A 69,213-nucleotide genomic window follows, 5' to 3' on the forward strand; every position below is an offset into this window, starting at 1 on the left:
GCATTCCAGCTACAAGTTTGGCTACGAATTAGCGGTTAACACGATCAAACTTGTCTGACTTATATTCTGACGATGACGATGCGAGGCTAGCTTTGATAAGGGGTGCCAAAGATGCTTGAGCTCGATAGGCTGGTAGACGAGCCTCGATTCGAGCTTGGCTCGTACAGTCAAAGTCAGTGAGCTGAGTACGAGCCTCACCAAAGCTTGTCAACTTAAACGAGCCCAACTTATTCTACTTTTATCAAACTTAAATCTATGAGAATACTTGAGCTTAGCTCATGTTATCGAGCCCAGCTTGAGCTTGTATGCAAATTATAATGTGTACGTATTATTTCCTAGTGAGCTTACTCAGGACCGGTTTGTTTTTTTTATTTTAATTACAGATTCTAACTTTTAAAATTAGAATTAAAAAATAGATATCCAGAATCTTTAATTTGAGATTAGATTATGTCACAATCTATAATACAGAAAAAATTGCTTTTTATATTATAGATTATAACATATATTTAACCACCGTACCATTACAAAATAATGTTTTGCTTCTTCTTTTATTCTTCCTTCGCTCTCTCCCCCTTACCACCGCTTGACAGAGCCAAGCTCCCGCCGCCCGCGCCTCGACCTCCCTCTTCCTTTCTGATGAGCTCCGTCACCGTGAGCTCCTCTCCTCCCGTCCTCCGCCATGAACTCCTCAACCTCACCTCCTCTCCACCAAAGGAGTTGAGCCATCGAGCTCTCTTCTCCCCCAATTCCAGCGAACCACCACCGCGACCGCTGAATCGATCTACCGTCACCAGCCTTCTCCAGTCAAGCCTTCACGCCAGGAGGTCTGCGCCAACTCCCTCTCCCTTTTCCCCAACTTCCCTCCTCCTCCTCTTCGATGTGCACAATTGCTAATGGCGCACCTCTGCTGTCAGTTCGCCCTCTCCGTTGTCGGCCCATTCCATTGCTCCTCTACCTCCGCTGGCACCCTAAACGAGTTCCTCGACCTTGGGAACACGTGAAGCGCCCTCTAGATAACGTCCTCACTCACTTGAGCTCGCTATCGACTTCCTCCTTGTCGTCGGCAACCAAAGCTCGTCATCCATCTCCTCTTGCTCGCCACTACATATGCCGCCACTGCCCCCGTCCGCTGCCTACATCCACCTCCTCCTGCTTCGCCGCCGCGTTCATCCACCTTCTCCTGCTCTGCCGCCGTGGTTGTCTAGCAGACTACCGATTGATGGCGCGCTCGTGCTCCTTTGTCGCGGGCTTCACGGGTAGTGTGGGGCCCACGGAGTGCACCCCTTGACGTCGTTGTCGCATCGAGCCGCATCTTTGGGCTACACTCCGTCGAGCCCTTCGTGACAGGCCGCGTCACTAGACTACATGCCCTGAGTCCTCCTTGGCGCGCTGCTTCGCCACACTACATGATTGCGAAGACTCCGCCACAGCGTGTTGCTTCATCGGACTAAACACTTGAGAACCCACCACGACGTACTGGGAGGGAGAGAGCGAGTCTGTAGGGGGAGAAAGAGAGAGGGGAGAGATTCTAATAATAATATGATGTTTGTTTTAGATTATATAATTTATACTCTAATAATCTAGATTGTGGATTGTGAGAATCAATATTTAGATGGTTGAAATCACAATCAAAACACAAACATGCCCTCCGGCTGTGACCGATCCTGGTTAGCTCTAAACTAAATTTACTCAGGAGTGAGTCAGGACCTGACCATTTATTTTTCTTCTTGAGAGAGAGAGAGAAGAGGCAGGTGGGCCTGCAGGCCCATTCCGTCCTGACCCACAGCAACGGCGGCAAGGCCCTCTAGGCCCATATGATCGCAACGACATGGGCCCTATATGTCAAAAAACCACCGGTCCCGAAAGCGCGGGGTGGGCGATTTCGGCCGAAACTGAGGGCGGGAGCTCGGAATTGGGACAGGTTTACGGTTCGCAATTCTTTGGACATCTTAACGCGTGGTATTCGGCTGACCCAATACCAATTCCTCAATTCTCTGTCTAATTCATACAATCCCCTCCTCATGGCCAAGGTCAAGCGGTCGGCGCCCACGCCCGCCGCCAAGGTCAAGAGGCCGGCGCCCACGCCCGCGGGGAATGTGATCGAAATCCCGTCGTCCCCCGACCCCTCCGTTGGCGGCAGCGCCAATGGGAGCACCTCGAAGAAGAAGGCGTGGAAAAGGTCCGCGCCGCTCGACTTCGACGACGAGGTCAAGATGTGGACCCCGCGGGAGAAGCGGCGCCTCGACGCGGATTGTCAAATCCTCGCCACCGACCCGCTCGCCGCCACTGAGGTGGCCTCCGCCGCCGCAAATGACGACGTCGCGGTCGTCGCCGAGCGGGGCAAGGTACGCACGCGACGAGAGCACGGGCTGGTTTTTGTGTGTGTGTGTGTGTGGCGGCGCGGTTGCAGAGGCGAGTTGTCGGATCTGAAATGTGCGATCTTTTGGTGTGGTATTGCAGGTGGCGTGCAGAGATTACCCCCATCCTAGGTCCGCTTGCGCCAAGCACCCATTTAACACTACGCCTCATGAGCGCCACTGCGGCAAGGTACTGTCGCGCCAAGCCTAACACTCCTCCTTGTTCGTGCGAACCTACATACATCATCATGCCAATCGTACCTAGCATTGCATTATGCTAACAGAATAGGCTTACTTCGTGCATTGTTCATTTAAGTTTTGTGGGGGGGGGGGGGGTAAAAATGAAGTCGTTTTTTCTTCTTCAAAATATCATATCATGAACGCATATGGTGACTGGTAAGTTAGTTGCTCAAGTTGCATATTTGGTGATCTTCATGTAATCACAGTAGGCTGCCAGAATTGGCTATTCAAGCGGCATGGTTAAATGGACTCAATTAGCAACACTGCTACGCTTCGGACAAGGACAAAAGGTGGAAGGCTATGAGATCGTCATGAAAAAAATCAACGCAAATAAGGCCTAGTTAAGGCCAATACCGACTCATGGTTTGGAAATTGGCCGTTTTGCAGTTACTAGTCGGGTTGTTCTGATGGGAATGTTATTTTGCAGTGACTTGTACAGGGTTAGTACTGGAGACAGATCTTGTCCCGATGCTTGGTGCATCTGTGTACCACTTATCACAAGATATATAAGTATCTAAGAAGTAGCATCAATCTTGTGTTCCATTTAATTTCTCCATCTATGCATCTCTTTGTTTCTGAATTGTCCCCTCCAAATTGCTTACTGTCAATTCATTTACTTTAATCCCTTGAGATCTGCAAAATCGTTCCTATTTTTAAATGCCCATAATCCATTTATTATTTGCATTTATGATCTCGGTGCCCTTTTTCCCACATGAAGCTTTTCATTTCCGGTATGCCATTTTAAATTCTGCGACCTCTTTCATTGGAGAAAATAAATCACGGTCTGCCTCATGAGTCATGAGCACCACTGTTAGCTGGTACTGTCATGACAAGCCTAGCATTCAGTGCTTGTGAAAATTTACAGGATTGAATCATTGCAAACATTACATTATGTTTACATTGTGCACTTCTTCATTGAAGTTCAAGGAAAAATATTGAAACGTGCACATATTTGCTGATTGGCATGCTGGCTGCAAGAATGTGTTTGAGTGGAATGGTTGCCTTAGCTCAGTACGGTGTTGTTTGCTTTGCTAAGCCATTTGGATGACAATAGATATGAATCGCTGTCTTGTTTAAATTGATGTGCTATTATGACAAGTATACGTACCATCATGCCACTTAAAAGATGTAGGTCAAAATGCTAGCTTTTTAAGTCTCAAAGTGCTAATAGAGTAATAGTCAAGTTGTTGCTTGCTGCTATTGGACACTGCACAATGTTAGAATTGCATTATTGCTATCAGTTATCAGATTGTCACTAAAAATCTTTTCACATTGTGCTGCAGTGTTTCTGCTATGTGTGCGATATCGCTGCCCCATGTGTGTCTTGGAAGGGCGTTGGAGGGCACTGTCATGCTTCCGACAAGGACAAAAGGTGGAAGACTATGAGATTGTCGAGGCAGAAGCAACGGAAGTAGGGCCTAGTTAAGGCCACTCATGACTCTAGGTCTGGCAATCGGCCACTTTGCATTCGCTCATCGCGTTGTTCTGATGGGACGATTATCTTGCAGTAACTTGTACATGGCTAGTAGTATTGGCGATAGATCTTGTTCCAATGCTTGGTGTATCTGTACGCCACTTTTCGCAAACTGAAAGTATATAGTATATCTATCTCGCATTCCATCTAATTTCATCGCCCAAAAGCTTTTGCGAACCGAATCAAAAGCTTTTGCGATGTCTAATTTTAAGAGCAAAGCGGGTGTGCCATTACGATGGAAACGACGGGTTGTGTTTCTAACTGCCATAAAGTTCTCATAGATGTTGTGGCGCTTTATAAAAGCACTTTGGTATCAGGAGACAAGGGAGTCCACGTGGGGGGCTAGCCGCAACGCAAGAGTTTTGGATATTATTTTCGCTATGGAGTGAATGAGGCTAACCAGTCGATAGTTGGAGATTTTTTCAATCCTCCTTTAGTAGCAGAACAATATTAGCTGAGTTAAGGAGATTGAACCCTGAGGCCTGTAGATGATAGAAAGCATGTGCTGTAGCAACCAAGTCTTCTTTAATGATTTCCCAGTAATTTTTGAAGAAGATTCCGATGAAACTGTTGGGTCCTGGTGCCTTATCAGAAGGCATGGCAAGGATAGCCTGATGGATTTCCTCCCACTAGATGCTGCAAGTCAGCAAAGGTCTGGTTAAACCGCTCCCAAATGAGGTCAAAGGATCGAGGTGTAGGTCGATTTTTAGCATCGCAGCAAAGTGGTCTTGCACAACAACGACCTTATTATCATGGTTGGTGACCAACCCCTGGGACGAAGTCTTTGGATGTGCTTTTTCCGTCTCCTCACATTGACTTTGATGTGGAAGAATTTTGTATTTGCACCCCCCTCCCCTCCTTAAGGTAGGATATTCTAGAGGCTTGCTGCTTCCTGGCATGCTCGATAGCTGCCAAACCCAAGATGTACCATTTAAGCCTAGAGCGCAAATGGAGTTCCTGGAAAGATAGCTCTCTTGATTCTTGCGCTTTGCCCAAGTGAGAGATGACATCCAATCATCTACAGCCATGTGGAGGGCGAGCTTAGCATCCGAGATTAGGCATTTACTCCATGCTTTAAGTTCCTTTGTTGTCACACGAAGCTTGTGGTAGAAAATGTGGAAGGGGTCAAGATGAGTAGTTGGCCGATTCCATGTTTGTAGTAACAATGTCAAGAAAGCCAGGTAGGTGGGTCCAGAAGTTTTCAAATTTGAAAGACTCTGGACCCCTGGGACCCTCAGCACTTGAAAGTAGCAGCGGGCAGTGATCTGAGTGGAACTGGACAGAGCAAGGAGGGAGTGCTTGCCAAAGGCAGCGTCCCATTCTACATTGCAGAAAACTCTATCAAGCCGAACCAAAGTCAGGATTTGACGCTAATTGCTCCAAGTGAATTTGCAATTATGGAGGTTTATTTCATGCATCTCACATGTATGGCCTACCGAAATTGCGCCATTCACCTATAGTTCAAGTTTGCATTGCTTTTATCACTCGATTTGTAAATGAGGTTGAAATCCCCGAGAACTAGCCATTTAGAGTCTGAAGCAGGCTTACAAGCCCTGAGCTCATTTAGGAAGTTCTCTTTCAGATTATCACGGACAGGCCCATAGACGGCAGTTAGGCGGAAGGAGGTGGGGCACTCTTTAAGATTTACGTCCGCTGAGATGTGGAAGTTATCCGTTGTGATGTTTTCAAGGTTTAGAGCGTTGTCATTCCAAAGAAGGAGGCCCCTGCTTCACCCCATGCCACTGCATCTAATGACGCCCACTAGCGGCCTTGGGACGCCTCTTTCGCGTTCCACTATCGCCACTCCTCAACAACCCATCGCCTACTACCATTGCGCAACGGCCTGCGAAGAAGAAGAAACAACACAAAGTCTACAACACCGACGAGGTACAACAAACGCACGCCTCTCAAATAGGGCCCAATGCCCTGCATCCAACGGGCTCAACGAAATCTTTGCCGTAAACTAGGGCTTCTTCAGGATGATCTACAACCTTTGGATGCTGCTTAGCAGGAATACATAGCGATGTTCCAAAGGCCTCTGCCTGACCACGTCATTGCAGCCCTAGCAGCCATCTTTGGCATCGATAATGAAATGGTTGAGAAGATGGATGACGCACTGATAGAGGAGACAGACGAGGGCGTGCCAAGCCTGGGCGAGGCCTCAACGCAGGGAGAAGCCTAACTGTCTCGGCTTCTCAGGCCCAGCATGCTTCTTTTTTTTTTTGTCTCCATGATGTCCTGCTATATCTTTTGCTATGATGTCGGAACCATGTCGCCTGCCGGTGGCCAACAACTTAGGCCACCGATGCACCTGCACTCTTCAACACGCTCAAACCTATGTTTAAATGGCCCACAATTTCGGCCACTTTTATGCACAAATATGTCTATAGGTTGCCTACATGCTCCTTGCTCTCTAGCTTTTTGCCTCCTCAACTGCCCAACTCCCAAGTTTGGATATTCTAACCTGGAACGTCCAGGGGCTCAATCTTCCTGCAAGGAGAAATGCCGTTCGTGAAATCCTCCCTACAAGGCCTTGCCACTTGGCTTGTCTTTAGGAAACAAAATTGTGTAAAGTTGATCATAAAATCGCTTCTCACCCGGGGGGAGGGGGGGTGGTACGTTGTCAAACCAATATACATGAGTACATGACCAGACTGTAAGTTGCTACTTTTTAGATAAAGGATAAGGATCTGGCCGCTGCATCGTGACATGCACAAAGCCTTGTTCATTATTACAGTCTCAGATCATACCTGGAAATTTGTAAGTAACCTGTATCAGATAAAAAGTAAGAATGGAAACAAAGCAGAATCACTGGAATTACTACAGATGCATAGGAATGACTTGAATCGATCAATTTCACCAGATAACTTCCACATGAAGCACTTAAGTTTTCAAGATACATAAGCAATCATTCATCCCAGGAAGACATTGTTTTGGGGACCTGTTTGTATGGTGCCCCCTTTTCCTTGGAATGAAATGATGCTAGATCAACGAGCTGTGAAGGGCGAGAACTTTTCAAACAAATTCCCAGCCCCAATCGCTCCCAGATAAATTATAAATAGTTCTTTTAGCTTTTGCAGTACAGATAAATCAATGGCCTGGCTTGAAGCCATTAACTACAGGCACCCTGTTAATTGCCGGGGCTGTGCCTCTATTCTTCTTGACGTATGCAACATATTCACCGTAGTGCATGGTGTACAGGGTGCTCTGGTAGCGGGTGACACGGATTTTCTTCCTCAAGGACTCAGTGATGGTACCATTGTAACCCGCCTTCCTCATGAGTGAGTCAATAGTCTCTATGTGTGTCCATCCTGCCAGAAATCAAACCTTAAGTTACATAAAGTTCAATGCATATGGGAATGTACTGATGAAATGCCTTTTTTATCTGATCTTCATTGCTCATTAGATTGTATTTCAGCCATATGGATTTCAAAGATCGTGAAATATCATATGTTTTTAACAAATTTGTACGGGTTTCAGCTTCTGGTTGTCCCTTGTAATGGTTTTAGAAACTACAGAATTCTACTTTACATGAAAAAAGACATGAATTAAAAGATGAAAATAAAGCATTAACCTTCATGGCCAGCAACCTCAGGTAAATAGGTTGCACTGTGTCTCATGTTATAGTCTGGATCCGTAAATTCAATAATTAAACCATGCGTTCCAACCTGCATTCACATAAAAGAAATTGATTCTGATGTAAAAGTTACTTAAACAATAAATACCAATGATGAGAGAAGAATATCTGAACATGCTGAAAGGACAAACTGAGAGTAGTGTGTAGTTACCTCCCAATCGAGATAGTTCTGTGCAGTTTCGTAATCAGTCAGTATAGATACCGTACACTCTAAGGATGGCAGTTCCTTCGACTGAATCGGGGGGAAACGTCGGTCCCTCAGGGCACTGCAATGGGATGCTAAGCTTAATATATATTTAACATGATTCAATACAAGCTGCTTAGTTGCCTTTGTACTTATTGATTTATTATAGCTTAAGTCCTTCAATTTTCGAGTAGTGAGCAGGCATTTCAGAAAGAAAATAAGACAACATTTCAATGTTCAAACAATAGTTACCTAGTTAGCGCGTAGTCCTTAAAGCCACTGGCAATCTGACGGGGCTCCAAAGTTCCAATGCATCCCCGGAGGCGGGGCTCTGAACCATTGGTAGCCTTCTTCCAGGTCACAAACAATGGGCTGCAGTTACAAGATTTGAACCAAAGTTGAGCCATTGTTTGCAAGAACAACAATACCTATCTGAAAAAACAATATAATATCTAGAAAATCTTAATATGTGGTGGTACATGATTACAACGGATCACGAATCAACATCTTCTGAATGCTAGACAAGAAATTGAGAAACATCAGACGGCCTCAATCAACAGAGCCATCTAATTTCTCCTAAGCGCCAATAAAAGATGGATGCATTATGATTAAACTGACACTCCTATTGGGATTATAAACGCCCTCCCCAAGATAGTCGCTGCAACTGCAGTGAGATTGCTTGTCCTCCCCTGCACTCGGACAGAAAATCGCAAGAACAAAAGGCGAAGCATTTAACCATGTAAACGTGGCTTCCCTTGTGCCATTCAACGAAAACTGATAGTACTCGCACTCGATAGGATCAGACAGCACAATCGCAGGAACCTAACAAGACGCTGAATCCAACCGAATAGCAAATCGAATCCAACGAAACACAAGTATATCCGCTGCGAAGGCGAAAGCCTCCGCGTTTGCCCAAATCCACCACGAATTGACCCAAAACCACATCAGGATCGTCGTAAAATACCCTCCTTTTGGCATCCGACTGGACGGAGAGGGCGATCGCGGAGGGAGGTAGCTTACTGGTTGCCGTCCTCGAAGGCGGGCGGCGGCGGCGGGTCGCCGGTGTAGTGGGCGACGAGGGTGTCGAAGCAGTAGACCGCCATTTCCTCCGTGGCCACCACCATCTTGCCAGTCGGGCGCGGCTCGTCTCCGGCGGGGGCGGCGGACAGCCGCCGCCTCGGGAGTCGGGCGGTGGGGTGGGTGGAGGTTGGAGGAAGGAGGAAGCGAGCGATGCGTCTGCTGCTTCCCTTCTCCCTCTCACGGGCCTCGGCGTAGGGTGTTTTTTTTTTCTTCTTTTCAATGGACAGTTTTGGCCCTGGGAGTTGTCGGCATTTACGTCTTTTTGTTTATCTCCAGAGTCCCTGTGACATTTCTGTAAAATCAACGTTAAATATTTGCATTCTTTTTTTGTGAAAGAAATATTTGCATTCTAAAGGTGTTCCTATCCAACTCGTTCTCAACAGCGTGAGAAGATCAATGTACTATTGCTAAATAGGACAGTAATTGTGTTCTCGAGTAGTACGTTTATGACTCTTGTGGCTAGCTTCCTGTCTTGTCTTTAAACATCCTAAAATAAAATGCATCTGTTTGATAGAGCCCAACTCTAAGATTCCTATTAGATTTAGAGTTTGTAAACTAAAATACAGTGGCTTAAGCATTTATTTTTAACTTAAAATGTAAATAAGATGTTTTATTTAAACATTCTAAGTCTACACATAGCTCTAGTTCTAGCTATAGATATATAACTTTAAGAATTTATAGATCTGAAGGTCTGTGAAATAAAAACTTAGCTGCCTCTTTTCACTGCTTCAACTTTAGGTGATATCAGCTTAACGACAGCCTAAGAATAGGATACATATATACACACACAATATTGTTGGTATAAATGCCTATTCACTTCACAAGACTGCTCTAATTACATGCCAACGTTTGCTCGTCTTGATTCACAGTATTGTTTGGAAGGAAATGAACAGAATATGATTAGAAACGTTAGCTATGTTTCACCCAACCGCATCATGTCGGATCTTTCACGTGCTATAGCAACCCTATCTTTCGCGTGCGATAGCCATGCTTGACCCAACCGGATCGGATCTCATCCAACAAAGCCGGATTGCGCTGCAATTTCACAAAGGTATAGCATCCATCCAATTTGTACATTGCAACCAAAAATCTCAACTACTACATCAGTGCATTTTCCATTTTATCACATTTCTCTGCAATGAAATCTATGTAACTCCAATTTTGAGCAATGAAGTTTGTAACCAACACCAAACGAACTGAAAGGCTTTATCCAGTTCGGCTGCCCTGAACAATGTACTAGACCTAAGAAAGAAAGTGATCCTATGTACAAATACATGTCTAGGACTTGGACTAAACCAGAAAACAATCAGATGTTGGAAGCATGATCTGTTCAAACATCTGAACAAAACTCCAAGCTATCAAGGTGAAGCGCAAACGATTCAGCCAATCTGCCTTGCTGCCCGACGACAACAGCAGCTACCCGCTACGCCGACAGGCCGATGCCCTTCAGGTCCGATGCGCCCCGTAGAATACCATACAGAATCCCGGAAGAGTATGCATCACCGGCGCCACAGGTGTCCACGGGTATGCACGGCGGCGGAGGGATGTACATTGCTTCACCTTTCACCCCAATGTAGGAGCCATGCACACCGTCTGTCACAGATACTAGGGTAACAGAATGGCTTAAGTATCTAGCGGCTGGCATGGGGCTATTTGTTGAGGGTAGCTCGCAGAATGTCCTTGCTTCATTGGCATTGGCAAACAGTATGTCTGCATAGTTTCCTACGATATCCCTGAAAATGTTTTTGTTCACGGTCATTAGTGTTAGAAGATGAGGTAGTAGTATAGAAGCATCATACAGAGAATAATGTGCAGTGAATCCAAAACAATGAATAATCATTTTGGAACCAAAAACACTGTAGTTAATGGTACTAACCTGTGAACAAGTATGCTAGCATAGTGCCATAAGATTCTATGCTACTTTCAGAGATACTAGCAGATATAGAAAAGATGCCCTTTGTGTATCCCATTAAGGTGGCTTTAGATGCTTAACACTCTTCTTTTTAGAAAGGATATGCATTACCAATGGAGGCAAGTAAAAGATGGCTTATGGGGACCTGGGAATGTGTGCAACTGGGTCCAGATGGTTGCAGGCTGTGACACTAAAAGGAAATTCTTTGCGAGGAGACTATTCTCACCAAAAATCATTGTAGCAACACTTGATGCAAGATACATCTGATGCTGTAACAGCAATGAGTGCACCATTCTTGTGAGCATCTTCACACGCTTGCTTGATAGCTTCAATCGTGTGAGGCAGCTCGAATAGATAACCTTCCACAATTAGGACATTTGATTTGGACACTAAATTGGCCAAGTCTGAATCATAACTCAGAGTTGAAGATGTACCCTGCAAAAACAAAAGATGCATGGCACTGTTAGAGCAAATATTAGTAGCAGCAACATTTCTAGTCATTTAGATATACTCTTCAGCAGTCATACAGTGAACTGCACTATTTCCAGACACAAGTTGCTACCCTGAGGTATCAAAAGAGTGTAAGGAGTATTCAAGAAGTAAAGGCTATGGAGCATTTAGCATAAGCAGTAAGCGTAAACTGGCGTAATAGCTAACAAGTTGGGAAAGAAAAAAAAAGAAAGAGGAGTTGTCAGTACAGGAACTGACCTGATATGCAAGCATAGTTCGCTGTGCATCCGGCGTTGTTAGAACGATGACAGTTCCAATAGTTCCATCTTTGACTGGCTTAGACAAGAAATGTACATTAGCAATTAAACCAAAAGAATAATATCAGCTAATGCTCTAAAGGCCTAGGGCAGAAGTAGGACATCAAGATCGGGTGCAACAGAAACAGTACGGCCTGTAGAAACTACCTAGTGGGTCGCTGCCCACACTGCCAGCCATTGAGCCATCACAATTTTGAGCTCAGGGTAGCTATCAGACCGACTACTGCCAAGTCTTGTCAGTGCCACAAGTGAGTTGGACAGGGAGCCTCCGGCTGCAGCCTTGTAGCTGCACCCATCCATGGCGCGCAAGACCTGTCCTCTCTCCTCGTGGTTCAAGACCTTTCTCGTGAAGAATTTTTACAGTACACTTAAATAAGTGTATATCGTTTATTTTCTTCTCGTGCCCTTATCTATGCCCAATCTCTCGAGAAACTCGTCTTCCACCATCCCTGAGAAGTCAACCTGTTCGCACACCAAAACCAGTCACAAATCAGCATTGATTTCAACAACATATGCGCACAGACTGTTTTTTTCCCCCTTTGAGTAAACACAGACTGAAGTTCGAAGTACAGTTAGCAGTGGTATCTTGCATATTTGGCAGCTAAAACACAAATGAAGAACCACTGATGTTTTGATGTTACACATGAGTCCCTACTAATCACCAAACAAGTCAGAATATGCATATACAGACTGAAGGGAAGGAAATTCTGTGAGACCCAGTCTCACAGAAAGACCCTCATCTCTGCGTGACATGTATCCTGTACTTCTCTCATATATATTCAATCAGACCGTTGGATCCAGAACGAACGGTGTAGATCAGGGTCTCACGGAGACCTTTCTGCAGAGGGTCTCATATAAATTTTTTTCCAGACTGAAGTTTGAACTACAGTGGTATCTTTGCATATTTGGCAGATTAAACTCAATGAAGAACAACCAATGTTTTATTGCCACTGAATAGAAATCAATGATCATGAAGCATGCACCGGTTAAACACTTGGATCGCGATTCGCAAGCACCAGCGACAGCCACAAGCCCACAACAGTTTATTCAGCCACAAGCCCACAACAGTTTAATATCCTAGATTTCTAATGCGTAAGCGTTCATCAGTTTCTTTGGGTGCGGCCACTTGCTTCTTGCAAATTGATATTGCCAATGAAGAAAGGAACGACCTTCGACTCCCGTTTATTTTTAACCGTGCCAACTACAACAAGCAGTTACGGGACGCACAGAAAGAAGAAGGAACGAGAGGATGCGCGCACCATGGCCTGGCCGAGGCCGAGCACGGAGCACGTCCTCTTCCTCCTCATGGTCGTCGCTCTCGCTGGCGCCGGCGTCCGAGAAACCCCCGCCGAGGAGAGCTCGCGCCATCGCCATCGCCCTGCCCTCCCAGCGCAGCGCGATCCGATGGTACCTACTGGCTCCTGGGCGCGCGGCGAGGGCGAGAGAGGAAGGAGGAAGTGGGGGTGGGGAAGAGAAGCGGTGGATGAGGCGCGAGGGGGAGGAGGTGTTGGTGGCGGAGGTGAGCGCATTGGGGGATGGAGGAGATGGAGCGATATAAGACTATCTCCAACCATATTTCATTCATTTCGTTTTCTTTCTGATTCTCTTCTCCGTTCTCATTCACTTTATTTTCTTTCATCTTCAACAGCTTCCTTTCGAGGAGAATCGCGAAGGGAACGAAGAGAGAATCTCGTCCTGAAGGGAATAACTCTGAGAATTCCGTTGTGAAGTGAACCGTGAAGGAAAATCGTTGGAAACGCTGAAGGGAACGGAAATCCCTTCACGACGGGAATCTGCCCGTGAAAAGACTCCTTTGGGCTTGGTCTAAGGCCCGCCTTATTCTGCCTCGGGAGTAGACTAAAGGTCCTATTTGATGTGTTTTTGCATAATCTGTTTTTTTTAATTTAAAAAACATATTCTACTTTTTAAATTATAGTTTATTTTTAAAATTCACTTACTAATAATTTATTATAAAATCCTAATGTTTGAAATAACTTTATAAAATTCTCAGAATCCACCAGCAAAATCTATGTTAAACAAGACCAAAGTACTTTGGAATGGAAGGATTTCTCGTTGGGTTTTCCTCTCCGTCTCTGGACCAGAATTTATGGGCTTTTCCTTTCAAATAAAAAGAATTTATGGGCTTTTGTTGGGCCGACCTCCGTTTTCATATATGACTGTTTTTTCTTTTTTCCCGGTGTGAATCGCTAGATGGGCATGTAATGGCTCGCAACCGTCTTCCGTCTCTCTGTTTCTTTTTCTTTCATACGCAGATTTTATTAGCCCCCATCGACCTCATCAGTATATATTCATTCGTAGCTGAATTTTAACTTTAATAGAGATATTATAATGTCATATTACATAACTAATCTCTATTATATAATATACGAGTTGTTTTTTACACCACCTTTTCACCTATTCCCCTCTCATGTAAACAAAACATTTAAAATTTAAATAATTTACTTATTTTTATCATTGACTCTATTTTTCTAGCCTTCTTATTTCTTATAGCCTATGGATATAAGATCTGTTTTTACTAATAAAAATAAATATATAAAATGGGAGAAAAATTAGTAGATAATATTATCTAATTACCTGAAATCAAACTACGGTATCACTCTCGACGTATTCGTTCGATGACGCTCTCATGAGTCATGACGCATCTATATCTCCATAACTTAAGTTTATAATTGATGTTACCATGCTCAATATTTATATTTTCGTTGCAACGCATATGCAATTATCTCTACTATATAAAACACGGGTTAATTTTCGTGTCACCTCCTTCCACTATTCCCCTTGTATATAATAAAATCCTGTAAATTTCAAATAATTTGTCTGCTTTTGCCATCAATCCTATTTTCTCTTGCCTCCCCGTCTCTTATCGGCTACATATATAGATATGTTTTACTGATAAAAATAAATAAACAAATTAAATAAGAAATTAGTATATAATCTCTTTCTAAATTTTTAAATCATATCTGAAATAAAACTACAACATGTTGTCGATATATTTGTTTGACGATGTTTCTATATCGTATTCATATCTTGGTACTCAAGTTTATATTTTTTTAATAAATAAACTAAGATTTATGATTGATATTACCGTATTAATTATTTATGTGTTTGTTGTTACAAAGCACGCACATTGATACTAATTCGTATGTTTATTGCTACGATGCGATGTGCAGCACACATGCTGACTGAGGTTGCCCTGCGGTCGCTAGCTTTTTTTTTAATATTACATTTTTTACGGATGTTATATGAATAATACTGAAAATAAGTAAATTGTAAAAATAATACATATTCGTCTAACAGTTTAGTGAAAATATGTTTTCGCCTCTACTGTACGGCAAACAAATCATTTTAGATGAAAATATATTTTCGTTAAATCGTATGGCGAAAATAGATGACGTGGCACCAGCGGTAGGTTAGGGGTGTCCGGTTGCAACATTAAAAAAAAATTCTCTAAATTATTTGATGAACATTAATTATCGTCAAACCGTAGGACGAAAAGATATAAAAAAAATCGTAAAATCACTTATCTGATAATAGGACGTAGCATAGTATTGTTATGAGTGGCTACAATAGTAATTATAAAATATAAGTAGTATAGAATCTGATACATAATTTATATAAGCTGATGTGTTGATGAATATTATAAATTATCTGACAAAAATTATCTCGAAACTACTGTGAGGCACAACAAATCTTCCAAATAAATTTTCGCCAAACCGTGAAGACGAATAAGTATTAATTTTGAAATTTACTTATTTTTTATTATTTCCGCAATATTGAAAAAATAATATAAAAAAATGCCTGCGGTCGCGGCGGGAGTGGATTGTGAATTGCCAAATTTGCCCATCTGCCTGCTGTCCTCTCAAGGACGAGAGTGACGACCGCATCGTCTCGTCCCTTCTCTCGACCCGACCTCACCTCGCTCGCGCGCCGTCTCTGCTGTGCTCTGCTCTGCCGCGATCTCTCTCTCTCTCTCTCTCCCATCCCATCCCTCTCTCTCTCTCCCCAAATCGCCAAAATTTTCTCTCTCCTTCTTCACCCCACCCCACCTCGGATCGAGACCAAACCAAACCCCTCGCCAAGCCCACTCCGCTGGCCCCGACCCCTAAATCCCCAATCAATTCCGCCCCCCGCCCGCCCGCCCGCCGCCCGAGTCTGTCCGTTCCACCGGATTCGATTGGAGCTCCCACCTGTTGTCTCGTGTGAGGCGTTTCTTCTGAATCAGCTGATTCGGTGCGAATTCGGGCGTTCCGGATGCGCGCAGAGCACAGGCCCGCGGATCTAGGGTTTCGGAGGAGCTAGGGTTGCTGCTGCCTGCCGCGGCGATCTGGTGATGGTGGTGCTGCGCGGCGCCGGAGCTCGGCGAGGAGGAGGGATCGGCGGCGGGGAGGAAGATGCAGCGAGGCGGCTATGCATGGGTGGCGCGAAGGCGGCGGCGGTGAGGGGTGCGGTAGGAGGCGGCGTCTCGTTCTGCACATGTGGCCAGCAGCTCGCGTAGAGGCAGAAGCTCCACCACCACTGGCACAAGGACCAGCCACTGTTCCTTCACGTTCGTCTGTTTCCTCTTCACCTCGGACAACCGCTTGCCCCCAAGCGGCACCTGCGTGGAAGCAGGAGCGCGTCGATTCTCCCCGCCCTCTGTCACCTGACTCCTTTACAAAGGTGCGTCTTTGATGGGAATCGCTTTAGAATTTGCTTGCTATCCTTGACGGGAATCGCTTTAGAATTTGCTTGGTCCTTGACGATATTTAGTCAAACTGAGCATGCTGTTATCATCAAATCATTACCTTTTTTTTTTGTTTCTGCTTGGACAATTCCTGCTATATGAAGTAACTAGACTAGATTGTTCTGCCCAGCTGGGAATTAGGGACGGCAGGCTGAGGCATATCTGGAGGTTTTGTGTTGAGTAACTCCTTGGGTTGGTCGCTCTAGTGCCACTTGCTAACATACTAATATGGTCACATGCGGCAAATGGTGCAAGCCATACCTTGCTTGTGCTGGTCTTTATCGCAATTAAACAGTTTACTAGTGTCTGTTTGCTTGCTAATGTAATGCACACAGGGAGGTTGCAATTATGAAACTTCTATTCCAAAGTAATAAGACAATGAAATAATGTGAATAATGAATTGCTCCTTTAACAAATAACAAGTCACTAGTTAATTTTTCAGGACGGGCGTGAGGTCCGAGTTGGCGATTGCGCTATTTTTCGGGCTGTTGATGTTCCTCCATTCATTGGATTGATACGCTGGGTTGAGAAAAAAGAAGAAGGCTATCCCAAATTACGCGTTAGTTGGCTTTATAGACCTGCCGACGTGAAGCTTAACAAGGACATACAAGTTAACACTGCACCCAACGAGATCTTCTACTCTTTTCACCAGGACGAGACATCTGCTGTTTCCCTGCTGCATCCTTGTAAAGTCGCCTTCTTACGTAAAGGTGTTGAGCTGCCAGCTGGAATTTCTTCATTTGTATGTTGGCGCATATATGATATTGACAACAAGTGTTTATGGTGGCTTACTGACCAGGACTATATTAATGTAAGCTTGTTATTTCTTTGCTCCTTTTGTCTATTATAACTGCTGTTTCATGTGTGACATTTATGACCAGGAACGTCAGGAAGAAGTAAACAGGCTTCTATACGGAACAAAGCTAGAAATGCATGCTGCAGTGCAGTCAGATGGGCGCTCACCAAAGCGGTTAAATGGTCCATCAGCTTCCCAGCAACTGAAGACTGCTCCAGATGGTACACAAAATTGTGGTTTATCTAAAGGAAAGAAGAGAGATAGAGGTGAGCAAGGAATTGATCCAGCTAATCGGGATCGAGATCGCCTACTTAAGGTAGACGATAGTGAGCCTGGAAACTTTAAGTTGGACAATATGAAGTCTGAAATAGCAATGATAACAGAAAAAGGTGGACTTCCAAACACAGAAGCAGTTGAAAGGCTAGTACATCTTATGCAACTTGATCGAACTGAGCAAAAGATAGACCTTGCTGGTCGGGTTATACTTGCTGATGTTATTGCTGCTACTGAAAGTCTTGATTGCCTTGGCAGATTTGTGCAATCAAGGGGGCTTCCAGTGTTGGATAGTTGGCTTCAAGAGGCTCACAAAGGGAAGTCTGGCGATGGGAGTAGTCCTAAAGAAGCTGATAAGCCTATCGAGGAACTTCTCTTGGCCCTGCTTCGTGCACTAGCTAAATTGCCTATTAATCTCAGTGCATTGCAAAGTTGTAGTATTGGGAAATCTGTCAATCATCTGCGTGGCCATAAAAATTTGGAGATTCAGAAGAAGGCTAAGTGTCTTGTTGAGAACTGGAAGAAGCGTGTTGATGCTGAAATGAAGTCAAATGATGCAAAACTTTTAGTATCAGGTCAATCTGTTTCCTGGCCAGGAAAAGCGGGGTTCCAAGAAATTTCTAATGCAGGAAACAAACGAGGCGGCTCAAGTGAGCACAGTCCAAAAAATGCAGTGCCCAATGTTTCTTCACCAAAAGTTTTGACTGATAAACCTGGGGGCACTGATGCTGTTGTGAAGTTGAATCCTGTGGTATCTGTCTCTTCAAAATCACAGCATGTGGAACCGGCAAATGTTGCCGCCAACTTGAAGGACCAACCCAGCAAATCAACTGGTGGGACTGGCGGTTCTGATCTGCCTACTGTGAAAGAGGAGAAAAGCAGCAGTTCAAGCCAATCACTGAACAACAGCCAGTCATGCTCTAGTGATCATGCAAAAACAATTGGATCTTCCTGGAAGGAGGATGCAAGAAGTTCAACTGCTGCTTCTGGTGGTGCTAGTAAAACTTCTGGAAGTTCTTCACAGGGCCATAAAAGGGCAAACAATGGGCTTGTTTCTGGGCACCTGAAGGAAGCTTCCACAGGAAGATCTGTCTCACTTGATCGCTCTTTGTTGCTGGATAAATCATCTCAATCCGGAATGGCCTCTGAGAAAGGAGCTGACGCACACTGTGATAACGGAAATAGTCATAGATTGATTGTTCGGTTTCCAAATCCTGGTTGTAGTCCTGCTAGAAGTGCAAGTGGAGGCTCTTTTGAGGACCTATCTGCTACTGGGGATAGAGCTTCATCTCCTGTGGTTGCAGATAAACACGAGCAGACTGATCGCAGAGTGAAAATGAAGACTGAAAGTTCTCAGCCTCATTTAGCTTCTGGTGCTAATGTCGAGTCCTGGCATAGCAATGACATTAAAGGAGCTGCAGGTTCCGAGGAAGGTGATAAATCACCATGTGCTATATTGGATGATGATAACAGCAGGACACCTGAAGATGCTGGTAAGGATGCATGCGCATCGCAAGTTGCATGTTCATCCTATATGAACGAAAAAGGCGTCTGCTCAAGTGAAACCAGGGTGGGAAGCTCATTTAGCCCAATGAATGCTCTGATTGAAATCAAATACTCTGAAGCTAGTCATTCCTTGCAAGCTGGAGATGATACAGCAATGAATCTTCTTGCTAGTGTGGCAGGAGAAATATCTAAATCTGAATTGGTTTCCCCATCTTCTTCACCCAAAAATACATTTGCCAATAAAGAGGTCTGTGAACGTGACATTGGGAAGTTTATATTAAAATGTAATGTGGGCCCATCACAGGATCCAGGGCCAACGGATGTTAAGAAAGTCATTGAGGAGAAGGAAGTGAAAAATGATGCTTGTTTGGTTGCAAAGGAGGAACAACACCAGACTGTGCCATCTCCTGAACCAGCAGATTCAAAAGCTGTTGGATCTTCAGCCAAGATTGAATTCCATGAAGAAGAGCGCACAACCAAATGTTCCTCTCTACCTGCTTCAGTTGATTCACAAGGTGATCGTGATCAGAACTCCAATTCATGCCAGTCAGCTAATACTAAAGTTGTCATGACGTCTAATATGGATTCATGTGCAGGTGAAGGTCGGAGTACATGTACTGTCCGTGGGAAAGCTGAAGATGGTTGTACAGACAAGACTGGTGCCGCCAAATCTACATTGGGCGGCCAGCGTAGTTTGGTTGTTTCAAATAGAAATTCAAGATTGATCCTTGCTGGGGAATTCTCATTATGTGCTGCTGATAAACAAGTCCAGGGTTCGTTAAACTCAACCAATCAGAAGCAGCTTGTGGGTGTATCGGACCACCCAGGAGCCATTGATAGATTTGACAGTGTGACTGGTAAATTAGATTTGAAGGTCTTAGAGGTGAAGAAAGTTGATGCTTTGGGGTATGGTAGCACAGTGCAGAAAGAGGATGAAAAGAGGGAACGCTCTTCTTCCTCTTTGGCTGATGTTAACAAACTAGTTGTATCAGCAGCGTCCCCACTTGGTGTGGCAAATGTGATTAAGGAAATTAAAGAATCAAAAGACAGTTCGGGTGAATCAAGTAATCATGTTAAATCTGAAGGTATCATTTCTCGGCAAAGTGAGCATAGCGCAAAGCACAGTTCAAAGAAATCCAGCGACAGTGCGAGTGGAAAAGAGACCGGAAAAGAGGACCATGTCTCATCAGATGAGGCTTCTTCTCTAGCTACTAAGGCCAAGTCAAGTGGGGATGATGGGCATCCCCACTTCGACTTCGACTTGAATGAAGCTGGGGATGATGGGCATCAGTCTGAGCCAACTACCTTAACTGTTATATGTTCCTCTGCAATCCATTTACCTAGTCTTTCGCCATTCACTTCGCCTATTACAAGTGGCCTGCTGCCAGCTCCAATAACAGTAGCTGCTCCAGCTAAAGGACCCTTTGTTCCTCCTGAAAACCTCCTAAGAGCAAAGCCTGAGACCAAGTGGAAAGGTTCAGCAGCTACAAGTGCATTTCGTCCTGCTGAACCGAGGAAGATTTTGGAGATGCCCCTCACCACACGTGACATTCCAGTATCTGATGCTGCGGGGAAGCAGTCTCGCCCCGCGTTTGACATTGATTTAAATGTAGCAGATGACCATGCTCTCGAGGAAGATGTTTCACAGAGTTCTGCTCAGACAACTTGTTCTGAATCTGGAAATACAAGAAGTCGTGATGGCTCTTTACGAAGTACTGGCATTGAGTTTGATTTGAACAGAGCCGATGAAGTTGCAGAGAATGGCCAATTTACTCCGCATACTTCCCACAGAGTTGAAGTCCCGCTGTTACCGGCAAGACCATTACCTGGAGTTTTCTCTAATACTGGTATGAATAGCTCGAGGGACTTTGATCTCAATAACGGACCAAGCCTTGATGAAGCTGGCACAGAACCTGCACCAAGGAACCTACCAGCTAAAAATACAGGCAGTATACAATTCCTACCTCAAGTTCCTGGCGTTAGGATGAATAATGCTGCAATGAGTAATATATCACCATGGTTTGCCTGTGCCAACCCTTGTGCTCCTGTAGCTATACAATCATTTTTGCCTGCTAGAGAACAGCCTTACCCAATTGAGGCAGCCACCCAAAGGATTATTGCATCTACAGCTGATGGTGGCCAATTTGGAGGTGGTTCCTGCAGGACCCCAGTTATTTCAGCATCACCAACGATGGTGTTTCACCCACCTGCATATCAATATGCAGGATTCCCTTTTACTCCCAGCGATCACCTTCAAATGCCGGGATTTTCAATTGGATCGACGTCATTTGCCAATTCTGCACCGGCAGGAGTTCCGTATTTTCCTACCATTTCTCCATCGCTTGTTGGGCCAACAGGTGCATTACCTGCCCAGCATTCAAGGCAGTATGCAATAAATCTTCCAGAAGGTAGCAGCAGCAGTGGACGTGACAGTAATCGTAAATGGAAAAGTCAGGGCCTTGATCTTAATTCTGGCCCTGGAAGTATAGATGTAGAAGGAAAGGATGAACGGGTACCTTTACCAGTTAAACAAAATTTGATCACACCCCCACATGCCTTTGTGGAGGAGCAAGGAAGGATTTACCAAATGCCAGGCGTAGGAACAAAGAGAAAGGAACCCGATGGCAGTTGGGACACAGAAAGATCTACATACAAGCAATCATCATGGCAGTGAGACCACTTAAGGATATCACTTCGCACTGACTTATGTGTCCAGTGAGCATGTATGTATTTTGATTCCGACTTTAAAGACCTGTTTGATTTCATACTTGCAGTTCCTTATGTTGTGAAATTTAAGGAATTTTGCTTTTATTTACAGAGGTAACTGCATGTAGAACCTGGGCGGTGTATTCTTCCCTTGCTGGACATGGATTCAACCCAATGATGATGATGCAGGATTGTGAGAGGAAACAAAACTTTGATGTAATTGTTGTAAATGTTCATCATATTTCATGCTTTCATTGAAACAATTTTCCTCAACTTGAGCAGTTGCTTTGCTAGATTTTCTTAGCTGTTAGGCTCTCTTCTAATTTCCTCAACTTGAGGGTATGGCTTTAGGGACGGAATCGTTGTGATCCTGATCCTCTTCATACATCTGGAGCCACTGTAATTAGTCCGCTCTGTTTTATTTTTTAAAAATGTTGAGCACATCCTGCAGCTTTCCATAAGATTTAGATGTGACCTTGTGTTTTGTGGGGGAAGCGTTTCATCAGCTGACCATGTAAACACTATGGACCAAAAGTAGCACATAGCTGCATCGTCAAGTATCTTTCGTTGCCGTGCAGCTGTACAAGGATTTAAGCAGATCAGCAAGTTATATTTCACTGCAGTTTCTTTGTCATCAAGTCTATCAGCATCTGGTTCCCATCCTCATCCAGTCATGCTGGTGCTTTTTTGGCGTGTATTTGTTGGTGATGTCCTTTGCTGCTAGAAAGGTGCATGGCATCATGGTGTTTACTGCTGTTTGTTGGTGTTTCCATCTGTTTTGTGATTCTTTTGGAACTGTAATATATAATCTTGTGGTCAGTAGGTTCAGATGGACTGCACTTGGCATCTTGCACAGTGTGAAGGAAACTTAGCTCTGTGAGTGGGATGATCCTGGTGAATTACTAACGATGACTGGAGTGCTAGATTGTCTGCGTTATTATATCTACTACATGCGTTTGGATTCATTTTTCCTGTACCTCGCGTTCTTTCCTACCATTGTCAGCACCGGTGCTACCTCAGGCGTCCCTCCGGCATCTGCTGATTTTTATTGGGCTTTCCTTGCCCTCTCGAGTTTTCATTGGTGGGCTGCTGCTGGTAAGAGATTTATGGTCTCAAGCTTGATGGATGGGCCCTACGCCTGTTTTAAGCGCTAGTGATAACTTTTGTGAGATATATGTACATTTATCTCTACTATATATAAAGCAAAAGTTGGTCATTTGTCATCCTCACCCCTTTCCTATTCCCCACCAGTATAATAAAAAACCAAGCGAAAACTGAGAAAACCCAGTCCCAATCACCGCTCCCCCTCTAGCCTTCCAGCTTCTCTCCTCCCGAGATCGTTGCGCAACGCCCCACCCCTTCTTGCCTGACTACCTGCCCGCACAAATCTTCGCGCAGCGCCCCCCTCCAGATCGCCAACAATCCGACTTGTCTCCTCCCCAGTTCATCGCGCAACACCCTCTCCCGCCCTCTGGCTTCTCTGCGCTCCCACTTTGCTGCGCCATGTCCTCTCGATATGCCCACCCTGCACAGCGCCCCCTCTATCGTCGGTTGCCCCGGCCCCCGGATTCTCTAGCTCGAGCGTCGTCGGTTGCCCCGCCCCCCGGATTCTCTAACTTGAGCGCCGTCGGTTGCCCCGCCCCCCGGATTCTCCAGCTTGCCCGCCCTCCAGCTTCTCCGCCTCCTCCCTTATAAGTTTGTTGTTGTCGGACTCGGAGGAGCACTACACGGCCATCTTCCTTCAGATCTGGAGGTGCCGATGGTGGCGACTTTCTTCTGGCGACCACTACGAACAAGGAGGTGGTGTCCGCGAGGATCAGTGGCGGTCGGATCTGGCTCAAGTTGCCGGCCTCTCCCTCACATTTGCGTAGCCATCCCTCACGACACTGACGACGACATCGTCATGCTCGTCCACATGCGCAAACACATGTTGTAGGTGCTCAAGCTCGACAAGTGCTCCAGCAAAAAAGTGCTCTGGCTTCTCCACAAACGCCCTTCACCTCATCGCCTGCTCTTGCAGGTTGTAACCGTTCTACTCTTAGTTGCGTTGCTCTATTGTGTTCTTTTTTGACCTGCTTGTCCATTATTATACGTTGAGAAAGTAAGTTGGATAGTTGCGTAAATGAACACTTTGATGATGATGCATGTACACGATGGTAACGGACATGTCATTTTACTCATAAAAAACCAAATGATGAATGATGATGAGATTACTGTAGTTTTTTTTTTGACAGAACACATAGATGCTGGTGCTTACGAGGAGCTTAATGAAATGCCCATGACACTAAACAGCCGTGCATGAGTTGTTTAACTGCCAAGTTATTGATCTTGTTAACTGTTCTCTAATTTCTCTATTTTTTTGTCCATGCCACTAAGTAGACAATATCAATATGTTTATTTGCATCATATATACACATCTAAGCTATATGATTCGGCATTGTGCACATCGTGGCATTCACTAGATTAGTTCATGATCAAGCAATTTTTTTTTTAATGTTCAGTTAGGGTCAGAATAGAGATTTAAAATCATATACCTTATGTTTGTAAAGGGGTCCTCTTTTTCTTTTAATCCTTCTCTTTACATGAGCACATCTTTTTTTAAGATGGCTGCACTTTGTGTTCAAGTGGATATCATGCAACCTTTGTGTTTGAAAAAAGAACAGGGCAACTCGAGTAAGGCTGCTTTGTTAAGGAAAAAGTCTGCCTTTGAACCCCAATTCTATCTTGATTAAATTTTTTGTCCCTCATGTTCAAATATGGAAAAAGGCCTGAGGCGAATGGGGGCGTGAAGAAGAAGCCGAAGGAGGAGTCACTGTATTGGGAAAAGTTCATGAAGGAGAACAATAACATTATTGGAGGTACAGATCACGTTGTTCATTTGTAATTATTCAAAACTACTTGCTTCTTGTCCCTTGATTTTATTGGTGAAGTATTGCTTTGAAAAAAAATATTATTATATGAGCTGAGTAACTTGGGTAGAAACATGCATTAATATATTTGGTGTATGAAATCATCGTACCATATATGTTACTTGATTGTGGTGTTCTTTGTTTTAACCTGAACTTGTTAGATTGATGTACAACCAATACAAATTAGAGTTGAGTACTACACTTCTCTAGAAACCTGAACACTAAAACATTGTTATATTGACCAAGTTTCAGGTGAACAGCCCATTTCACGGTGCTCAAAATATTCAAGTCAGCGAAGAGGCTCTAAATTTTGTTTATCAGACTGTTGTACGCTTGGTTACTTCTAATTTTTCTATAATATATGAAATCTACTTAAATTTATACTATTGATATATTTCTTTGCATATTTGACCATCAGAGAACACCTACTTTTGTATTCATTTTTCAAGTTTCATTCGCCTTGATGCTTCGATCTCTCATGTAACTATGGCCATATATTTTACTAATGATGTATTCTTGCTATTTTTGGTTATTCAATTATAGGTTGAAGAATGAAAATGATATTGAACTATCGTGTTCAGTTTAGTTCTGTTATACATTATTTGTGTTGATTAAAGGATGGGCAAACTAGTTATGAATAAAAATTGTGCCTCCTAGTGATTAGGTACACATATAGATTACAAACTGACCAAGTCATATACATTGCCATCTCTTCTCTCTCTTTTTTAATGACAATTTCATAGCCGTCATATTTATTTATTGCTACTGAAATACTTTTGAACTTCACATGCTTAAATGTAAGTATGAACCTTCCCATATCATGGAAAATATTGCCCCTTTAGGACAGAAGATATTATTCTCAACAATTGAACATGCGAAACCAGAGAGATTTGTAGAAATACACTCCAGTTGATTGCGCTTCGATGAAACGCCATCTTAGCCCATATGTCATTGACACAGGTAGCCCTATATGTCAGTGAGAGAGGGGTGGCATTTCATCTAATCACCAATCAACTGGAGTGCATTTTGGTAATTTTCCTTGTGTGTGTGTGTGTGTGTGTGTGTGTGTGTTTGCTTTGCTTGCAGGTGGAGAGGAGGAACACGCAGGTGGGGGAGGGACACTATTGTTGATGGAGCAGGTGAGCCATCTTGATCCTGATTCTAATTCTATTTTAGTTCACTTCTGTTTTGACAAATCTCATTTCGGGTGGTGACACTTTTTCGAATGTGAATTTGGTGCTTATTTCCGTAGAGATTGATTCTAGAGGTCAGAAGACTGAATGTCGTTACCGAAGAGGTAATTTCTCTGCAAATTTGCAGTGTCTGTCTAATTGGGTTCGTAACTGCGTATGGAAGATTGTGTATTTTTCTCTCTTTAAAACATGTTTTTGTTTTATTTTGGTCCATGTAAGTAGTTTTGTTGGATGTGGTTGTAAGTGCAAATGTTTAGTGGATGTTGTTTGTTCAAATCATACTTAGCAACAATAGTTTTAAGGTCGCAGATTGTTGTATTCTGTGATGTAATCTATTCTGAGATGGAGTTATGGACTACAGGAAAATGGCTAGCGTTTTGTCAAGACAAAGTAAATTAAAGCAGGGGAATACTCTCTTTTTCTGCTTTTTGCTTACTTAAAGTGTTAACATCTGATGCTTTTCTTAGTCCACAATGAACATATTGTAGTTTTGGTTTGATCTCCTCTGCAAAATGACTCAACATTTTGATATTATTGTCTTGACCAAGTTTAGAATCATTGCTTGAACCAATGCAATTAGAAGATGCTAATGTCAGTCATTTTTTCTGCAAATAGACAGGAAAGGTGATAAAATTGTTGTAGAAGAAGATGAAAAATATGGATGATGCACGATCAACTAATTATGGCCAAGGCTTACTTGCATTACACTTCTTCGCATGGGGTGCACATTTAGTTCTAGAGATGAAATTGAGGATGAAAGAGATTGGAAGGGCAATAAGTCACTCAAGTGAGGGTTCTCATTTACCTGCTAGGTAAGATTTTTCATGGTTCTTATTAAAGTAGTCTTGTTTAATCATGCAATTGCAATGATTGCATGGTGATTTCAATTCTAGATTTAAGAAGTAGGGTATCCATGATCAAAGATACACTTCTACGCTTAACCACTTGCACTTTTATTTGCCGGAAGTGTTCCCTTCTTTGAGCAAGTTTCTACTCTTGGACCATGATGTGGTAATCCAAAAAAGATATGTGCGGATTATGAGACATCTATATGAAGGGTAAAGTAATTGGTGCTGTTGAGGCATGCAATTTTGGCGATAGTTATCTTCGATTGGATAGTCTTGTTGTTTTTCCTAATCTAGGTATATTCAACAAATTTGATGCAAAGGTTTGTGTATTTGCATTTGGAATGAACATATATGACCTTAAGGAATGACGATTTACCATAAATGGTTTCAGATGGTAAGTGGAAAAGATATTGCTTATTGAATTATTTTGAAGCAGCAACACCTTTTTTATTTCTAAACTATTTTGATCGATATTGTTTATCAGTACCTTGTATCTCTTTGATTTCCAATTTTCAGAACAAAAGGCGGAGGTTGTGAAAGGTGGGAAGGTTGCCATGCCAGCTTGTCTTTAACAATCAAACAGTGTAGACCTACACAGAGTAGCATGTGATAATGGGTTTAATATATCACTTCTAAATTCTGTTTTTTTTTTCCGAGTTATCTGGGATATGGTCAGGAAATACAGTTTGTATGCAATGCAATATTTTGTAAAACAGATTTCATAAATATGATTGACACTTTTTTCTTCTTAGAATCAATTTGTATGATTTGGCAATTAAGACCGTGCTGCTATGTATGAGACAAACATTTTTTAATATTAGAATTTTTCATTCCCAACTGAATGATGGTCAAAATAGACATATCACATATTGATACTATGTATGCAAGAGGTCATAAAAATTGGACATTGTTTTTAAGATGATTTCTTAAAGTAAGCAGTGGGATGTTAAATTTAGAATCTGTTGCAACGCACAAGCATTATACTAGTTTTTTAAGATTAGTGAGATGCATGCATACCGGGCAGCTCGTCTAACTCGACTGCTTTGCTCGATCGGCAGCTCCATAGAATACCATCGTTGAAGAAGTACATACAAGTTTAATTTGCAAACATTGCCAAAAAGAAAAAGAAAATTCGTTACCATTTGCTATCATGATCGACGAGGCCAGGCCAGGCCGAGGCGCCATACATGCATGCATTCAAGCAAACAACTAATACATGCATGCAGCAGGCCATCCTGTACATACATCTCAGATGCAGTATGTACGAGTACGGCGGTACAGGCCGGCATGAGCAAAAGGCAATGCATTAACGCGTGATACATAGTACTGCTGCTATGCATGACTGTAGGAGTACAGCGGTACAGGCCGGCATGAGCAAAAGGCAATGCATTAACGCGTGATACATAGTACTGCTGCCATGCATGCATATAGTGGTAAAAATAAAAAAAAATAGATAATATACATCGGTGTATTTATTAAAATAGATAACAGACTGATGTATTTGTAAATCTAGCACTGTATTTAGCGCTCAAAATCCAAAAACACCAAAAAAGACTGGCCCGACCGTAAGTGCTGAATACGACACTGCTCACCTGTATTCGGTACCTGAGGTGTCGAATATGGACAACAATGTTGTATTCAGCTCGATGCGAGGATCTCTAGTTTCCTTATGAAAATGTTTAGAATTTTTGGATTATTTTTTTACTAAAAAATCGTGAATTAAGCTTCAGTCTCTGACGCGACGCTGGCATAGGTGGTATTCGACACCTGAGGTACCAAATACGGTACTGTTGTCCATATTCGACATCTCAGGTGCCGAATACAGGTGAGTAGTGCCGTATTAGACACTGCCGGATCAGTTTTTTTCGGTGTTTCAGTCCCGAAAATCAGATTTTTAGATTTTAAGTACCGAATACAGTTACTAGATTTACAAATACACCTATTTATTATCTATTTTAATAAATACATCAACATATATTATCTATTTTTTTATTTTTACCTGCATATAGTCGGCATGGACGACGCAGGTTGCGTGGCAGTGGCGTGAATAAAAGAAAATATCGATGGAGTCACAAGCACTAGCTTGTTCTCGTTGCGTACAGCAGCACAAATTGATGGACTGAACCGTATTGATTTCTCGTGGTAGCCCAGAAATGGCAGAATTACTACTATTACTCCTGTACTCCATACTCCAGTAGAGTACCAGTAGCGCTTGTAACTGAATTGGCGTTATCTAAAAAAATGTACTGGTCCGTTATATTTATATACAGTGGCAGTAGGCATGTGAATCTTCAACTCGATCGGTACGAGCTAAGTAATTAATTCAAGGTCAAGTACGGCCACAGATCTATTTCAGCCATCTAAATATATATAATCTTGTAAGTAAAAAACAGTATCACTTTTTTTTTGCACAAAGTACTCTGTACTAGCTCCACAATTATCACCTTTATTTTCTCAATCTCAAGTGTGAGATCTTGCAGTAATTGCATAGAGCTTCAAGTTTCTACCATGGTGGTGAAGTGGTGGATGATAGGTACTACTGCCCTGCACGCCCCGTCCAAAATCTATTACATATATTAAAAAGTCAAGAATCAAAATCCGCCTAGGAGTTAAGCTATTATATCTACTATTTATGTGGGTCCCGTATATATGCATATGTATATATTCCGATATATACATACAAGTATACATACATGTATAATAGAATTTTTATTTCCAGGAAATTTTAGAAAAATGTCAAAATAAATATTAGTTATATTGATTAATCGGTTGAAATAATCTAAAATACAAAAAATAATATGAAATAAATTTTGTTAGGTTCGTATTACTGTCGTCTACATATTCAAAATTATATGCATACATAAAAATACTATTATTTTTCTTATAAATGTGTTAAATATTAATATTGGGATATTCAAAATTAGTGAACCTAATTATTTCAGCTTTTTTTTTCATGCTCTGTGAACGACGACCGACGCACTGCTCTGCCGTCTCATTGTCACGGAGGACAACTACACGGCCAAGCTGGATGATCTCACGACGAACGACTACATGGCCGGACTGGACGATCACACGTTGAGGCGAACTGATGAGGAGATGGCGGGAAGGCACAGCGGGAACGGGAGCGCGGGCACAAGCCACGGAGCCCGTCAGCGCGTCCGAGTGGGCTGTGTAAGCGTGAGAGGAGCAATGGCGGGCGGGATGGCCCTGGACAACGCAGCCGCAGCTCCTGCTCTCTGAGCATGAGCAGCCAGCCACCGATGGCGATGATGCCTCGTCGTCCACGTCCATCTCCCTGCCAGGCGGGCCCACGCCTCGGTCGGCACTCCAAAGTACTACTACTACTAGTAGTCCCTTTTTCCGCGTGTGTCAAGGGAAAAAATTAAGTACTACTAGTAGTCATGGATCCAAAAAGAGGTGAGATGGGCAGATGGCGCAAGAGAAAGCTGAGAGGGAGAGGCCAGGATGGATGGATGGAAAGCAAGAGAAAAACAATATGGCTTGTGCTTATACTGTTTGGATAGGTTTTTTTAGTTTTTGAAAAGTTATTAAAACCTATCGGAGCGGATTGATTTTTGTCTTAGTTTTTGATGACTTTTGATTAGCTGAGAAAATAATTATGGTTAAAATAAATTAAAAGCTAAGAAGTAAATTTTAATTGGTTTCTTTAACTTTTAGTGTACTACGAAACTAAAAATTTATTATAAAAAATAACAACTAAAATTTATCAAAAACTAACGACCAAATTTAACGGTCAGAGCTGTTTTCTTAACTAGCCAACAACTCTAAAATTAGAGTCTATCCAAAGAGACCCTCAATCCGATACCGATTGATTCCTTCCTTCCCACAGCACGTCAAAAAAAACAAGCCTTTTTCTAATTGGATGGATTACCACCATCCATAATTAAATTAATGAAGTACCTACTGCTAGCAGCGGGAAACAAGTACCAGTAAACCATGGGTCCGTTTTACTACTTAGCTTGGCATACCATTCACATGGGCGGCTCATTATCTTTTATGACTCTATCTGTATACATGGTTCCCATCACATCAGGGTTTACTGTACTAAACTACGAGCAATCTTCTTCTTGTAATATATAATCCGTTTTTGCCAAAAAAAATCCCATCTTAAATTGATATTCAATTCACACGGAAAAGCAGTCGCTCGCTCACAAATCATGGCACCGTTCGGCATCCCAAATGATAAATGAGACGTGACTCGATTAGTTGACCCTCTAATCACCAACCTAGCCGTTCTGCATAGTGCTGAAAAGCTTGGTCAATCCAGGTGAAGCTGCTACGGTCTCAGTCATGGTTGAAAAATTCAAAGTTTTGGTCCCAAAGATGGTTTTCTTTGAGAGTTGGCATATGGATATCTTTTTGAGTATCATATTTTGATGGTTGTTCTTGTTCAGGTTGTTGCGCCGTTGGTGAGAATAGATTAGCCCGCACAATCAAGTTGGAGTAAACAACTAGTATTTTGAATTTTGAAAAGAATCTGGTACTGCATTTTTTTCTCTCTCTCTTATCTCTGGGCCTTGCCGTGGATTGGGAGGAGTAAAAAGGTGGGAAAGCGTAGTTATGACTTGTCTCCCCTCCTCACGAACTCCGAGCCAAAAAGCTTGCCCACCCCTGCCTTTATTGCATGTGCATGCGTGTGTACGCGTAGCAAAATTTCTTTCTTGCTTGCTCTCTCCCTTTCTTTATTGACTTCGCCTTTATTAATTTCCATTTCCCGTAATTTCCTCCCTCTTTTCCCACCTTCCTCGCTTTGCTCTCTCTCACCCTCTCTCACCTAGGCGGCGGCGGCGGCGGCAGCAGCAGGCTAGGCTCCCATCTCACATCCCATTGCAAGGTAGAGGTCAAGAGGAGCAGCAGTGAGTGTTTGAGTGCGTGAAGAGTGAGTGGAGTTTGGTGTGAAGTGAGGAGGAGGAGGAGGAAGAAGGAAGGCATGGCGTGGACCTCGCCGATCTAATCACTTTTGCCCTTAGGTACCGTACAGGCGTGCGCGCAGGCATCAGTCACCTCCCCCTCCTAACTCCCACCTAATCTCCCCTTCTTTCTCCCTCAGCGTCTCTCTTTAGCTGCTTTCTTGATTTTTTATCCATCTCCGAGCTCCAGATTTAAAAAAATTATCCCAGCTAGTTAGACTAAAGGTGTGCTTCCTTGCTTAATTTCCATGTTACTAGTAGTACTCTAGTCTTAGCCTTGCTGAGTGCCTTGCAGTGTTGAGAGGAGAACGACAAGGTCCCTGACCAGTTGAGCTTGCTTGGTCAAAGCTGGGGGCTTGATTGTGCTGTGAGTCCAAGCTCGGAAGGACCACTGCCACTGTGAAGCACAGCGGCGGCGGCAGCAAGAAGACGAGGAGGCAGCTGCCAAGTGGATAGATCTAAGCAAATGGAGAACAAGGACGTGGCCCCGCTCGCCGCCGCCATCGCTGCTCAAGCGGCGGCGGCGCCGGTGCCTGCACCGGCTTCTCAGCCACCGCCGGCCTCTATGACGCCGCAGCAGCACCAGCAGCAGCCGCCGCCGTTCGCGCAGCAGGCGGCGCCGGCGTCGTCACCGTCCGCGCCCATGCCCAGCGGCATGCGGCTGTCGTTCGACCAGATGGCGGGGAAGGCGCCGGGGGAGCACCAGCACCACCCGGGGCCCATGCTGTACGCGGCCCCGCCGCCGCCCGCCGCTGCTGCCGCGGGCGCGCCGGGCGGCAATGTGCTGGGCATGGGCGAGTTGATGCGGAAGAAGCGCGGGCGGCCGCGCAAGTACGCGCCCGACGGGAGCATGGCCCTGGCGCTGGCGCCCATCTCGTCCGCCTCCGCCGGCGGCGCCGCGCCCCCTGGCCAGCAGCAGCACGGGTTCTCCATCAACAGCCCCCCGTCCGACCCCAACGCCAAGCGCCGCGGCCGGCCCCCCGGCTCCGGCAAGAAGAAGCAGTTCGAAGCCCTCGGTACGTCGTCTTCCGTTCCGTTTGTTTAGTACCATACCGCTGCTTCTTGCGCGCGTCTCCCCAGTTGAATCTCACCTGTGGTGTGCTCGTGGCTTCTCTCCTGCAGGCTCTTGGGGCATAGCATTCACCCCTCACATCCTCACCGTCAAGGCCGGCGAGGTAAGATTCACAGATCTCGTTTCAACTTCGCTGCCTAACATTTTGCCGCATCAATGGTGCTAGTAATTTTGTGGATCTGTGAGTCCTTGGCTGCATCTCTGTGGCTTCTTGCCAAAATGGCAAGTCACAAGCGCTGTGACCTGTGACCAGCTAGTGTACTCACCAGCTTGGGGTTTGTTCTGCCATGCCGTTGTGAATCCCGGCAGGTTGCGAGCTCGCGTTGGTGTCGTCAGATTCCCAGCACGGCTGTCAGTTGACCGGCCCCACGGTCAGCGGCAGCAAGCTGGTACTAGTGGGTGATGCATTCGTCGTCACTCCTGTCCTGACTGAGATAGTATAGTGCTAGTACAAGCCTGAAACCTGCGGTGTACGGAGGCTGCAAGCAGCGACACCTTTTGCTTGTGCTATCTTCACACATGGTTGAGTGTGGAATGTGGAGGGTAAAGGGTGGCTGGGTGAAACAATTGCCCATAGTGATCAAATTACTTCTCCTGCAAGCACGATTGTAGCTGTTATTCTCTGTTAATTTGCTCCAAAGCAACATTTGCATTTGTGGATGGCAATAATTGGCCTAGATTAGGTGGACATGGATGCACGCGCAACAGACTGTTGTTTGCGAACCTGCTTTTCAGTTTGATAGATCCCAGAGTAATTACCTACGCCTGCTTAGATTGTGTTTAAAGCGGAGTAATTTTGTGCATCTGGATCTACTTTGATCGCTCTTATTCTGTAACAAGCTGTTCAATAGTCTGTTTTGGCATTTGCTTCCTGCAACCTGTTGAGAATTTTTCTATACAAATTATTTGCCATTTGTGTACCATAGTGCAGGGCATGCGTTGTTGTTTGTGTGTGTTTTTCTTTCGGAGTGGGGTGGGGGTTGTTTTGTACCTTCAACCTATTTGTTTCCAACTATCATGCTATTTCTTCTTCATTCATTGTCAGTGGTTTAAAACTTGCATTTCTGTTCTGAAATGTCTGCCTCTTTGCCTGACAGGATGTTGCTTCAAAAATAATGACATTCTCACAGCAAGGTCCTCGCACAGTTTGCATTCTTTCTGCTAACGGTGCAATTAGCAATGTTACACTTCGGCAGCCAGCTACATCTGGTGGATTAGTTACTTACGAGGTATCATGTTCTACAGTTTGCGTATGAGATTCTGAAATACTAAAAAATGGGTTCAATGTTGACGTCTTTGTTATGATAATTTTCTTGACTGGAAGCATGCAGTACATGTATTGCACTTCAGAACAGTACCTGAATCTCATGAGCCCTTCTCCAATGTGCTGTAGAATAAGTCAATGGTCCATCAGTGTTTGCACTTTGTACTTCAACTAACAATTTGGCGGGTTGATGAGAATGCCACCTGGTTGGTGGGAAACATGGACTTTATGGCTTTTGTTTAAAGCATATATTGTTGTTGGCTTCTTTGTCCTGACTTAGGTCATCTGAAATTAGGGATTCACAAGCACATAATTTGGTCTTTGAATTCACCCTTTAGTTCTCTTATGGGTCGCTAAGGAAGGATAATATCAGAGTGAACAAAAATAAATCAAGGAACAAGTGATAATTGGTAGTTCTGTCTTGCTGTAACTTGGTAATATTTGCTCCTTTGTCGAGATTTTTTTTAACTAGATTGCTACTTCTATGTTAATACAGAGGAGATAGTATGCCATCTCGTGAGAACAATAGGTGTAGTCAGTACATGTGTAACATGCCACCGTACAAAAGTACAGAATCTGCGAAATTAGCATGATTACTTGAGCAATTAATTGAACAAGTTATGTATGCTGTTCATTACTCCACTTTATGCTTGCATCTTCTGATGGTATGCATAATTTCTTGTGCAGGGGCGCTTTGAGATCATCTCTCTATCTGGTTCTTTCCTGCTTGCGGAGGATGGTGACACTCGCAGCAGGACTGGTGGTTTGAGTGTTGCACTTGCAGGGTCTGATGGCCGAGTTCTTGGAGGATGTGTAGCTGGAATGCTTCTGGCGGCAACTCCTGTTCAGGTTCAATCAACCTGTGGATTTTCTTCCTCCCAACTGACATATGTTCAATTGCCTCGTAACCTAATCACTGGGTATTTCTGTCGTGTCTCGTGTGTCATCAGGTTGTTGTGGCTAGTTTCATAGCTGAGGGCAAGAAATCAAAGCCAGCTGAGGCACGGAAGGTCGAACCGATGGCTGCCCCTCCACAGATGGCTACCTTCGTACCAGCTCCGGTGGCCACTAGCCCTCCGTCAGAGGGCACCTCCAGTGCGTCGTCTGATGACTCCGGCAGCCCGATCAACCACAGCGCGATGCCTTTCAACAACTCCGGCCAACACCAGCAGCCTCATCAGCACCAGCACATGCCCCCTGCCTACGCGTCTGGCGGCTGGTCGCTGTCTGCCGCGCACCAGCAGAACAGGCACGACTCTGACATGAAGATGATGTCGAACTAACACTGCCCCATTTGTTGGTTGGGCTGAAGAAGAAGCTGATGATGGTTGGTACTGCATGGCGCTGCTGCCTGCTTTGCGTCGTCTGTGATATCTGCTATAGCTAAGCTAGCTAGGAGATTTAGGTTCATGGTCTCACCTGCTGTTTTCGCTCCCGAGTAAGATCAATTTAATGTTAGCCGCTGTTTGTAGCCGTTGTCCTCCAAAAGTCAGTCGGTCGGTCGGTCCCTAACGCGAGTTATGATGTCTGATGAGATGTTCGCCTCCTAGGGTTACTCTAGTACTATGGATCATGAATTTACTTGGATGCTTTGATTTCAATTCGGGAACCAGATCGTATTCTGTTCTGATCTGTTGCCCATGTGTGCTGTCTGTCTGTCTAAGATTATAGGCAGCGGAATCTATTGGTGAAGTATTTTTTGTTTCTTTAAGGGTTGTAATGATTTTTCTTTACGAAGGAATTTTTAAGGTTGTTTCTTTTAGGAAGTGATTCTTTTTTTTATATGAATATTTTTTAAGAAAAACGGTTAAAGATAAAAAAAATAAAAAAATGAAAAAAATTAGAAAGAGAAGAAATAAAGAGAAAATGGTTGGAATGGTCTAACGATGGTCTAATGGACATGGATGGATCTTTCGCTGTACCGTGATGCGAGTTGGTACTATGCAATGCGGTAATCTGTGATTCTGCGTCATCGAAAAGAGCTCGCCCTTGTATGTGCTTATTGATCTGCTCTTGTGGTTTTGAGAAATTAACTCGTGTAATCTGCCTGCCTGCCAGTGGATTTGAGAGCTTTGTTTCTATCCCTCCGTGTTGCAACAAGTGATTTTAGTTTCTTTTTATATTTTTTTTATCGATAAAAGACTGAAAATTATGAAATTTCGATTATTTTTCGTTCGGTATATTTCGTTCTCCTTTAAAATTTATAAAATTTTGGTGAAATTATAATCTCTGTTGTGACAGGATAGTAGTTGCTGACTATGGATGCAGAAGAGAGATGATGATTGGTTCCCTGGCCCCTGGGTTGTGAGCTCAGACAGAGAGAATCGGTGTTGGCCCACCAGGCAGGGACAGGACAGGACAGGACAGCTGGACATCCAGGGTGTCCTTCCTCCTGCTGCTTCTCGCTGCCTGCCCTTCCCCCATTCGGAAGGCGCTTGCGTGCTTGCCCGCCCGAGCAAAGAGATGGCCTCGCCGTCACTCGGTTAGTTGGGCTTGGATTCAAGAGTTTAAAGATCATGTGGGACTGGGAGCGCCTGGTCATACTCTACACATCTCTATTGTATGATGGGCCTAATTTCGATCATAATTCTCATGTCCATACTTAGTTCTCAAATCCAATTAGGTTAGTGACGTTTCTGTCAACAATTCTGGAGTGGTTCTGCTACTTGTGAAGTGATGATCAAGGAGTCCGTTTCCACCATAATTCACAGTATAGAGTGGTGTTTCTTGTGGTACCACATCGTATGTCGTGAAGTGTCAAACATATGCTTTTGTGATCTGTGTCATTTCTGCATTCTCTCTATAGTATTGTGCTAACATCAATTTGCTATATCAACCATTTGATGGTTGCTTTTACCAGGAAACTAAAAGATTTTTTCCCATCCTCTATTTGCCAGGCTTGGCCTCTCTTTCTTCACATTCCTCCTAGGCTAGTTCTTGTACTCGATAAAGTTAACTTAAACGGGTACATTCACCTTACCATAGTCTACCTTAGACTTCGCCTCGATATTTATAGCGACAATGAGAACATTAAGAGTCAATAGCTGCTTTAAGTGCCGATGTGCAGCGATAAAGTTACGCTAAGAAGTAGGCAGTTTGGTCAGAATGGTATTAAACAGAAAGTTCTTAGGAAGAACATGATCATATTAGTCTAAGTCTCGCACAATCAGCCGCAACTCATGTATTTATTCCATGATTGATCTGCCATCTCCCATACTAAAGTTCAAGTAACTTATCACCATGAAAGACTCGTTGTCGTTGTCGCTTTTAGCATACTTGTTATTCAGTTTCGTTCACACCTTTCGTGCTTCCTCAACCCCTACGCAGATGTCGATGAGCCTGTTCGATAGGACGACCAATAGACGTGCTAAGGCTGAGGCATTAGCCTTCTCCCAACAGACCACTAACGCATTGGGACACGTTCTTTTGACCTCGTCACCCAGAGTCCGAGCTCTATCAACCATAGCCTCATCCGGACCTACCAGCGCTTAAAGCTGATCCCATCAAAACTTTCAGGCTCATCGCGTACGAGGAGGATGGTGGTAGGCCAGAGGAGCTAGAACTAGCCATCTTAGAAGTAGTAGGGTTTCGGAATTGTTGTATAGAGAGCGAATGCAAGAGTATGGACATACTTTCATATATAAAGATAAAGTAGCATGACACCATATAAAGATTAAACATGATCTGATTTGAAGATAATAGCATCAGATAAGTAGAAATATTAAACATCATGTCTAAAACAATAATTGGGTAGCAGATTACTATTGCAAAAGAATTGCTCTCAGATACTTTATTACAGCTGGCCCTAGGACATTGAGATCATGCTCCCTAGCTGTTCAATGAACATATCATCAACCGGGCATGTATCTAAGTTCTCATATAGTGTTTAGAACTGAACATAGCTCTCTAGAAATAAATTATCATGAAAGGTGATGCTGCTTCAACAGAGAGTACACAAATCATGAACTAAGAAGTCAAAAGATACTGCAGTAACAGAGACAAACCAACCAGCAGCTAAGAAAACAAGTTGACAGTAACTGAGAAGCTATCGCGACTGTAGTATCTATAACCAAAATTAGCAATCACACTCAGAGCTAGTAGCAGCTATAGACCATGGATCAAAGGACTAGAAGCCTATAGGATAATCAACTCGATAGGAATTCCCCGATATATAGACACAGAACAAGTATAACTCAGTTGATTTCCAGGGCTAGCAAGAATAATCAAAAAGCTAGAGAGAACAAACAGGTCTAAACTCTATTGTACTTAGAAAAACATGCCCAATCTCATATCGGTTATTCCTCATCGAGTATCACATCACATATAACCTGACTGCTCAGAGCTGAGAGGGAGGAGAATACTCACAAAGTAACCCGCTGGAACACACTGATAATCGAGGCAAGGTACGGCAAGTGACCCGCTAACTCAAAAACCCTATGCATCGTCGTTGCCGGCGGTGTGGGTCACTGAGATGCAGAGCCTCTCCACACTACCACGACACGTGTGGGCGAGTCTCAACTGTGCAACTCCAGTCACCAACAAGTCCTCTTTCACGACACCAAGCGAACATATCGAGCTCAAAAGAATCTTAAGCCCAATCTCGCCGTTGCGAACCGAAAAGGGAACAAAGGGGAAAGTGAGAAATCCGATTCCAAATTCTGTGTCTACCGAGAGAGGAGGCAACAGATAAAGGGGAGGCTCACCCTGCACGTCGAGGTCGACGAATCCGCCTCCGAACCGCATGCGCGAGGGACCCGGGCTTGGCCGTTTCGCTGCCGCCGCCCCAGAGCTTCCCCAGGCACTCCCATCCTCATCTACAACCGGTGTCATGCCCCTGCCCAATCCTAACATCCGGTCACCGATTTCAGCTGGAAGACCGCGGGCCTAGGCCAAGCAAAAGACACAAGGCCGGCCCAGGCAGACTACTTAGGCTTCGGCTCTTAAAAGAAATTCTCACATTAAAATTTCTGAAATTTTACAACAGGGAGCACAGCAGAGGAAATAAGAAACGCATCCATGTCTCTCTAGCAAGAAGGGGATGTATGTTAGGGCCCTCCCACACCGCCCACTGACAGAAGGCCATCTAGGCCCAATAAGTTGGCCTACGCACTGCCCACGATACTGGGATTTCTGTAATTTGTTGCAGTGTCTTCGTCACCGACATTTGTAGGCTGCAGCTGGCAGGACGGATTCAGCTTAAAAAATGAGCGGAGCATAACAGTGATTGTGTTTTTATAAGTTCACGAAAACAAGAATTTGAGTGGATCTGTGCCCTCGCTCGTTCAATGCTGAGTCCACTAAGAAACCATACATGGAAATTGGAACCCGAAGTAATCTGTATCGATAGGGCCGTCAGTTTCTCCGCTGCTTTTAACCGTGCCGTAGCGACCGCTCCTTTTCTCTGTATATCCAGCATTAGCAATACCAAGTCATGGCGTCTCAGATTTGCACCAGCTAGCCCGTATGCTAGCTTTGTTTGGTTTCTATAAAAACGGTCAAGGTCACGAGCTTATGAAAAAGTCTCCTCTTTCTTTCTCTGTGGCGTGTAGGCACCTCACAATCGAGCTTTTCTCTTCACCATCGTCACCCCGGATAGATTCCCTCTCATTCTTTTATCTTTCTCCTTTTACCTTTTCTTTCTCTAAAAAAAGGGTTTCTCTTTTTTAATTTGACTGTGGCTCACGGCTGGTGATTCTATTGTTCCATCTCGTCGTACTTCTGGCTCCAATTTTGATTCTTTGCTCGCCCTACCATGGAACTTGATCGAGTCAAGCATGCATGCCATACCTCGAGCTAAGTTAATTTGGACACAAGTTGATAACCATGCAGTTGAATATGTAGTAGTTGTACATAAATTAACCTAACCAATCTACTAACCGCAAACAAGATCATGGGAAGAAGTACATGCATCTCACCGATCGGTCGAACCAGATTTAAATTTTGGGGGGGTCGTCCCAACCACTAGATAGTTGGACCAGCACCTACTAATTCATTCATCAGTTAAACACGGCTTCCATGCACCGATCGGAAAGTTGTGGCATCTCCCTTTCAGCGTCTGGTCCTCTTCCTTTATCGCCACTGTTCATGCACAGTTGGAGCTCCGTATGTTTCATGTTCATGATGTAGAATTTACGTGTCCGCATCGTGTGCCTGTATGGACGTACAAATGCATTGGATGGTGGTTCAGCCACAGTGCTAGGCGTGCCTGGACAAGGCACACCCAATTGAACACTTACAAGTCACCTCACCAGCCCCTTGGCCAATATGCATCGCCAGTTTATGGATTAAGGAGTTGTTTGGTTGCTACCCTGAGTGAGATCTGTCTGTGCCTGAGTATGCCTGGCTGTATGGTGTTTGGTTACTACCTTATGTTAGACCATCTCAACCATATTTTTTTCATTTTTGTTTCATTTTCGATTTCCTTTCCCGTTCCTATTACTTTTATTTTCTCTCATCTTCAACAGCTTCTCTTCGAGGGGAATCGCGAAAGGAAAGGAGAGAGAATCCCGTTCTGAAAGGAATAGTCCTGAGAATTCCGTCATAAAGGAAACCGTGAAAGGAAACCGTTGGAGCACTGAAGGAAATAAGAATCCCTTCACGACGGAAACTCCTCCGCGAAGGAAAGCCCTTGGGAATGACCTTAGCTCCGTGCCTCAGGCAAGTCTATCAGGCTCGAACGTCCGAAATCGCGCCACACGCTCCGCGCCTAGCTCCCGCACTACCCAGAAATTCTTTTTTACATGAGCGTGCGTTGCTTTGCTCACGTCGCCTCCCTGACAGGCCCACTTTTCATGTTTGAAAAAAAAAATCAAATTTTTTTTTGAATAATATTTCTAAGCAAACTTATTTTAAAAGAACTTTCAAAAAAGAAAAAGTTGCGAAGGAAAATTTTACAAAAGAGAAAAATTACAGGTTACTGTACCAACACGCCCGTAAAATAGCACAGTCCAACACCGCTCCCCGCGCTAGGTCCTCCTTTCTTTGCTTCCACACGTCCACGGCCGCCGTCGAGCAGATCCCGTTGCGCCCATCTCCTCACGAGTAGCCTTGTCATCGCCATCATCGTCGCGCGCATGGCCGCACGAGCGCGTAGAGAGCTTGTAGACGTGCGGATCTCGTCGGTGCGCAGAAAAAGCTCGCATACGCATGGAGAGCTCGCCGTCAGCGAGACAGCAGACCACCCTGCGGTGGTGCTTTTATGTTTTATGTCGTAGAAAGCGCTATTTCGACTTTATGTTTTTTTTTCCTCAGGCACAGGGTAAGCATCCGATGATCCGAACGACCAAACTACATCGTGCCTAAGAAGGCAAACGTATCATACCCGCATCTCTTTTTCTCAGGGCAGCATCCAAACAGCCCCTAAGGGCCTCCTTGGACGCCAGGAATGTTACAGCAATCTCTTAACATGAAATAGCACGATTTTCGTAGGGATCGAGAATATTTCACGGTCAAATCATCTCCTAGGTATTCTCGTAAAAGATCAAAATTCCTTCGTGAAGAGATTTTCGTTCCCTTTAACACTCTAACAGTTCACTTTTACGATTCTCGTTACGAAGGGATTCTCAAAAACATTCACTTTAGAACGAGATTCTCTCTCATTTTCCTTCACAAATCCATTCAAAAAGAATCTATTGGGGATGAAAAAAAATAAAAGGAATAAGAACGAGAAAGAAAATTGGGAAGAGAAGAAAATGAAGGAAATATGATTGAAAATGGTCTAAGTACAGCGGTTTTTTTATTCCACGGTTATAAATACATGATGTTTTTGATAAGATCTAATCAAAATTTTGAAACTTGGACCATCTATCGCTTTTGAAATAATTAGTTTTAAAACATAAAGATTAGATGTGTGGATTTGTCTTCTAGAATATGTTATAATACTCATTTGATTAATTAAATATATTCTAGTTGAAAATAGTAGTTAAAGGTATGCATCAACACCGCGCTACGTAGAAAACGTCAAGTATTTTAGACTGGTGGGACTATATACTTAATTACAATGGTTAATATTTTTGCGATAATTTGGATGCTTGATCCGAGAAGCTTCAAGCAGTCGAATACGTACGACCTAGCTGCTCCTATCATTTACTAATAATCTGCCAGACCACATGGCCATGATAATTGTTTAGAACTTGGCTTTTATATATACTGCACTTGATAGCATAGCCCAACTGCTGAGTTGTGTAACCATATTATATAGTTAAAAGGGAGATATCTCGTGTGAAAGGTACACATGAATTGTTTATGAAGAGAGAATTTTTTTGCTTGGTAATTAGATGTAAGGTACACATGAAAAATACCAAGAACAGAAACTAGCTAGTAGCTACACGTAGCCATCCAAGTGTTTGTGGACTAGCTAGTACCCTTGAAAGTTTCAGCTTCAAATTTCAAGCTTAAAATATGTTTATTTAAGAATAAACAGGGAAGATAATCTACAATTGTCTTTATTATTTTTCCTGTTGATTCATTATTTTTTAGTGTCTTTCAAGTAGAATGAATATGGGCTTTAAATTTCATACATGGCTAGAGCAACTTTAGGAAGCATCTAGAATTTTGGACTAAATTTTTTTAAAAAGACCATTGTAACTTATATTAAGTCCATGTAATAGGACTGCGGGTCCTTAAACGTGAGGATTGTTGTAGAAGTACATTATTCATCCATAACAACTTAGGAGTAAACTTTTAGGTAACTCATGCATGAAAAATCATTATTTTTCCACAGTGAAGCAGTAGCTCGAGTCTCTACAGCAGTCATTTGGTTCATAGCTAGGCATAGTCGTGGCATGGTACTATACCCAGATCCATCCATCGTAAATGCATGCATGCATTTCCTTGCCAAACTATCTAACTTGTCATGTCTCATTCTAACTTGTTTTTTATTTTGAACCCAAAGTACGTAGAAGTTGGTTTATGAGCAAATACCGTACCTTCAAATTGTTGGCAGGTTGACATGCATAGCCGCGCCTATCACTCAAGTTCGGTTCCAGCACAACATTTTCTACAAGTGGGACGCTCTCATGATCGTCACTCCGGGAACAAGAACCGGGACCAAGAATTGATCGAGATCTACCACTGCACTTTCATTGTCAAAATGTTTTGAATGCTTTAATTTTCACACTTGTGGAGGCATGCAGCATAGGCAGGCGGACAACATTTTTAATTCTACCAAGTAGTACGTTCAGCGCCACTGTGGCCTAGAACTTCACTATAAAAAAAAAAGACACATAAGTAACGAATCATTATATGATCTGACATTTACGTCGCCTCAAGTCGGTACTGAGTATTTACTCGTCACAGATAATAATAATAGGTAGCGGATCATAATATTACCTGTCACCTATAATATTAGTGATATGTAATAACTAAACCTGTCACTTATGATATAATTATAAATGATGGGTCTCTCTGCATCAGTCTAAGTGATAGGTTATTTTACAATCCGTCACTTATGACTTAGAAAAGATGACGGATCTCTCTAGATCAGTCATAAGTGATGGATCATAATATGACTCGTCACTTATAATATATAATAAGTGACATGTATTATTATCATCCGTCACTTATTACTTAGATCTGTTTTAAGACATTGCCAACCACTGTTCAGGCAAACAGTTACTCAACCGTTCTGCCCGCACAATGTTAGCGATTTTCACCGAATTCGCTAGAGATTTTCTAATATCTTGTTGATTTAAAGTTTGAATTTGTGCTGGGTCTTTTAAGGTTTGCATCTCTCTATTTTCTCCTCTTTTTCTCCTCCTCTAATCCCTATTTGGTAAATTTGTTGTGCTTTAAGTTGTAATAATCTATTTTGCATCTTGTGAGTTGTATTTATGTTAGATTTGATATTATGTTTACTCGATCTACCACGAGATGTCACAAATCTAGTGTATTTATAAGGATTTTTTTAATCACATGCTTAACCACGAAATTAAGGTAATTGTTAATGAAAAATAAATATTTTTATATTAATTATAGATGATGGACAGAAGTTAGATGTACCCTGAGACCCGGACTTGTCCGGAGTATCTGAGCAGGTTGAAGCATTTCATGAGTGTTGCCTTGACGGATATGAAAGATCGTGGTAAAACGGTAATGTACTGTTCATGTCACGACTGCAGAAATGAAAACAAGCTCTTGAAACTAGATAATATTCATGCATATTTAGTCATGCGTGGGTTTAAAGAGAATTATACATGTTGGAACAAATATAGTAAGGAAGGCCTTAACGAGCGAGAGATGAATCAGACCCTCCATGCCTACAGTGTGGATTAAAGACTTACACCCGGTGAAATAGATCATGATCTCAAGGAGAAGATATATTAGGTTTGAATAATAATAATCTCGAGGATTTTGTGGAGACTGTGGGCCAGATTGTGCGGGATGTCGAGCGACACGATGAGTATAATAATGGTAAGTTTGCTAAATTCCAGAAATTTGTGCGGGATTTCAAGACGCCCCTTTATCCCAACTATAAGGAGAAGTATACACGGATATTTAGGAACCTAAAGCTTCTACAACTGAAGGCAACCCATGATTAGACTGATAAGAGTTTCGAAGTATTGTTGGATCTGCTAAGGGACATACTACCGGAGGGGAACTCGATTCTGTTCAGCTTTAGCTATTCCTGCGACTTTGTGTATATATCTATTCAGATTTTGTTGAGCTTTCGCAATTTGAATTGGTCGCATGCCGAATAAGCCCAAAAAATGTTTTGATTTTTGGGCTGCAATGTCTCGTGCTTGTGTATGTGGAGCTCGGTGTGGTGGGTTTGAGATCAGCCGGTAGGGAAGAAGGGGGCATGAGGAGGCACAGAGAAGGGCGGTGAGGAAGAAGGGGAGCTCAGCGGTGGCGGCAGTGGCGGCGGGGGAGCGGCGGTTGAGCCGGCTAGGATGCCGCTCCCCACCGCCAATTATTTCTTTTTTTATTTACTAAAAATGTCAAGTAAAGAGTGCAGATTAAAAAACACACTGATGCCATTTTTCAATCGATATTGTTGTGTCTTTTTACAGTAGTGTGCCGTAGTTTTGTTGGCTTTTTCAGTGCCGTCCGTCTTAATTATTAATTCAAAGACCTAGCTGTCCTTCTCTTTAGAATTAACAGTCGCTATCGGGTTAGGCTAAACAATTCCATGCCATGCTGGATTGGTTTGTCGCTTTTTGTTGGTGATACACTTAAGGTTCATTTGGTAGTGTTGCAACTCTGTAATTCATGTAGGATTTAAAGTTAGTTAAAATAAAGTAGTTTATGTTTTTACTTTTATCTAACATAAAAAAAGATGACTTATTAAAACATCATAGATCCATTACCAACTCTACCTCAAAAAATTTCAAGAGCTAGATAAATTTGTAGTACTATTAGCCAATATCAATTGTCTTAATCTCCATAGAGAGCTAGGACATCCGGTTGCGTGTGTCCCTTGACACAGGGCTGATATATATAAATCGTGTTAATTATTATATTATCGAAAAAAAAAATAGAGAGCCAGGACATCAATGTTCCTAAACTACAAATATGATCCCAAATGATGCATCATGCATGCGCTTGGCCGATCCACCCTTATATTGGACGTTCACGTACTATAGCTTCATAACTCAACCAATTGCCTGCCGTGTTTGGATCTACTGTAAGTCTGTAACTAGCTAGCTCCGTTGACTAGACTGACGACCGTCTATCACTAGCTGGTTGCTAGCCTCTTGAAGGTAGCGTGACTACTGACTATGAGTAATAATCTCTAATGGTTGGAGCTAGTAATACTTCCCAAAATTTATATAGATTTTATTGTTTTTTTTTTCATATTTTATAGTTTAGAGAGGTACTAAATTATGTCAGACTCGTATAAATTTTGAAAAATATACTCTAATAATTAGAATTAAAAGCTAGTTCTAACCATTAAAACTGCCTTAAAAATAGTTTGCAGCATATAACTGCAAGATAGGCTGAATATGCCAATATCACGGTCTTTGATGCTTATCTTTGACTATTTTTTTATTAACATGTATTCATGAAGTTATTAAATTTGTAATATTATAAATATAATTTTCAAGATAAAACTACACTCAAAAGCTATTATTAATTAATATTTTAAAAGTTTAATCGAACCTTTTTTTAAACAATACAAGACTGGAGGGATAATACAACTTAGCACCATGCATGCATGCATCTGGACAAACTTGAGGAACGTACGTACGCCAACTGAGTACTGTATCAAATTAAATTACGTACGTACGTAGGTGTGACAAATTGAGTGGACATCAACATTTCATCTCGCATGCATGCATCACGTGGACAATCGACATTAGGTACGTAGCATATTGACCTGTGATCGTTGTGTTATATAGATACTCCGTATATAGCTAACCTTACTCTAGCAAGTAATATAATGTCTCGCGCGCACGTTACTTAATTGTGTATTGATATATACTTGTGTGTCGTACGTGTTGATGTTAGATCCACATGCAGTTCACCACGCCTGGAGTATAGTAGCAGGCATCTCAAGTCTTGGATGATGCAAACAAACAATTCAGAAGAAAAAAAAACTTTGTACGTTGAACTGCCACGTACTTACATACGTGCCCTGAAAATATCTACATGCATCTGCATAGATAACGCATGCCTGTCATGGCCAATCTTTTCAAAGAAACAGAGAAAAAGACTCGACGGCGACCTCCTCGTGTTCGCGGTGCCGGAATACATCCACGGCGAGGGTGCGCGGCGACAAGAGTACAAGATGGGGCGGCGGTGTCAACGACGGAGGGGAATGGCACCGACTCCGGCTCCAAATCTGGAGAGAACACCCAGCCATCTCCACGGCGGCAGCATCAACTGTCGATGGAGGAGCAGCGGCTGATCAAGTGTTAAAATTCAAAAATAGATAACGTATGATAATGTATTTATCAAAATAGATAATATATTGACGTATTTATAAATTTAGTATGTGTATTCGATATCTCGTTTATCAAAAACTCGATTGCAGAACGTGAGACATCGAACAAGGATGGACCGACAGATTTCGATACATCATGTGCCGAATACGGCAATGTACACCATACTCGGCACCTCAGATACCAAAAACGAACTGTATTCGGCACCTTAAGGACTGAATACGCACGGATGACGGTGGCAAAAAGTATGGGAAGTATTCGACACCTCTACCCTGGGCGTATACGGAGTTCCCGAGCCCCATTTTAATTTTTAGGCATAAAAGATAACTAGACGGATTAGTGCGTCTACATCGTGCTTATTTTTTTTAATAGAGCATGTAAAAAAAGATTAAAAAATTAGGTTCACCAATTTTGAATATCTTAATATTTATTTATGAATTTATTAATATTTAACGTATTCATTTAATTATGAAAAATATAGTGATACTTTCATGCATGCACATAATTTTAACATATAGACAACAATAATACGAATCTAACTAAATTTATTTCATATTTTTTGTGTTTTAGATATTTTCTTATGCATTTTAGATTATTTCAGTCAATTTATCAATATAACTATTATTACTTTCGCTATTTTTTAGAAATTGCAAAAAAATTATGTATATGTATACATACACATACGTATAAGTATACTTATATATAAGTATACATACATATATACATATATATATGTATGTATGTATGTACACATACGTGAGACTATATAAACAGTAGCTATAGTAACTTGACATCTAGAATTGTTTTAAATCTTGTTTTTTTAATATATATAAGAGATGAAGAAGGGAAGAGAAAGTATAAAGAGGAAGGAAAAAAATAAGAATTAGAAGAAAAAGATAAAAGAGTCTGGTAGTTTTCACCGGAGAGAGAGAGCGACATTTTTTATTACATGGGACGAGTCTGAAGTAAGAGGTCGGCTCTTCGAAGTTTTTCTTGTTTTTGCTAGGACAGACGGGCTAGTGTATTGGACCTGGCTCTATACCTTTTTGTTTTTTAGTCACTTGGCTCCTGTCCTTAGGATATCAGGTATCTAACTACTATTTTTAATTGAGAGTACATATTTTTTTAAATTTATATGAGTCCTGTTATTTATTATTTTTCATACCTTACATAGAAATAAATACTAAGATGACCTATAAATACTACCTTTTTATTTTTCTTGTTTAAAAGTCAGTACTTATTCCCCTCTCTTCTTTATAAAGTATTAAAAGTCATGCTAATCATAACATTAAGAAATATACCCTCTCAATTAAAATATAACAGCTTTCTTCCATGATTCGAGATGGGACTGAGGTTGCGTGGGCCGGACGGAAGCTTCATCGAGCGCGGGACGTGTGAGTCGTCGGATCTCTCGGGAAGCGTTTAATCGCAGGCTGGGTGCGTGACTGCCCAAGTGGCACGTCCTGCACGCACAGTTAGCGCTGGCCCCGCACACATATCATCTCGGAAACCTCATACCCTCCGTGCGAGCAAATACCATAGGTCATCTACTGCTACGTGCACTCTTTAATTTGGTAGTGCACCCACAAAGTGGAAATCAATGCACAACTCCTCTAAATAATGAAACCCACTACACTACCACTACATACTTACCTAAATAGGTTTATTGGGCTGATCTGATATGTATCTAACTAGTTATAACTTATTAGGCATAATTAAGATAATAGGTTGTGCTACGCTGATCCGCGTGTTAGAGATATGACTTATGACACGACCTATGACCAATTGTGTCGGGATAAGTCTAACCGGGTACAGTTAAAAACATGATCAATGAGCCATCGACGTGACAAGCCGGTGTAACGATCGAATGAGATGGTGACGTAGCCAAGCAAGACCCATGTAGAGTCGTGCCCACGCTAGCACCGGACCGTGTTGTACCAGCATGGCATGCGGAGACGTCGACCTAGTCCGGCCAGCGAGGCGTGTCGTGCCCGGCTCAGTTGGCCTCCAAGAATAATTACTCGCTGGTGCACAAAGCCTTTAAGGTGCCCCGTTCGGCTCCACCGCCTTCTACCCCTATCAGTGCATCAGGACCGACCACGTGTCGTGTCACGTCAGCGGTCTGATTTGTGCCACGGAGTGGGAATACCTTGTGAAACACGTATGCCCACAACTTGGCCCCTAACAAATGGAAGGCCTCTCACACGCAAGCCAGCAGGGTCTTGGTATGCACAGCTGACAAATGGGCCCATGCAGCGCGTGGGGCCAGCATACCAGTGAGAGGTAAGCGGCGCTTTGTATCGGACCCGGATTCTCTGCATTAATACATCATTAATGCAGAGAATCACTGTTTGTACAGTACATCGAGTCTGGTGCTACAGTGATATGCATTAGTTAATCATATATTACTGTATCAACAGTAATCTGATTCCATGCGCAGTCGTTCCGGTACTGTGGCGAGGTACTGTAGAGACACTGTAGCATACGAATCTGATGCACTCACCGTGAAATCAACGATTCAGATCAGACCCAAATGCATTTCTACTGTGGCTACAGTAGTCTCTCTGCAGTTGCCAGCAGCAACTGCAGAGGATCCCGATCCCTTTGTATCTACTGGGTACGTACTATTCGAAGTCCAGTCTCTCAAAGATTTTTTCTAATTCGGGCATGTCGTGCGCATGAAATTAAGCATCGAATTTAACCTTTATGACTAGACAAAGATATTCTCCCACGAAAAGGACCCGGTAAATTTCAGCTTTTTAGCAAAGAACGATAGATATTATATATATATATATATATATATATATATATATATATATATATATATATATATATATATATATATATATGCTTGGACTTGTGGCGATGAAAGATGCCGTGCAAAGTAGAACAGGAGAAAAAGCGACTCCGATCTTAACGTGTGTAATTTCGTGTCACGTGTAACCATGCATGTGACATGGAATCACTTTCACGTATAGCTATTGGACATCGATAAGACCGTGAGATGAGCTACGTGCATGCTTGTGACCTTTCGTAGGTCGTTGGTCTGGTTTTACTGATCGATGCAGCATTAATTTTTGCGTGTTTGACGAAGGTAAATATTTTTCTTTTAACGATGCAAGTTGTGACTAGGCGACTAGCTACCTCATTTGGCGGCTCTGAAAGATTAAACTGTGAATGTACCGCACCACCTTTCGGTAGTTATATATGAACATTCCGTTGTTATTTCTACAGATCGGCCGACCATGCTCAATCAACCAGCAGAAATCATATACTCTGGAAGGATGGGTCTTGATCTGCACGCACTAGGGAAATTAGACATATTGGCGCTTCTACCTCGTATTCATGTGTGATATGACGGGTGATATGTAAAAATAGATAAAAACTGCTTTGACGAGAATATGTAGAGTAATACTCTCGTTGAGAATGCTCTTGGAGCTTAAGTTACCTTTATGATATTCATTGTCAGAAGATGTATGTCCTGACAACTTAAGGATCGAGTCATTTCACCGTTAATCCACCCCAATGCAATCATACATCTTGAATAGGCAGGATTTGACTTTTCTTTCATCAGACTGGGTTGGGCATCATACTAAGAGGCTAGGGAGCAGCAAGGGGTCAAGTGACCATCTGTCCCTCTGTTTGAATGTTTTGAGAACCGTCCAATGGCTAAAAAAGAGGGCTAACATTCAATACAAGGTCTCTGGTACTCGGGTATCTCGTAGAAAAGCTCGATAGGAAAGGTGATTGAAGTGTTTCAGTATGATTTGCTCCTCCACTTATAATGATTGAAGGCTAAGCATATTGTGTGTGTACAATATACAACCTATGCAGAGTGTAAATCTATTCGAATAGTCGTGTCTACGGTCATGGATATGCAAAGGCAAAATCTTTTTGACTAGACTCCGGGTGCGTGCATCTTAATGAGTGAGTGTGTGGACTTGATATCTGTGTGATGAGGTTGCTGGCTTAATTCGTCAGGAGCTATGTGGTACTAGAGGTACACGAGATGTGATGCTAGGAACTACGGAACAAGGTGTAGCCCCTCTCAGGACCCCCCCCCCCAGATATGACTTTTTACCTGATTTTGAACTACTTCAAATTATTTTAAAGCTTTCAGTAGAGAATACAACTGAATGACTGCATAAAATTATTTTACACTTAAACTAAATCGTAAAGCCTTATCCTTAGAATACCCTTTTATACATCTATCAACCAATTGAAGTAGTATATGGCTTACTGAGTATTTTCTATACTCACTCTTGTTGTCATTCAGATGAGGAAGCCATTATCGACTACGTTAAGGATGGAGACACGGATGAAGAGTAGAGTTAGAAGTCGTGTTTGCACCCTAGTTGCCTATGTCTTGGGTAGTTATTTTCGTTGTACTTTTGTTAGCCGTTAGACTAAGTTTATAATATACCATTTGGTTTGTAAACTTTTTATACTCTGAACCTTAATATCTTATATATGAAGTTTGACTGTGATGCCATAATTATTATACTACGTGTATCAGCTACTTGATCCAGGGACTGATACAAGAGGCATAAGAGATCACGGGAAGTTGGGATCTTACATCTTTTAACCCAATCGCATAGGCATTCTTTTGCAAATATTTTCATGACATGACACATTGTATCCCATTCACAATCATGCATTATAAGCATGCATATTCGTTTATTCGTTCATTCGATGTGTTCTTCCATTGTTCAGAGAGCGACACATCGATAGGGTCAAGCGGTCGAGGCAGATACCGAACCGGAGGTGTACGTGAGCGAAACAATAGAACAACAAGGCAATCATCTAATTATATTTCACCTTTACTTTGGATCTTGTAGTGTCTAATTTGATGAGTTATCGCTTTATATATGTTGCACATGTTTAGCGTGTCAATGTTAGGATTTATAGATAGAACCTATATTGATGCATTGTTCATACCTTGATTATTGATGATCCCAATACTTGTAATCAGGGTATAACTATATTAATGTGTAACTTAAAAGTTATCAAAAATACTTAGCAATATATAGGTCATCAGTACAAGTCAAGCGGTGGGATGTCCATTGTCCGCGAGATACACGGCTTATAATTCATAATGAAAATGATAGTGGGATGAATAGTTTGTGAGAATGAGATGAGATGTGGACGGTGTTAGCGGTAGGTCGGGAGAGAAACCCGGATGCTATATACCGTTTGCATTGATTCAACATCGATTGTTGTGTATTGTTAGCTTAAGCACATTTCGTACTTTCACATATTCAATAAATACATGAATGAATCGATTATCATACACTGTGCTAACGCTTGATTTATGGCCCTATGACGTGTAAGAGAAAAAGAATAAGGAAAAATAAGGCGACGGAGAGCCATAGGTGTCTGGGACACGCTTGTGGTAACCCCGGTGTCATAGGTGTAAGCTCACGCGGGTAGTTCTATGTATAAGAAAAGTTATCTCGGAGGCCAAGATGATAAATCCGAGTTGTGTGGGTAAAGATGTATCTTCTGCAGTGTCTAAGATCAAATTGAATTGATGCACCTCAGTTACGAGTATGCTTATGTCTATCAACATCAATTGTAGAGTTCTGATGTTGGATTGCATGCGTTATGTTAGGAAGTGGCTAGTGATGGTTTATATCGAGAAGACTTTGTTCAAGTGACAGTTATATTTATGGTTACGATCTCATAATGGGAGGATATAAGTGGTTAAGTTTGTAGATGCTCATATACTTGAGTCGATAAATGGCTTTTGCGTATAAATTCATTTAACCTTATGACCGACTTCTTGCTACTCATTCCCAAAATGCATGGTCTTTAGCGTCGGGTTATTATATGTACCCACTATTGAGTAAGTTTTATGAGCACATTTGTACTCATCTTATTTTTGTTGAGTTTTTACAGGTGGGGATGAAATAGTATATGGTTACTTTATACCTGCCGATGTTAGTGATGGGCAAGAGTAGCGGTGGGCTACTCATGGTGACTCGATGGTGACTTACGATAAATGACGCAACCTCTTTTGTTGTTTATAAACGTTAATTCCGCTGCGTAGTAACCCTAAAATACTAGGAGATGAAGATGTATTTTGTTCTTTTAGCATTAGTTGATGTTAGGTTGGGAGTCAGACTTGTTTAAATGGTTCTTACTCTGCTTTTTCAACAAGTAGTGTTTTAAAATATTGAACTTGTAACAATTTAAAGATTTATAAAATATTTATATTATTTGATCTTTATTATGTCTTGATATGATAAAACTTGTTATAAAGACGTGTGTTTCGATCTTTGGTATAAAATACATACCCAGACTATTGATTTGAATCCGTTTTAATCAAAGGTGATTGCAATGGTTGTCATGAGATGTGAGTTAGCACGCGATATATCGAGAGACGGACGTGTGATAGTTCTTATCTTATAAGATGATCGCTGATTTAATTAATTTGAATATAATTTCGATGATTCACACTGTTAGACACGGCGGTGGCGGCAGCTCCGATCTGCTCTCGCGCGGCCGGACAGATCTCGTACAGCAGCCTCGACCATTCACGGCGGCGGCGCAATGCGAGCGTATCGCGTGGCCCAACAGAAGCGAGCCAAGAAAATCGATCGATGCAGGTGATGAACAACTTTTCGATCGGTGGTCCTTAACTAATACTATTCTTCTAGGAAAATCAACGGGTTCAATGCTTGCAAATCCAATAGCACGGGGAGGTGGGACGAGATCAACTACTGTGGATGGACCGGGAGTATGTACTCTGGGAATACAAAGTGCACGCACAAATCGACCGGTCGAAAAATTAATTTCTATGAACGGTGTGTCATGTATGAACAAGTCCATTTTTTTCTTTTGGACGAAAAAGAAGGACAAGTAGGAAGTCTTTAGTCTTTAGATGACGCGTTGCTGTTGATTTGCTGCACGCGCCATCGTCAACTTATACCTCATTACCCATACATCATGCATGTATTGCATTGGAAAGATCGTACACTTCACGTGTCAACAACCAATCAAAACTAGCTGTATACCAGCACCAATTAAGTTGTACGCTAGCTTTACATACGATGGTACGCAATTTTGGCATGCAAAATCACAGCTACATGTACACCGGCCGGAATTACACGATGCATCTAATAGTCTGATTCTCTGATAAAGAAAAAGTCTGATTTGTTATTATAATTTCGCTAATAATTAAAAATGAGTGCGTTTTTAATTAGACATTGACTTAGTTTCCAAATGTAGCTTTTATCACCAGTACTTCTAATCACAGCAGAGTGTCATTTCTAATGTTCGGCACGGTCTCTAAAATTCACATTTGACCAATATTCTCTAGTCGGAGTTAAATTTGTTCGAGACATAGTAATATACTTGGAGAGCCATCATCACATAGCTATTCTTTTCGAAAGAAGTATAGGACAAGCCTGTACTACAAATTATAAAAAGGTATGATGATTAGCTGGAATATATAAACAGTGGACCTCGAATAAGATAGGCCAGCTTAGTCTAACACTACTTATATCGAAATATTTTGTTTGTCAAAGCCAAATTGGTCTCATTTCAAGCATTTTAGGCTATACATTTTTGGATGTAGAAGAAATGTCATACACATTTACTATGAAGGAAAGATAGTTTCCACACCTAAGGTGTAACATCTATGACGACCGCCAAGGAACTAACAACAATAGAGGAAGCGCACGACTTGTCTCTTCAGGTTATCTCTAAACTTGCACAAATGTTCATAGACGAAATTACAGACAAACTAACCTCTACAAGTGGTTGCCTGATCCAATCGTTATAAGGTTTAGTCCTTAGAAATATTTAGATCCTTTATGCAATGTGCGACCCTACAAAACGTGTTTATTCCTTAGAGAAAACAAGAGTACACATACAATGTAGCTGCGTGTTATCTGCCTTGTCTATTTCCTCAAGCAATAGAAGACTTTGCGCAACTTGTAATTCTATCTCCTCCAAATCCCAGCCGATTTGTCGAATTAACTTTACCACATAAAAAGCTGCTGCTGCTGCTGCTGCTGCAAATAATAATAATAATAATAATAATAATAAGTGGAAGAAGGAGATCACCCAAAAATACCAATCCCATTTATTAGAACCATATATAAGATACCAAAAACTGAAGGTGGTCATAGAGAGATGAATCCCATTTATTTTTTGGAAACCAAAATGTCTTAAATATGCCAAAAATGGCCAAGGAAAATCAGGAAAAACATTAACACAATTTATTACATGCATATCTGTATATCCTCCATGTTCCCCTTAAACATCTGCACTACTGCTGCCCGTTCCGACTACCAGCAGCGAGTGGGCCCCCGCACTCAGTGAGCAGGAGTCTCCCCCGTCCGTCTCGCGCGCTCCGTTCCCATCTCGCCCGTCGCGTCACTGTCACGCCCCCCGACTCCAAATTTCTCAAGTACCATTACCACTAGTCTCTCTCCTCCTCCTCCTCCTCTCTCTCTCTCTTTTCCTTCCTCTGCTCTCCCCCGCGGCGCTGCTGCTTCCTCGCCACGCCAGAGCCGAGCGAACCCCACCCGGTCCAGTCTCCCGTCTTCTCCGTCGCCCTCCCGAGCCGGACGCCGAGCCCTAGCCCTAGAGCCCTGCGGATGGAGGAGGAACGGGGGCCGCTGACCCGGAGGTAGGGGCGGCGCCGATCGGTGGGGCGGAGGGGAATGAGGGCACCGCAGGAGCGCACCATGAGGGATCTCTACGATCGCTCGCGGCACAAGGATCTCGCGGCCCTCGAGGTGGGTGCCGCATCCACCACCGCCCTATCGCGTACAAGTTGTTGTGGTGGTTGTTGTGTTTTCTCTATGGAATGAGATGGGGCAAGATGGGTTTGGTTTGGATTGGGGGAGTTGGGTTTTGGGTGTCTAGACTTTGCAACCGCGCATGCGCGTCTGCGTGCTCATGCGATTCGGGGTTTCGCTATTTTTTCCCTTCCCATCCAAGGTGACGCGGTTTTGTAAAGATGCGAATCAAATTTGATCGAATACTCTTGTTCCATTTCTCCCGTTTGATCTGAGGTGTTATCTTCGCGTCGATCCAGGCGTCAATCGAAGAGTTTCGGCGAGTTTTTGATGCGATTTTGCGGCTAATGTTGCGGTTCCGAAGGTTTGGTGATTGATGCGATTTGTTTTGGCTCCCGCAGGAACCAGCGGAAGGGCGCGGCGCAGGACGCGCGGTGGGTTCAGGGCATCGAGAAGTGGTTGCCAAGATGGAGGTGAGCTTTAGAGGCGTGTGATTTCCCCTGTATATTCTTGAGAATTACATTCGTGAGAATGCCCCCTGTTTCTGATCATCAGATGCCCAGAAGCGAGAGATAACAAGTTCAGTCTAGAATAGATTGTTCCTCTTCGCGAGTATACTCTAGGCCTCCAGTTTAATTGTGGTATAGATGCTCTGAGTGGTGATTCTGATCCCATAATGCTGTAGATAAAGGATATGCCAACACATGAGTGGTGCGTCTCCTTCTTTGTGCGTGAGCTACTCACTTTAGAAATGGTTTGGCAATATGTGGGCGCTTTGATGGTTGTTCTGTTTGATGTGGTGCTGTCATGCCTTGATGTTTTTTAAGTGAATAAAATGTGTTGTAAATTGTGTGGAACACTAGTTTTGTAGTCGTGTGGACTTGTGGTGGAACAGTCCAATTTCTAAAAATGCTTACACATTATCTATAATGCTTATAGAGTTGTCAATCCATGTCGTCTTCGTGTTGTATCTATATGTTGATAGATGTGATGTAAACTATGAGTGGATGCTTGTGTCTTTCAAGCCTTCATGCTTGTTTTTGTTGTCCCATGAATAATGATTTTTAAGACTGATATCGTTTTACATTTGCTAGGACAAGACTACAATAAGGAAAAGATTGGTATCAAGCGATAACACTCGTGTGAAGGCAGAGTCTGGCACCTGCAATGTCTGTTATGCTCCTTGCTCCTCGTGCCTACACCGAAGTTTTGCCCTTGCAGATTCAAATGTTGACTGTGGGTCATCTCAAACATGCTCCACAAGGTCAGAAATAAAAAACAATTCACTCTTTCATAGTGAGAAAGGGCTACGCAATAGAGGAGAAAACGATGATCAATTCAGTGCAGCCTCCAGTAATGCTTCCTACTCTGAAACTGGTGGAAATAAAGCAGTTGCAAGATCATCCATTGCAGAGGATTCTTCAGAAGTTGACATGCCAACAAAGCGTAGGAGGCTATCAAATCAAGATACGAGACTATCTAGAGCAGAATACCATGATGACAGCAACTCATGTGTTACTGGTAAACCAGGAGAAGGCAAACTTCTTCCGGAGAAGAAAAAACTATTGACTTCTGCATCCAGTCGTGATCTGACTGTTAAAGATTATAAAGACAATAGCATCACTAGTCATAGCAGACTAAGAAATCAATGTGTCGATGAATCTACAGCAAAGAAAGGATCTGACATTCATGATATGCATCCTAGCTCATCTGGTAGATTGTTTCCTGCCAATTCCTCTTCTGTTATGACCAAAGAGTTGCTGCGGACTCAATCCTGTGTTAGTGCATCAAAAGGACTATCTCCTAAGAGGCAAGCTCATGAGTTTGGAAAAACGCAAGATAATTTATCTCATCAACCTAGCGAGAAGGCTTCTGTTTCAAATAATAACATAGAGCAACAACCGGTTAGAAAATTGAACCCTTGTGTAGTTGATGGTGACAACCGTAGCATGCTGAAAGGTTACAGTACGAGCAACAAAAATGAAAACAAAGCTGGATTCTCCCCAAAAGATCTGGATAATGGCACCTCATGCTCAAAAGAAGAAATTCAAGAACATGCTGACATCCAGTCAAACAATGATGCTAAGAGAAATGGAGGTGGTAAACAAGACTCGAATCAAGATTGTTCAATGGATATATCTAGCGATGGAAAATTGAATGTACAGAATGATGCGATGACAGACTGTGGGAACTCGGAAGGCTTAATAGATGTAAGCAACTCCTTTATCCCTTCTTTTCCCTTAATGGTGTGCCCCTTAAAAATGCAACACTTGCTATCATTTTAATAGTTATTATTTAGACAGACCTTAATTGGCACCGGTTTTGATGTCCAGATGAAAAAATAAAACAAGTGATATCCATTGTTTGTTAGTTTCATGTTCAAGTACAAGGTGAGTAGTGGGGTGGTGCCTAGTGCCTTAACACAGTTAAATGTGCGCCTATGCAGGCTAGGTGGGCTAGGTGGCCATCTTTTAGCACATTGGTTAGATTTGAGGTAGGCTGGGATGAGTGAGTGTGGAGCCTTCAAAAAGGTAGTAACATCTAAAGCATGGTTCATTGGCTGTTGAACACGTTTCTTAAATGCCGCACATCCTATGTACAGGAATGGAGCAGTTCTCTTGGCATGCTAGAATGTGAGATTAACCTTAGTTTCATTGCTACTTTATCGGCTGTTTGGCATTTGCATAGAAGTTAGAACCATATCAGTGAGCTGCTCTTTCTCGTGGAAGATATCTTGAACTTGTTAAGTATTTTGCTGAAATCTGAACTCAAATAGTCTTCTGTACAATATCTGGGATTCTAAATTATCATCTAGCACAGCCCATTGGCAGTTGCTGAGTTTTGCATGAAGTATTTCTGTAACTATGGTTAAGTAGATTGGCTCGCCGTTTGGGCTAGCAATCTCTTATGAAATCTGCAAATCAATAGTGCAATATTATGCTTGCAATAGCGTCCTCTTAATAACCAAACTTAGTACCAGATATGTAGGTTTGTCCTATTCCAGCGAAAATTTTGCAATAATTTTTACCCATCTAAGATCTGGAGACTTATGTATCTCATATCTTTAATTTAGTTCAACTTTTATCCAGTGTCGGAGGGTCATTGAGGGCAACCTGGGTGCTGCTTCAATCTGCCATTCCTTAGCACACCTAATCATTAATATGGTCCCATAGTCCGATAAGATAATCTTGGTTCGAAAAGTTTAATTGTAATGATTGATCTTCGAATTTAAAATCTTAGAAAAATGATTGTTGTCATTTGATTGCATGCAAGCCAATAAAAGTACTAAGTTTAAGCCCTTGAATTTTTAAATTGCCACCATCAATGCAGTGCTTTTAAATTGCATGCAATTGCACAACCAAAAGGTGGAACAATATTCCATGAAATAATACTGCACGATATTTTGGCTTCATATATTCCATTTTCCTTTTTCTTTAACAACATTTATGTGTCTGGTTTGCATTAACTCCAGGTTAAAATGTTCAAGCACTTTCTTACTGTTTGTAATCTATATGCCTTTTTTTATTTACCTTGTATGCCATCTTCGTCATTTGACATTTATGTGTCTGGTTTGCATTGACCCCAGGTTAACGTTTGTGATATATGTGGAGATGTTGGTAGGGAGTATCTTCTAGCTACATGCACTAGATGCCTTGAGGGGGCGGAGCATACGTAAGTTACATCCTGTTATGATTCTATATTATCCATCACAATTATTATATGCCACCGGCAATCTTGTCGTGGCTAAGAAGTCAATCTTTTCACAATGGAAGTTATGTTGACTATACTTACCATCAGTCTTTTTAAGACATGTACCAACGAGGCACTATAAATAATTGAATCTGGACTCTTATGCTAAATAATCTGCTCAGTTAATAAATATCTTAGCAATGCGCCTAACTATTGATTTATGCACAGAAGATAAGTTTCTTCCCATGGTGGTTACATAAATTGTTAAGTTTATCAGGGTGTATGGATTAAATGGAAGGAAACACATTGTTGGCTGTATAAAGTTTTAGACTAGTCTAGTGGTTGTATGGTACCTTATTAACTACGTTATTTGTAAGGTAAAATACATATGCAGCATCCACATGTTACACGGATATGGTAGTACTAACTGTTATCTTGTTTTTGACTAGTTACTGCATGCGAGTGAAGTTGGATAAAGTTCCAGATGCTGAATGGTTGTGTGAAGAATGCCAGCTCAAGGAAGATCAAAGCAAAATAAAGCGTAAATATGGTGTTACGACGGTTAATATTTTGGAAGGAAAGAAACAAAGTTCAGAAAGTCGAAGTAACCCTAAGGCGTTGCAAGTTGCTATGCCTAATTTGGATGCTCCACAAATTACCTGCAGCAAACCGACAGCTGATCTATGTGATGCTAAGAATCAAAAGTTGCATTTAGCGTCCGCTGATGCACAAACACGACAAGTGAAGGTTACCACCCCAGCTGCTGAAAGATTGGATGTGAAGAATAAAAATTTAAGTATGGCAAACCATAAGAAATTGCAAGTTGTTACATCTGATTTGGAAGCACGGCCACATACTAATGGAACACCAACGCCTGGAAGCTCAAACAAGAACAATCAAAGTTCAGAATTTTGGTTAAACCGTAAGAAGTTGCGAGTTTCTACTGATATGGAATCACCATTGTCGAGTGAAGGTTTGCGGAGTCCACCTGTATCATGTAAGAGACTGGCAGAGAATACTTCATCCCCTAATCCTAAGCTCTTCAAGACAGACAACCTTAGAAAACATGATGTCTTCTCTCGTGAGAACTCATTTAAGAAATCTAACAAGGGAAGTTTAAATTCACTTGATAATGCTCCAGTGAGGACTACTCAGGTGGTCAAAAGTCCGCAGACCTTATCACGGTCATATTCCTTGGGAAGCACGGTGAATGCTAAAGCACCAGTTCCTTCACCAAGAGGTTTGATCAAATTCTTTTGGTACTTTATTTGCAAAATATTCTTTGTTTTATTCTTGTTACTTTTAATCTGGATTGGTTTATTAACCTCCTAACTTGCTTTAACAGGTCTTTTATCGAAGCAACTGTCTTTCAACAGCTCCAACAGTGGACCAAAGGTCAAGCAGTTGGCTGAAGGCATGACAAGCAAGTTGAGGTATGCAAAACATTCCCCAAGAGACCCTAGAGATAAGGGGCCTATCAAAAAAATTATGAAATCTGGATCTTTCAAATTTGAGGGTTCTGTTTGCAAAGATGCCAGCTCATCAAAACCAAAGCTATCGTTTCATTTGTCTCAAGATGAAAAACCAGGAATATTGAAGCCAATGAAAGAAAAGAATTTGATAGAAAGAAGAGCTTCCTTTAGTTTTAAAAAACCAAACATTCCTTCATCTCCAAGGCCTGACAGTTCTACGAAGTCAGGGGAAAGAAAAATTGACCCGGATATTTCAAGGTCTGGACCAAGTATACTTAAAAGTAGCAAAAAACCTGGTAAGCTCGTCATTTATTTAATACCTTCTCTAGGGGAATTTTAGTCTCCCCCCCCCCCTTTGACGGGCTTTTTTATGTTTTTTAATTAGGAAATGTTGAAAGAAAACAGAGCTCTGATTTGTCTAAAAATGACAAGCAAAATGCCACTGTGCATCGAAGACCAATAGGAGTTGTTTCTGGTAAAGATGCTTACACAGTGAAGATATCTGATACACCTGTTTCATCCCAATGTGCCAAAAAGGATAGCTTGAATGATGGTGAGGATGAAGATTTGTTCGTTTTGATAAAAAATGGTAACGAAATGCCAACGAAGCCTACTGAGGTCCTTCCCACAACATGTGCCACCATGACTTGCCAACCAGATTTGCGAGATACAGTTCCAAGAGCAAACGCCTTTGAAGATTCGGTTTCTGAAGTGGTATGCTGCCAACAAAAGCATTTGGAAAGTGCAGTAAAAGGATCCTGCAATGTTGTAGAGACAGCTCAAGCTTCAGAAGACATATTGCCTGAAAGCCCACATGTTCTTCGGATGGTACATAAACTATACGCCACTGACAATAAATTGAATAAACCCAATTTGAAGCAAGAAGCTTTTGTTGATCAATCCTTGACTCTCGAAAGCCCTTCAAGAGATTTAGTTATTCCAGAGCAATCTTACATCTGGCAGTATGACCTCTCCCCTTCTCCCTTTATTCCATTAACCAGTTACGAATTGTTTAAATGTATACTCCTTTTATTTCAGGGGTAGCTTTGAGGTTTCGAGACATGGAAACTCCACCAAAATGTTTGATGGGATCCAGGCTTACTTGTCTACTTGTGCCTCGTCCAAAGCACGTGAAGTAGGCAAACAATTACCTCACAAAATTCTGCTAGCAGAAGTCACGCGGCATTCCTCATGGCCGCTGCAATTTAAGGAAGTAAATCCAACGGAAGATAACATTGCTCTTTTTTTCTTTGCTAAAGATGTTGAAAGGTAATGCTTTCCTCAATGTTTCACTGCTTAATAAGTTTCTACATTCTATATGCTAGCTGAGCTCTCCTGTCTCCTTGAACAGTTACGAAAGAGCATACGAGAAACTCTTGGAAAACATGCTTCTTGGTGATTTAGCCCTCACAGCAAATATTGGTGGCACTGAACTTCTCATTTTTTCCTCTGATAAATTGCCTGAGAGGACTCAACGTAAGGTTTATCTTTGCTAATTTTATTGTCTCTTGTCAGGATCGTTCATTTAATGGATTCTATCTGATATTTTACAGGTTGGAATGGTTTACTTTTCTTATGGGGCATCTTTTATGCCCGTAAAGCAAGTAGCTCACCAGACCTTCCTGTCACAGAGACAAACAATTGTGCACTAGAACCAATCACCAGACCTGCTATCCAGCATGATGTGTGTTCCCCTAAGGTGCTTCAATCTTTGGGTATAGATTTGAATGAGTGCCCTAATGATGATTTATCTGACCCGGTTGTATCACTTGGATCGGGGATGGAGAAGTCTGGTGCATCTACAGATCATAATACTATGTTGGAGTCCAAACAGGAGCATAGAAAGCTACATGCATGTGAAATACATCATGAAGAAACTGCAGGCACCAGACAGATTGTTTTGGGGCATTCTACAGCAGCTCCCTGTGGAACTCAATTTCCCACAATCTCAACAGGTGGTCGCGATATGATGCAGGATCATCCAAGTGCTGCAAAAGGTGGTGATATCTTTTCATGTAATGAATCTACTGATCAACGGTGCATGTTATCTTCGCATGTTGTTTTATTTTTCATATATTATTCATTTCAGGCACCACCGGAATAGCAGGTAGAGGCAACATGGAGGAAGATGGCTTTTTTCAGGATGAAGCTCTCTTCTGTGTTGCGCGACAAGCAGGTGCAATAAGATCAATCTCAGATGAGATAATAGCTAAGAAACAGGCACTTCTATCCTCTGTAGAGGTATCTCCACAGCATTTTAGTGGATCAAAGATTTCTGATGATACAAGCGAATTAATTCTGAAGTCAGACATGGGTTCGTTAGATTCTGACTTAAGCTACAAAAGGCAAAAGACTTTTCATGAAAAGCACTCTACTTGCAGTTTTGGAGATGCACAACTGCCTAGCAAATGCATGTCCAAGATACACCACTTACCTGCTGGTCAGCATAATCCATTCGACGATGTACAGTATATTTACAGGGGTTCCTCAGATCCTGGCTCCCTTAAAAAACCCATCCCTGATCATGTCATCCATGTTCTTTCATCTGACGATGAAGACTCCCCACAACCTAGCACTAGCTTAAATAAGGCATCACTGAAGGCGGATGAGGGCTCCTCCCCTTTATTGTCACTGTCCCTGTCTACGGTGGCAACAAAGCATAGACCTTCTGGTTCAAATATTGGGGATGATGAACTGCTGTCTCTATCTCTTAGGCTCCCTAGTGTTGTTGAAGGGAGTCGGGCTCTGGAGATGAAGCAGTTTCTGCCAGAGAAGCCAGGCATAAACACATAATGCTTCTTTAGATATGTGAGTGTACAGTTGTGTTGTGTTTAGCTTTATGGAGTTTAGACAGGGTAGATGTATGGTATAGCTGTTAAATTATGAACATTTCGTTTTTTTCCCACTGTTCTATGCATCTACTGCCATTGTTAGTGATGCTAGTCTGGTGATATTATTATCTTCCATTTAATGTGATATATGGTATTAGTTTTGTGTGGACAAAATTGGTATGTGATATGGGCACAAAGAAGTAATTAGGGAAGGAAAGAATTAGTTTCCTTATAGGTTTTGGAATAGTTAGATTTCAGGATTGATAAGTTTGATAATTTAGGATAGAATCAACTAGGAGATAGAGTTTGATTCGGTTTAATAGTTAGTAGGATTAGGATTGTGACTCTTTAGTTGGCTGGTTATATATAGTTGGTAATATTTGTGTATTAGGATGAAGCAAGAAATAAACAAAGTAAAGATTAGAGCCCGCAAGACAGGGCGATCTAGTTATCCTACTTACCCGTTTCTCAATATTTGGTATCCAGAGACAGAGATCCTACACCTTCACACCCCCTGTTCCCACGACCACTGTCGTTGCTCTGTTTTCTGCCGCTCCACCAGCCAGGTTCCTACGCCACCACGTCGCTGCTTCCTTGTTCCACGCCACTACCGATCCTGCGCACCCACCGCTGTTGTCCTACCACACTAGCCGTCGCCACCACCATTGCCCAGCGCCGCACACCCCTGCTGCCCTGCCAAGTTGTAGTCGTCGACTCGCCTACTCACCAACAACTGCTATATCATCAACAACCGGCTGCACCTCTCATCATGGGCGACGATGCCTACACCATAGAGCTTCTCGGCAAGATGATGGAGAAAATTCTGGCGAAGGTTGAAGCAATCAAGGCTCGTCAACTTAGATGGGTAAAAAATTTCAGCACCAATGCAGTGGACATGCTGCCACCACCTGCCCCAACGATCACATTAGCACAAGTCGTTTTGCCTCCACCAGTGCTGGCCAAAGGCCTACCATCTGCTCCCGTGGCCACACATCCAGAACCTACCATGGTGCCAATTCTTGCCGTCACATGCATGGAGGTAGAGGCAAAGTATGAGGCAACACTGCTCCCATCTGTGGCGTCATTGATCATCAAACAATCACCTGCTACTTTTATTTCAATGTCAATTGCATTGTTGTTGGCAAATGTCTCACTCTAAATCCAGTTGTCCTTAGTTGCTACAACGGTGCCTATGCTGAGAAACAAAGATGATATCGCCTCCATCCTTCACAATGTGGGCGTGTTCAAGAACTACAAAGAACCTTCCAAGAATATCAGACTTTCATCAACATGGGGCTTCCATGGGTTGCAACCATGATATCCTTCACAATGTGGACGAGCTGTTTCATGCCAATGAGGGAAATGATAGGGGTGCAGAGAAGTAATTAGGGAAGGAAAGAATTAGTTTCCTTTTAGGTTTTAGAATAATTAGTTTCCTTTTAGGTTTTGGCATAGTTAGATTTTAGGATTGATAAGTTTGATAATTAGGATAGAATCAGCTAGGAAATAGAGTTGAATTCGGTTTAATAGTTAGTTGGATTAGGATTGGGACTCTTTAGTTAGCCGGTTATATATAGTTGGCAATAACTGTGCATTAGGATGAAGCAAGAAATAAACAAAGTAAAGATCAGAGCCCACAAGACGGGGCGATCTTGTTATCCCAATTACCCGTTTCTCAATAGTATGGCATAAAGGATATATCAGAATGTGAATGTTTTATAAATGCAGTTTTGTGCGGTTACACTGACACTTCCCAACCAGAGTAATTCTTAGTTGTCCCAACTTGCATGTGTGGTCTATAATGACAACAGATGTAGTTATGTGCAAGTCACTCGTGTCAATCATAACGGTTTGATGGTGCTTTTGTTATTTGGTGTATTTTGCATTTCGTTTTGGCATGCAGGAAGTATCAAGTAAATTCTGATGAGGCTGACGATTTCTGATGTGGGGTATGCCTTCTTTCTTCTCCCAAGCATTTTATGGAATGTTTGCTCGCAGTTAGCAATCCGTTAATCTCCTTTTCACTAATTCTATGCTGTGGAAGGTTTCACCGGAAGAACCGAGCATTTGGTAGGAAAAGGAACTGAAGGATGCCGTCTTTGGAACTCAATGTAAGTTTAAGTTTTTGAAAATTTCATTCATGGTAATCGACTACGACGATGTTCAGTGGGAGTTAGTTGCATGTTCCTTTTTGAAAGGCCAACTAACCGATTTCTTTCCAATTATGTGACAGGTTGTGACTTGAGGTGTTTGCCTGCTTAGGACACCTTCCGCGCAGATGGTGCTTGGCTGCTAGCCTGTACTCCCTTTCCTTTCCACGGTCTGGAACCCATCCATGGCATTCATTGACACTTGCAGAAGCATCACCTCTTTCCTGCCTTTTGCGTAAGTTGGTGTGGGTTCAACGCCTTGCCATTGTGCTTGGAGCCATTGCTCTTATGAGGAAGGTATCTGAACAAGATTATTGATCATGAAGTTAATTTGTAGCATCACATTCCCATTATTACGAATCATAAGAGAAAATCATCACTTATTTGGCAGTTACTCTATTTTTGATGATAGCAGCATTTCCCTTCTCAAAATGGTTCTAGGCTTCTAGCTTAGCACTGAGCATTCGACTTGAAACTTCCAATTAAGAATGGAATAATGGATGCTTGTACCTACAGTAACCTCTGTCCCCACCCCCCCCCCCCTCTTCCCCTCTGTGGGTAAGGAATATTACAGTTGTGCTGCAGTAATAGGTATCATGATTCATACTCTTTCTAAAGCAAATGTATAGGACTAATTGGTTCTCACAATTCCTAAACACATTATTATCGTGGAGGATTTTGGTTGAACTAGAATATGTACAAATTCATTTATATCCTATTCAACAAGCATCATACTACATTTGGAATGTCCTAGAGCCTACTTTTCCTTTTCACCAGACTTGACATTTATAGCTGTTTGTTTTTGGTTTGTGAGCCCAGCTTCATGGTATATTTCAGCTTTTAATGTTTCACCCTATATTCAGTTTCTGAAGTCTTTTGTTTGTTTGTGTTTATGCATGTTCTGATATGTTATTCATATGCTTATGTTGAACTCCTGCAACAAGAGAGTTTGCACTCCCTGTAATCCTTTAATTGAAAGTCTGAATTATGTTGATGGTTTATCCATCACCAAATTGCCCACATCTCTTTGGTCATTTGCTGTCATTGGTTGATTTTTTATCTTATGTTACTTACAGCTTCATCGTTCTCCTAAACACTAAGCTATAAAAAGTAAAAATATTAGTAGTTTCACCTGCACTACATGTGTCCCTAAAAAGGCTAAAACTCTTCCTCCTGGCACACTGTTAGTACTAATTGTGGTTCCAGTCATTTGGTTATTTTTTTTACCAGTCGCTCATTTTTTAAGTAAGATCAGGGTGCTGGAATTATGTTGCAACTTCATGGCAATCCTTGGTGTTCAATATCATGTGTCTTTTTTGTTCATTTCAATCATTGGTTCAGTATTGCTCTAACTGCTAAGTTGAATAAAATGACACGAGATTTTAGCGGAGATTCTCATTTTGGAGTTGCCATGCATGTATATGCTGTTGTTTCACACATTAAGTTGCCTATCTGGGTGCTCTCTAGTAAAATCCCACTTTGTCACCTGTTCTCAAAAAATATTCGAACTTAAAGTTGTAGAAGCCACCACATAGGAATTTGACATCTCACAAGGTACGGTGGTGGCCTGTTTTCGGTTCAGCACATAGTCAGCTTTAGCAAGTACGTCCACAAAGCTGGAGTGTTTTTTTAATGCTATATTGCTATGCATCGTACTGGTTCAAATTACTTGCATCAGTCTTTGGGGACCAACTTGCTCTCATCAAGTTTGGTTGGTAGTGTACATATACATTGTAGTTGCACTGTTTACTGGTAGCTGATATATGTTAACATCTTCGAATCACCACATGTACTTGAGGTAGATTCCATTGGCTTGGATTACTGACTCCAGCATATATTCACTCATCTGTCATACCTTTTACCTGACTACTGTTTTTCTACAAAGCTATCTTTGTTTAATCTAATGAAATATGCCGATTTGTCAATTATGATACTTCTAGTATTAACTCACAAATGACAGATCCTTGCAGCTAGCCTCCAATCCTATTTAATTGACTTTCATCATTTCAATCTGGCTATCTTGTTACAGGGATACAGGGTCTGAACAATACGTCTCATTGCCTATTGATCTTACTGGTTTCAAAATTTGATTAGTTTTAACCTTTGTTACTTTTTGATGATCCTGTTAGTTAAGAGAGGCTGTAGCAAACATCTGGCAAATGCTTTGCCCAACAAATCCCTACAGCAGGTCAGTGAGCAAGTGTCACAAGTGATACATTTGTTGGTAAGGATCCATTCCTAATCCTCCGTTCAAACAATAATTTGTATTAGAAAATGAGCCGCTGGTTATTCATCATGCCCTCTTGAACTTCGATTATGGTCTTGACAAATGCAGGCGACTTGACAGAGGATCTAGGACTTCGTTGCAAGATCAAATGATTTCGGGGCGATAATCCTGAGTAGTGATAGGCTGCAGTGTCTATGGTCATTTTGGGGGTTGTAAGCAGAGGCACCGTACGTGCATTTTTTAGACTGTGTGTGTGATGCAATAAGGGCCTGGTTGCCCGGGGTCTGCAGCGCTTCAGGTCGGCAGTTATTGGTAGTGTCTATGGTCATTTTTAGACTTTCTGGTAGCACAGCATGGTGATAGCTGCTTGCAAATGGTGAAATCTGAAAAATTCCCATTTTCCGTCGTACCGTCTATTCTAATCAGCGATGCTCTTAGATTTCTCGCCCATATAGGACATGGTAGTATCTGTTTGAGGGAAACATAGGCTACGTGTTAGTTTTCTATCATGTTAGAACATCACCTTATGACATGCGTTCTAACATTACCGGTTAACCTTAAGCCGGAAGCCCAACTTTTGAAGTACAGGGTTACAATAAAGCCCCCGGGCAACATAACGGCCCATGTACATTAATCGGAGGCCCATGGGCCCCTGTGACCCAAAGCCCGGAAGAGACCCACAATGGGCCCATGTTCAAGCACTGGGCCCGTTAGAGCCCATTTATTCATGTACGTATTACAGGCACGTAAGAGGCCCATTACGCCATTCTGTAACATAGGCCCGTTAGAAGCCCATAACTATCTATATTGTTGCTTTGTAGGCCCATAAATACCACCGTTATAAGCCCATTTATAGTCCAGTTTGTTGCTTTGAGGGCCCATCACGGCCCGTACTAATATGGACATCACCGGCCCACATCGTAGCTTTGTGGGCCTACCAGGCCCATTACAGCCATGTACAATGTTGGCCCGTTTATGGCCCATTAACAGCCCATATTGTTGCTTTCTGGGCCTTGAGGCCCATTTACAGCCCATGTGCAGTGATGATGGGCCACAAGAACAACATATAGGTCATAAACGGGCCCATCATCACTTGTGATCCATGTGTATTGATATTGGGCCCGTATGAAAGTTGTACGCTCATATGGAACCCATAAATTGCTTGGGCCCAAATTACCAGATCATTCGTATTGACGGTCCATATTGTTGCTTTGTAGGCCTATTATGACTTAACTACACTCGTTACGGGCCCATTGAATGCCCAAAATTTTCCATTATGGGCCCACCACGGCCTGTACTGATATATAGACCCGTTACAG

The 69,213-nt window shown here is 42.4% G+C and overlaps 7 protein-coding genes across 18 annotated transcripts in view; 4 read left to right on the forward strand and 3 right to left on the reverse strand.

The window, feature by feature from the left end:
• Nucleotides 1-1,971: 1,971 nt before the first annotated feature.
• LOC133907815 (RPM1 interacting protein 13-like) lies at nt 1,972-4,209 on the forward strand. Its single transcript, XM_062349909.1, has 3 exons — nt 1,972-2,345; nt 2,461-2,547; nt 3,881-4,209. The coding sequence occupies exons 1-3, from the start codon at nt 2,022-2,024 to the stop codon at nt 4,010-4,012; spliced, it is 543 nt and encodes a 180-aa protein (XP_062205893.1). The 5' UTR covers nt 1,972-2,021; the 3' UTR covers nt 4,013-4,209.
• Nucleotides 4,210-6,908: 2,699 nt separating this feature from the next.
• LOC133907944 (uncharacterized protein At2g38710-like) lies at nt 6,909-9,166 on the reverse strand. Its single transcript, XM_062350077.1, has 5 exons — nt 8,913-9,166; nt 8,145-8,264; nt 7,860-7,974; nt 7,646-7,739; nt 6,909-7,382 (listed from the first exon to the last, which is right to left on the reverse strand). The coding sequence occupies exons 1-5, from the start codon at nt 9,014-9,016 to the stop codon at nt 7,162-7,164; spliced, it is 654 nt and encodes a 217-aa protein (XP_062206061.1). The 5' UTR covers nt 9,017-9,166; the 3' UTR covers nt 6,909-7,161.
• A 902-nt stretch (nt 9,167-10,068) lies between these two features.
• Nucleotides 10,069-13,172, reverse strand: LOC133906908 (uncharacterized). 3 transcript variants are annotated; one of them, XM_062348868.1, is made up of 5 exons: nt 12,911-13,172; nt 11,799-12,113; nt 11,593-11,666; nt 11,111-11,319; nt 10,069-10,705 (listed from the first exon to the last, which is right to left on the reverse strand). In XM_062348868.1, the coding sequence occupies exons 2-5, from the start codon at nt 11,827-11,829 to the stop codon at nt 10,396-10,398; spliced, it is 624 nt and encodes a 207-aa protein (XP_062204852.1). In that variant the 5' UTR covers nt 11,830-12,113; nt 12,911-13,172; the 3' UTR covers nt 10,069-10,395. The 3 variants fall into 3 exon arrangements, 1 of the variants encoding a protein (XP_062204852.1); XR_009907871.1 differs by having other exon boundaries at nt 11,030-11,319; nt 11,593-12,113; XR_009907870.1 differs by having other exon boundaries at nt 10,849-11,319; nt 11,593-12,113.
• Nucleotides 13,173-15,544: 2,372 nt separating this feature from the next.
• Nucleotides 15,545-22,310, forward strand: LOC133906950 (uncharacterized). 4 transcript variants are annotated; one of them, XM_062348917.1, is made up of 5 exons: nt 15,545-16,331; nt 16,838-17,206; nt 17,277-19,485; nt 19,567-21,693; nt 21,789-22,310. In XM_062348917.1, exons 1-4 carry the CDS (start codon nt 16,080-16,082, stop codon nt 21,642-21,644), a joined length of 4,908 nt encoding a protein of 1,635 aa, XP_062204901.1. In that variant the 5' UTR covers nt 15,545-16,079; the 3' UTR covers nt 21,645-21,693; nt 21,789-22,310. The 4 variants fall into 4 exon arrangements, with proteins under 4 accessions (XP_062204901.1, XP_062204900.1, XP_062204902.1 ...); XM_062348916.1 differs by having other exon boundaries at nt 17,277-21,693; XM_062348918.1 differs by lacking the exon at nt 16,838-17,206 and having other exon boundaries at nt 17,277-21,693.
• Nucleotides 22,311-31,344: 9,034 nt separating this feature from the next.
• Nucleotides 31,345-35,604, forward strand: LOC133906952 (AT-hook motif nuclear-localized protein 10-like). 2 transcript variants are annotated; one of them, XM_062348920.1, is made up of 6 exons: nt 31,345-31,617; nt 31,853-32,573; nt 32,680-32,732; nt 33,727-33,858; nt 34,581-34,742; nt 34,844-35,604. In XM_062348920.1, the coding sequence occupies exons 2-6, from the start codon at nt 32,024-32,026 to the stop codon at nt 35,174-35,176; spliced, it is 1,230 nt and encodes a 409-aa protein (XP_062204904.1). In that variant the 5' UTR covers nt 31,345-31,617; nt 31,853-32,023; the 3' UTR covers nt 35,177-35,604. The 2 variants fall into 2 exon arrangements, with proteins under 2 accessions (XP_062204904.1, XP_062204905.1); XM_062348921.1 differs by lacking the exon at nt 31,345-31,617 and adding an exon at nt 31,624-31,782.
• Nucleotides 35,605-55,166: 19,562 nt separating this feature from the next.
• LOC133907796 (protein PARALOG OF AIPP2-like) lies at nt 55,167-68,297 on the forward strand. Of its 5 annotated transcripts, none has more exons than XR_009908032.1 (15): nt 55,167-55,521; nt 55,926-55,997; nt 56,619-57,734; nt 59,111-59,196; nt 59,664-60,454; nt 60,560-60,982; nt 61,072-61,648; nt 61,725-61,955; nt 62,038-62,162; nt 62,240-62,683; nt 62,776-63,494; nt 65,421-65,628; nt 65,751-67,705; nt 67,797-67,891; nt 68,003-68,297. XR_009908032.1 is itself a non-coding variant. In XM_062349887.1 (11 exons), exons 1-11 carry the CDS (start codon nt 55,447-55,449, stop codon nt 63,477-63,479), a joined length of 4,644 nt encoding a protein of 1,547 aa, XP_062205871.1. In that variant the 5' UTR covers nt 55,167-55,446; the 3' UTR covers nt 63,480-63,691. The 5 variants fall into 5 exon arrangements, 1 of the variants encoding a protein (XP_062205871.1); XR_009908031.1 differs by having other exon boundaries at nt 65,751-65,964; XR_009908030.1 differs by having other exon boundaries at nt 65,421-65,466; nt 65,562-65,628; nt 65,751-67,891.
• An 800-nt stretch (nt 68,298-69,097) lies between these two features.
• LOC133907335 (plant intracellular Ras-group-related LRR protein 5-like) overlaps nt 69,098-69,213 on the reverse strand; it is a 5,288-nt gene continuing 5,172 nt past the window's right edge. For both annotated transcript variants that reach the window (XR_009907952.1, XR_009907951.1), the window contains exon 5: nt 69,098-69,213. This exon is cut by the window's right edge and continues 389 nt beyond it. The gene's annotated coding sequence lies outside the window, so the exon portion shown is untranslated.

This window comes from Phragmites australis, chromosome 24 (assembly GCF_958298935.1).
Source record: "Phragmites australis chromosome 24, lpPhrAust1.1, whole genome shotgun sequence".
NCBI classification, from domain to species: domain Eukaryota; kingdom Viridiplantae; phylum Streptophyta; class Magnoliopsida; order Poales; family Poaceae; genus Phragmites; species Phragmites australis.

Coding starts and splice junctions, on each gene's coding strand:
- LOC133907815 (XM_062349909.1), top strand. CDS start 2,022: ATGGCCAAGGTCAAGCGGTCGGCGCCCACGCCCGCCGCCAAGGTCAAG. Junction 2,346..2,460: donor TCGTCGCCGAGCGGGGCAAG/GTACGCACGCGA, acceptor GTGGTATTGCAG/GTGGCGTGCAGAGATTACCC. Junction 2,548..3,880: donor ATGAGCGCCACTGCGGCAAG/GTACTGTCGCGC, acceptor ATTGTGCTGCAG/TGTTTCTGCTATGTGTGCGA.
- LOC133907944 (XM_062350077.1), bottom strand. CDS start 9,016: ATGGTGGTGGCCACGGAGGAAATGGCGGTCTACTGCTTCGACACCCTC. Junction 7,975..8,144: donor AAGGACTACGCGCTAACTAG/GTAACTATTGTT, acceptor ATCCCATTGCAG/TGCCCTGAGGGACCGACGTT. Junction 7,740..7,859: donor AGAACTATCTCGATTGGGAG/GTAACTACACAC, acceptor ATGTGAATGCAG/GTTGGAACGCATGGTTTAAT.
- LOC133906908 (XM_062348868.1), bottom strand. CDS start 11,829: ATGGCTGGCAGTGTGGGCAGCGACCCACTAG. Junction 11,320..11,592: donor GAACTATGCTTGCATATCAG/GTCAGTTCCTGT, acceptor TTGTTTTTGCAG/GGTACATCTTCAACTCTGAG. Junction 10,706..11,110: donor TGTTGCTACAATGATTTTTG/GTGAGAATAGTC, acceptor AAACATTTTCAG/GGATATCGTAGGAAACTATG.
- LOC133906950 (XM_062348916.1), top strand. CDS start 16,080: ATGCATGGGTGGCGCGAAGGCGGCGGCGGTGAGGGGTGCGGTAGGAGG. Junction 16,332..16,837: donor CACCTGACTCCTTTACAAAG/GTGCGTCTTTGA, acceptor TTAATTTTTCAG/GACGGGCGTGAGGTCCGAGT. Junction 17,207..17,276: donor CTGACCAGGACTATATTAAT/GTAAGCTTGTTA, acceptor ATTTATGACCAG/GAACGTCAGGAAGAAGTAAA.
- LOC133906952 (XM_062348920.1), top strand. CDS start 32,024: ATGGAGAACAAGGACGTGGCCCCGCTCGCCGCCGCCATCGCTGCTCAA. Junction 32,733..33,726: donor TCACCGTCAAGGCCGGCGAG/GTAAGATTCACA, acceptor TTTGCCTGACAG/GATGTTGCTTCAAAAATAAT. Junction 34,743..34,843: donor TGGCGGCAACTCCTGTTCAG/GTTCAATCAACC, acceptor GTGTGTCATCAG/GTTGTTGTGGCTAGTTTCAT.
- LOC133907796 (XM_062349887.1), top strand. CDS start 55,447: ATGAGGGCACCGCAGGAGCGCACCATGAGGGATCTCTACGATCGCTCG. Junction 61,649..61,724: donor GAGCAATCTTACATCTGGCA/GTATGACCTCTC, acceptor CTTTTATTTCAG/GGGTAGCTTTGAGGTTTCGA. Junction 61,956..62,037: donor TTTGCTAAAGATGTTGAAAG/GTAATGCTTTCC, acceptor CTCCTTGAACAG/TTACGAAAGAGCATACGAGA.